Source organism: Phaseolus vulgaris, chromosome 4, assembly GCF_000499845.2.
Source record: "Phaseolus vulgaris cultivar G19833 chromosome 4, P. vulgaris v2.0, whole genome shotgun sequence".
Taxonomy (NCBI): domain Eukaryota; kingdom Viridiplantae; phylum Streptophyta; class Magnoliopsida; order Fabales; family Fabaceae; genus Phaseolus; species Phaseolus vulgaris.
Window position 1 is genome coordinate 44,848,296 of NC_023756.2, and position 57,958 is coordinate 44,906,253.

The window sequence follows — 57,958 nt, forward strand, 5'->3', positions numbered from 1 at the left end:
GATCCTGAGATAGAAGTAGCAGCAGAATGAACAGTGAAATCCCTCTTTGATTACTCTCTTTAGTGTTTAATATATTTCACTCTCTCCTCTTTGGAGAAAGAAAAATCAAACACAGCAAAACTTGTCCCAACTTTGCAGTTTTCGCGTGTATTGACTACTTAGAAAAGAAAAGAAAAGCAGAGTTAATTAAATAGAAAAGAAAAAAGAATGAAAGGAATTGTTGGAGTGTCACTTTCCTATATAAACTCTCAACTCAAGTTAGCCAGCAAAAAACACTCTCATCTCTCTCTTTCTTTCCCATTCCTTTTACATTTTTTGTTTATATTATATGCACCACTACACATCTTTCTCCCCCTCTCTCTCTCTCTATATCCATAGTTTTGTGTACCTGAGAAAGTGTCTTCTCTTTCAAACACATATTTCATCACTTTGCACCTCTTCAATTGATCACCTCAACTGTTTAATATTCTAGCTTCTTTTTTTTTTTTTTTTCTAGCTTCTGGGGTTCTCTTCTCATAACATAATCAAATTTCAATCTATAGTGGAAGAATAAACATATACCTTCCCTCAAAACTATATGTTTATACTTGTTTAGTCTTTATTACTTATAAATCTTTCTTCTGTTTGTTTCTTTTATTCTGATTGGTGTCTTGTTTCTTTGGTTTGTCTTGTTTCGTCTTAGTTTGTTTGTGGTTGTGGTTTTTGGCAGGATTAGTGTTCAGTAATCGATAGGGAGGTGTTGTGTTGTAACGTCGTCTTAGGCTTTATTTTATATGAGTTGGATCCTATAAAGTGTTTCTTATGTATACTTGTTGATAAAAGAAACAAAACCTTCACTCAAATTCTGAATTCTACTTAGGTTTGAGTGTGTTTTTGGTTTTGTTTTTGTTCCCTTTCATTTCAGTGTTGTTGTAGCACACTATATGCCATAGATTGAAATCATTTGAAAAAATGCCCCAGAATAAGATTTTCCGAGAGCAATCATCGAATCAGATTCCTGATCTTTCCCTTCACATTAGCCTCCCAAACAGTGCTCCTTCTTCAATTTGCAGTGGAGGGGATTCACCCTTTGATACATGGCCACAACAAGCAGATGATGACGATGCTGAAGGCTTCAAATCCCACAGTGATGGTTCAATCAAAGACACACAACTGTCCTTAGCCAACTCTACAAGTGCTGTCACTGCTGCTGCTCCCTCTGAGGCTGAAACCACCTGGAGGAAGAGAAACCTTGTCGGACTCAGCCATCATCGGGTTTCCGAGGCTCAAATAAGGCTCATCAATGGAATCCCTCTCTACAGTAACCTTTCTAACAACAGTGCTACAGTTCCCTCAATAGATAGAAGCCCCACCAACAAGTTTTCCTTTTCTTCTCTATATGCAGTTCCACACCCTCCTTGTTCTGCCAATTCGGCTCCTAACTATAGTTATAATGGTGCTGTTGGGGGTGTAGCAGGAGAACCCATCTCAAGGCCCCAACAGTTTCAGTACTTTGATTACCCTCAGCAGCAGTTTGGGAACAGTACAAATTTTGGAGCTTCTGAATTCCCTAATGGATTTGTGAGGTCAAGAATGTTGCCAAGGCAACAAAGTAATAAGAGGAACATGAGGGCTCCAAGAATGCGTTGGACCAGCTCTCTTCACAATCGCTTTGTTCATGCTGTTCAACTTCTTGGTGGCCATGAAAGTGAATCTCTCTTCTCTTCCCTTTTGCATATGAGTTCTGTAGTGTGTTTGAAGACTCATTAACAATAACAAAATCATGTTTTAAGTGAACAAAAGCAACAACTATTAGCTTCTTATTTGTCTAGGTTTTACAGTGTTTTGAAGTGTTGTATTTGTTGGATGATAGGGGCTACTCCTAAGTCAGTTTTGGAACTAATGGATGTGAAAGATCTAACACTAGCTCATGTCAAGAGCCATTTGCAGGTATATATGACTTACACACCTTACCCTCATTTCTTATCCTCTCCTTCCATGTAAAACAAAATCACAGGAAAAAAACCTTTCTATATTTCTCTTTCTTTCCCTCTGTGTGTGTGTGTTTTGTTGCGCCTCTGTGGACTAGGGTAGTGTGTAGACTTTGTCCAAGGTCTATCCATGGGGCCGCACAGGAACCGAGGCATGCAGTGAATGAATGAATGATGAACAGTGGAAGTTGTTGTTTGATGCAAGAGGAACATGACAAGTTCTACTTTTCATGAGAGAGAAAGAGAAAGAGAAAGCAGGAAAAGTAGCCATCATTTCTCAATAATAGAAGCAATTACTTACCTTACCAAACATCAACCTCGTGGTTATTAAACAAACAAACCCACAAAAAGAAGCATCTCATTTCATTATTTTCTTCCCTTTTTTATTCTCCTTCAAAATCTTCTTCACACACACTTCAGATTTCCCATCTATCATTGCTCTTTTTCTTTTTTAATACATATATATATATATATATATAAGTCCATTTCTGTGTATTATATTAATCTTCTTGTCTTTTTTTCTTGTTACTGCAGATGTATCGAACTGTTAAGAACACTGACAAACCTGCAGCTTCTTCAGGTAATTCATATATAATGAATCACCTTCGCCGCTTGTAATATTTTACCTAATGCAATATATACTAATTAATTCCTTGATTTCTGCTCCAAATGTTTTAGCTCAATGTTTTCAATTCCTATGGAGATTCCCCAACACCCCTTTATGACTCAGACCCTCTTAATCTATATCCATTAACTAATATGTATGAATATTTTAAAAGCTATATAAAGGAAAAAGATTAATTATTGACTTGCATATATATGTCTATAATGGTATGATTTTTGAATTATATTTACATAATGCAATAAAACAGATGGGGATGAGGATTTCATGTCCCTAACAGTCCCAAATAATCAAAATAAGAATTTTTTACCCAATCAGAGAGGAGCCTCCATGGATTGTGACATGGGCTACACTTCCAGCAATCTATGGGCTAATTCTTCTACCAGGTAACCTCTTTCTCTTTCTCTGATATGTGTATGTGTGAAAATGTTTGGGAATAATGTGTTAGTGCTGTCAGTATCTATCTGCATGGGTGCATGATTGGATTTTCACTGTCTATGCAAGTCTACATATGTATTTAAGTTTTGAGTTTAATAATTGAAGTTTGGGAAAATCTGAAATCCAATGTACACCCTTTTGTCAAACTGAAAAAAGTGCTTCTCTCTGACAACTTTTGCTTTTCATTTATTTTCTCCACTTCTGCTCTCTTTTCTCTCTTTCTGAAGATCAAAGTAGCGATTCCTCATTTGGTTCATACCCCTTTTTGATACAATGTCATTCAGCCTCTTTAAATGTGTAGAAAGCAAAGTTTTCTGAAACTAGACGAAATTTAGTGGTTATGTGCAACGAAAGTATACATGGAGGAGCTATTCTCCACTGTTCTATATGCACCTTTTATGGTTTAACATTCTACTTTTAGAACAGCATATTTGTATGCTCTATATTGACTTATGCAGTTTCTTTCTCCCTTTCCCATCTCTTAATGGATTCACTAACTAACATTACTTCACAACACTATACCGTTATCCAATTAGGCTTTACTTCTGTTCCATTTTGTTTCTTTTCCTGTGGTCGTACATTTGTTATTTTAGCTTTATCAAACACTGATGCTTGGTACTAGTTTCTAACTCAAAATTTGAGTCAACTAATACGACAAAAAGGGCTAAGAACTTAGGTGTGGCAAACTCCTATGAGTACTAATCACAGAAAAGACATTTCTACTGAGAATTGCAATAGTCTATGGAAGTGAAAGTATACAATTCTGAAAAAGTTGTCATTCACTAATACAACATAATAATCCTTTAATATTTCTCTTATCACAAAAAAAAATAATATATACATAAAAATCACTTCAAGGATGATCCAACCTATATAAAAAAACTGAGACGAATTTACAATACAACACTTTCTAATCAACTAATCGTATCAGCAAGAAACAATATATACATAAGAATCACTTCAAAAATGATCTAACTCATTAGAAAACCTGAGAAGACCTTACAACACAACACCTTCTAATCAACTAATCAAAACTAGCCTGCCGAAAACATAATTCCTTTACTAAAAATGGCTAAGATTTCAGACACAGAAAATCAAGCAGAACTTAACAAAATATATGGTTTATGACATTCCCAAAAGAGTAAGCTATTCTGCATAATATACAACTTAGTTTGTATGAGATCACATCACATCAAATCATATATATATATATATATATATATATATATATATATATATATATATATATATATATAGCTTTCCTAAGTCGTGAAAATGGTGGTCAAGAATTGAGTTGGATTCTGATGAGCTTTAGCTCTGATGCAAAATTTTCTCGGTCCTCACGTTTGTACAGCAAAAAAGTTCCTTCAAATCAGAAAGTTAGACAGTGAGGTTGATTTTTTTTTGTTTCTCTTCTCATATTTAGAAGAGAAGTGCTGCTACAACGATTTATTTAATACAATTTTTATCATTTTTCTTTGTAATTCCTTAAGTTTCATGAGCCCTATGAAATAACTTAAGCCTGTTTCTTTGTTTGTAAGTATCTGAAAAAAAATAATAGATAAAATTTATTTTACAGTGAAAATATACTAGCAAAATCATATATCAAATTACACAAGCTCTTAAGAAACACTATAAGTACAATATTTTCGATTTTCCATACTTTTTTTAAATGTTGTAATTGAGAAAAAAAGATAAAATTATATATATATATATAATTTTCTCTGATTTATTTTATCAGCAATTTTTTCTCTGAATAAAACTGTATTATAGTAGTAAAATAATATGTTAAAAAATATGCATTGTGGTATCTCAAGTTCAAAGATGATTTAACAGATAACTCATGCATCTTTAAATTCATATTAGACCAAATACATTATTGATTTAGTGTAATTAAATAAAAAATATTAATATGAAAGGAAAAAAAATGAATCTTAATTGTATAAGTATTCTAGGTGATTAATTAGGATTATTTTATATATTAATCTTGATGATTCATTTAAGATTGAAATATCACTTTTATATTCTAATTTTAATGTTTGTGTAATTTTTATATGACTGAAGCAAATAATTAAATTCATCTAATTAAAATTTAAAAGAAGATTCAAGTTTAAAATATAAAATCATATGATGACTTTTAAAAATAAGTTGAGTCAATTCAACCAATTTCTTAAATCCAAATCCAACCTAACTATATAGATTAAGTAATGATTGTTTTATAGAAAGAAAGAAAAAGTAATGATTGGACAAAGAATCAAACTAAATCGATATTCCATAAAAGTTTGAATTATGTTAAACATAGTTAAGTTATTATTAATGTAAAATTAAAAACAAATGATGTTTTATGGCATGTATTTCGAAACAAATATATCGATGAAAAAAATATTGTAAGCAACATGTCATATTAAGTATATTATTAATATAATTAAAATAAATTAAATATTATATAGTATTATAATATTGGTCAAACTACCCTGAAATGCAAGTCAAACCCACCTGATAAGTTACAAGCCTAGAAAGTTAGGACAACCCTAGCAATATATTGTAATAGGATTAATTTGAATTGAGATTTTGAATTTTTTTTTTTAATTGTAAATTTAATTTCTCATTTTAGAGAGTAAGACTCTATTTGTTTTTCTTATGGAGATTATAAATAAACTTTTAATTAACTGTGAAAGAATGAAAAAAACACAGTGAAAAGCTTTCAAAAAAGACATCATTCTTCTGTTTTGCTAATTTATTAGAAAGGAAATAACAATGAAAAATCAGCTCGAGCTAGCTGTTTGTTTGATAGTCCTTTCCTTTCTTTTTAAATGAAACAAAATATAAAAGAAAATAAATTGATATTTTCTAAAATTTGCAAAAAAACAAAAACTTTCAATCAAGTAATATAATTATTAAATAAAAATTAAAACAAATAGTTTCAGTCAGTTGAGTATAAAAACTAAATTTATAGTATCAAAATTGTAAAGAATTGAAGATATATTTAATAATATTTATATATTTACTACTATAGCCTTTTTTTTAATAAACTTAGATTTTGAATTTGCAACATTTTCTTACTCACGTTGAATAAAATTTTCATAATGACCTTTTTATATTATGAAAAAACTCGCAAAATGTGAAAATTTATAAATAATTAACTTTGATTACACACAATAATAAACTTACATCACATTAACTTAACTTTAATGATGTGTAAAAACAAACTTAACCTTAAATTAAATTAAAAATTATATATAAACTTTGAATAATTGGGTCCTTCCCAACATGTAAATTCAAGTAATTGATTTAGTGGATACAATGGAATCATTATGACAATTTATAAAGGAGAAAAATGTGTTCAAACTTCTTATTATTCAGGATAAGTAAGTGTATGTTGAATTGGTGTTTTATCCTCGAAAAAGTTCCCCTTGAAAAAAAAAAGCACAAGGGTTTGTTTTTGAAGAGTTTTGATCTTTTTCTAATTAGAATATGATTTCATAAAGAATTATATTCTTAACAAAGGTATTCCTAGATATTTCTTACCAATATTTGACATTTTTATACATTTTAAAAATTTGTTTCTAAGATATTTTTTTATATTTTAAATTATTATTAATTTTCTCCCCCTGTCTATCACCGGTTCATAAACCTTAAAATACACATTATATTTTTTTCAATCTTAGGTTTTCTTGATTCTTATATAAAGTTGAGACAATCCTAAAATGTTCCTTTTCAATTTATTTATTTATTATTAATAAAAGAATTTATATTTTTTTCAACCCTTTTTGCATATTAGAACTTTTGTTGATACTCAACTATATTTTGTGTTTTCCATCAAATTAATCTAGTTAACAATAAACTTACGCCTCAAATATGATTCCATTTTCAAATTCAAAACCAAAGTTTTAGTTAAAACCATAATTATCAAACTACTTATATCAACAGCATTAGGTTTAGGTTGTTTAACCTATTTTAAAGAATATATAAAACTAATTTAAAGCACCTAAATGAGAGTTAATGGAGGATATGTTCTTGAATAAAAAAACTAACACTGACTCACAAATACACGCATATGTTCTTGACTTCCTTTTAAAACCTAGATTCCAATTATTTGGTCTTTTTGCATGATTCCTTGTCCTTTTTCCTGATTTTTTCTTACCTTTTTCCTGATAAATTATGTGCAACAGAACTTTTATCTTGTATATATAGCACAATGGAATACATATTCAATCTATGTATGACATAAAATGTTGTAATGCAAGATCAAAAAATAAAGTTTTAAGTGAATAAATGTCCTCATTATTCCAAAAGGTCTTAAAACTTTATAATATAATTAATTTTCTTGTAGAAATAACTGCATATGGCTTAAATGTAAAGCATAGTCCTTTCTCTGATCAAGTATGAATGAAATAAATGCCCATTGACCATCACAAGTTTTTTTTAATGTACCTATATTGTTCTAATATCAGTAAACCTAAAATTACAAAACCCTACTTATAATATTTATCCAGATGAAGAATATTAAATAAAAATTAATTTTAAAGATAAAATATAATTAATTTTTATATTAATTAAATTAAATATTGTTTTAAATTTTTTAAAAATATTGATATTTAAAGAAGTTTTTATTGTTGATAAAAAGTTTCTAAATTAATATTTAATTAGCTAGTTAAGTTTTATAACTATGTAACTAGTTTTTGAAAGCTTTAAATGCAGAAAAAGTTTGAGATCAAGAGTCAAATATACATGTTGGGACATTTTGTAACATGTGGAAACAATATCTTTGTAATGTCTGTACTGTTTGCATTATATTAATTCAAATCAGATCTTATAAATGAAAGCATCTAAAGTATTTTTCTTATACAAAGCAAACGCTCCCTATATTCTATCTTGAAAAGTTAATAAAGAAGGTATAGTAGAGAAGAATTAAAGCTAATTCACAGTAGATAAGAACTGAGGTGTATACAGATTTCCATACACATGTTCAAATGTTGGTAATGATTTCATGATCGTAATTAATTCAGCTCTTTTATACAAGATTTGTACAACATTTTTTTTATTACAATCATCATGAAAGATATAGAAAAGGTAGAGTGAGAGATTAGATCATATTGCAGGAGAAATGGAGAATGAAGATATAAAATATTGTCAAACTCATAACAAGAGATTCTTATATCTGTCTTTTCAACTTATAAGAACAACATTGTACATATGTCTCACTCTTGCATCATTGTTTCTCCTTTCCTGAATTCCCAGAAAATTCTACTTCTCCTTTTGTCTGTTTTATCCAAGTGTGTATTTTTACATAATGATAACTACTTAGTTTCTTACTAGTGACCCATTCAAGTATGAGTGTTTATCTTTCTACTTTTTATTTTCCTTGCAACATATTGAATGAGTGTTTATTTTTGTACTTTTTATTTTCCTTACAACATATGTATATATAGAGTTATGAAGGTATGCATTCAATTTAAAATTACTATTCAATTTAAAATTACTATTCAATTTAAAATTACTATACGATGATGGGATTGATCCTTGATCTTACTGTTGTATTAATTGGTAGTGTTGAGATAAATAGTAAGCAAATCTTTTAGAATTTTGTTTTAGTAAGAGGAAATATGTTTTTGTATATTTTGTGTCTGAGAGTTTGACTACCTTAAAATTGTTTGTTTAATTTATTATTGCTGATAAAAAAATTATATATAGAACTCACAATAACAGTGTTAACTAACCAAAACAATAATTTGTCTCAAACAAAGAATAGGTCATGATTAATATATTTGTGTGTGTCACATTAAACTTTTCACATCCCCTCAAAACTTTGTTCCTTGAAATGACTCACAGTAGAGGAGCACGGATACAAGCTAGTTCCCTTGATTTGGATAAGCTTAGTCACCAAGAAATCCTATCATCTCAGCATAATTCTGAGGTTTGTGAGTTAATATTCACATCAATGATATCAGATAGATAAGAATACATAGTCTGAGTTTATATTTTTATCAGCAAAAAGAGTGTATTATATTGCCTGAGTGAGTTTATGAAAATGAATTACTTTGTGCAGGGAAACAACTACACACAAACAAGAAGCTTCAAGGATCAAAATCCAAGCTTGGAGTTCAGCTTAGGGAGATCAACTTGGCACAACAATGAACATGCCTGATTTTAATTGGTTTACATGATCACTTTAATTACTAGCCAAAATAGAAAAGATTAATGCACAGGTATATAAATTAATTAATATATAGGCAGTGCTTTTTTCAAGGCAAAGATGTGTAATGCACTTTCCACAAATCTAAAGCATCTCTGTATATTCTTTTTGGGCCAAAGCTTATTAGGTTGTGTTAGTCATTATATAAATGTTATTATAGTTAAAAGTAAAAGTTGAAGCAAAAGAAGAATCAGATGTATAATAAGGCCTTTGTTCCCTCTTTTTTCTTTCTTTTTTCCCCTCCTTTTTCCTTCCTTTTCCCTAGGTTCTTACAGATTTGTCCATGCACAGCTTTGTTTAGGCTCATTTTGATTCTTGTGTGTGATCAGTTGTGTGAAAGCTTGATGTAGCTGTTATCTGTCATTAGTATATAGTTTTGTTCCTAGATTTTTATCCTTGACTTGTGCACAAGGGATATCACATCAAAGTTAAGAAAAAAACAGTGATGAGTGTGAAAGATTTGAAGAATATATTAGTGAGTTTCCTTTGATGTGCATGTAAAATCACATCTTTTGGCAAATCCTGAAAAAAGGGTGTTTGTGCTTGAAAAATTCCAGATACATGGGCTATGATTGGAAGATATCCACGTTACTTGATACTGTGATCTGCATGTTTGTGTTGTGATTGTGGCTTGCATTGTGCCCCACTTATAGACTCCTTTTAGTTGATATGATATTCCACTCACTTGATGCTCTCATGAAAAAGCCACTTGCAACAGCTGTAACCTTAAGTGAAGCATATTCAAATAAACTATATATATATATATATGTATTGATTTTTGCTGTAATAACTATTAATCAGATAGATAATAGATGTACTGAAACTACAGTAAAAAATCTAAAATAGCAGTTGTTTTTCACTTTTTTTCACCTTTTATATACCAGTGAAAGAGATCACTATAAACAAAACTAAAATGTAATGTATTTATAGAAAAAGCATGGTTGTTTCTATATAAAAAAAAAAGAAGATATTTAGGGTTAGTGAAGAAAGAGGTGGTGTAGCAGAGGGCATGTTGATGAAGATAACAGTTACATGATTGCATGATGAGAGCATTAATTGGAGCAGAATATGAATGTCTGCATTATTGTTTTGGCATGGAAGATAAGATGTGAAAGGGACTGATAGCCATAACTGCACATTGATCTACCACTGTAGGGCAAATAAATCATTGAAAATCACTTATCAGGAGACATTTCAGTAGTTCAATTGGTCCACACTTAATTAAATGCCCTTTGCCCTAGTTTCACCAAAATCTATTTATTTCATCATCTTTATTTTATACTTATAAATTATTCTTCAATAATAAATATATATTCTCCTTTGGCACAACTATATTTCATCCCTTAATTTTCTATTTTATTCTTCATCCACTGCAATATCATGAAATAGAAATCAATTTTTAGAGCTAAAATAATTAGTTACAATAGTAACTAAATTAGAGACCATTTTAAAAACTAAAACAAAAATTGATTTCTAAATTAGTTTCTATTATTGTTAAATAGTTTCTAAATTGGTATCTAATTAGCTACCAAGGTTTTAGAGACCAAATTTAGAAACTAAATAATTGATAGTTAAAACCTTAGTTGCTAATTAGATATCAATTTAGAAACTATTTAACAATAATAGAAACTAATTTAAAAACTAATTTTTGTTTTAGTTTCTAAAGTGGTCTCTAATTTAGTTATTATTGCAACTAATTATTTTGGTTTCTAAAAATTAGTTTCTATTTGATTTTTCTTGTAGTGACCTTATATTTTTGGGAAAAAAACTGTGTATATATAAAGGATAAAGAAAGGGTGTAGAGATAGTCCAAACTAAAATGTTTTAAACACAAATAATTTAGCATCAATGTTAATGCAAGTTTTATGTTAATTGATATTTAGAGTACTGATAATTTATCATTATAACAAAAATGATTAAATAATAATTACATTTAGAGAAAATAATAATAAATTATTATATTAATTAAATTAAATATTTTTTATAAAATAAAAAATATTAAGATTTAAAATATTTTTTATTATTAATAAAATTTTATAAAATATTTTTTAAAATATACTTATTATGATTAGTTACTAAAATTTTAACTACTAGTTATAATAATAATTATTATTATTATAAGAAGACAAATATTTGAAATTTCTAATTATTTTAAATTTATTAATCAATTATTTTTCACAGTCGAATTATCCATTATCCATATTTTTTTATGTAAAATTATGATTTATATTAATTAATTATTTAAATTATAATATAGATGGTTATCATACTTAAAATTCAATAAACTTATCATCATACTACTAAAACAAATCATTAAATAGAAATCAATTTTTAAGACAAAAAATAATTAACTGCTATATTAACAAAATTAAATACTATTTTAGAGACTAAAAAAATTATTAGTATCTAAATTAGTTTCTATTATTGATAAATAATTTCTAAATTAGTATCTAATTAAATACTAAGATTTGAAATATCAACTTTAGAATCTAAATAGTTGATACCTAAAATTTAGGTAGTTAATTAGATACTAATTTAAAATCTTTTTATCAATAAAAAATTAATTTAAATATCAATAATTTTTTTTAATTTCTAAAATAGTACCTAATTTAGTTATTCTAGAAATTGATAATTTTTTTTATCTAAAATTAATTTTTATTTAATAATATTATAATATGCACGTTAAACTTGAAACTGCAATGGATGAAACAATTAAAAATATTAGTTATGTGTGAGTAGTTGAAAGATGGCAATGTAATTAATATTTTTTTAGTATATTTATAGCATACACTAATTTTTTTTTTCTTGATATATGGTAATATTTAGAAGTGTTATGCATCACAAACAAAATGGACCACCTTCTTGGAATTAGTACATTGAGAAAACCCAAATTAAATATGCACATTTTTATACTTTTATATAACAATTGTGTCATTCTTATATAACATTTTTATACTTTTATAAATCAAGATTAAATTTAAGTCATATCTACGTGAGAACACTGCCATTAAAAGTTTTGATATAAAAATAAGGACTCAAAAATAACCATATCATTTTGTGATTTTTAAGTTTTTTACAACTGCTATTATAAGGGTATTTTAGTGTTTTGCTATTAGTATGGGTGTGGCTAGTAATTCTAGGGGTGCAGGAGGCCAAGGCACAGCAAGCTCCCATATCAAATATCACGGTTTCAGCTTTCTACTGAAAATTATATATTGAATTTACAAAATAATAAAGTTGTAGTTTTCAGATTGTTCAAATACTTGTTTTTTCTTATAAAATATATACTCTTATATTTTTTTATTTTTAAGTTTTTTACAACTGCTATATTTCTTTTATGTATTTATTTTCTCTCTTTTGTCCTTTCTATATAATTATGAAGTTTAATTTAAATACATCAGCATAAAGAACTTTCCTATGTAAAAAAATTATGAATTTTTATATAACCACTTCAAAGATAATGCTTAATATAGTTTCGGATGGTATACAAGATTTCATACTTAGTAGCAATGTCTGAAAATTAAACTTTCATTTACAATAAAAATGATAGTTTGAACACTTAACTGAAGAACCTAGCCTTTATATTATATTTAATACACAACAATTCTTCATCAATGCATTAGGTTGAAATTAATACTCTCTAAATCCTAGTACAAGTGAACAACAACAAACCCTTATTCTACAAGGATTTTCAGTCAGTCAAAAAACCTTATTTTCAGTTTAGAGTTTAGGATTTAGAATTATAAACTACAACAAACCAATATTAAATCATCAGAGGGTGAATTTATTCCACATGAAACACCATTGGACATCTTGGCTAGATATTAGGGCCTAAAAGTGAGAGAAGAAAAGCCCTGTAGTGACCAGATGTTTCTGAGTGAACTTCATCGTTAAGAGTCTTCCTGTGTTTCTTTGAATATTCAGCTTTGATATACTGCATATCAACCTCTGTCCTTGTCACAATGACTCTTATGAGTGTGGAATCATTAGTCCCAAAACCTTTCATTGCCTTGTGCAAAACCTGCATGGTGATCACACATTTTAAAAAGTTCCCTATTTGAAGAATCAATTCCAACAATGCTGGCTCAAGGCATCATGATGAATATATATAGATAACAAATCACTACAAGCAAGCACTCAGTTATGTATATTCCTAATTACATGGTAATGCAGTATACAGCCAATGACCAAAAGTGTTGTAAGAATCCAAATGACTTAGCCAATACAATCTGCTTATTCTAAATGTTTGACAAAACTGGCTCTGGAAAATCTAAGGGCGTGTTTGATTTCTTTTCTCAAAAACTGCTTTGAGTTTTTAAAATGCAACCAAACAAGGTTGTTCAGACTGCTGGCGCAGAGTGGTGGAAGGCACAATTTGAGTGAAACTGAGAGAGGTTGAACAACATGAAAATTATTGGAGATTTGATACGGACATTTCATAGTATAGAAGTAAGTGCATACGTATCAATTAGAGAGTTTTGTAAAGTTGAGTTTTAATACAGACAAAATGAAAAGAAACATCATTAAGTTGTTTGTATTTTATGGTTTAAGACATTTGCTTTGGAAACACTTTTCAAATCTTGATAGATTTTGGATGAGAAATTGGCTGCTGAGTAATTTGAAATTGTTTCGTGAAAAGGTTTTTATATCAGAAAAGTAAGAAGGAAATCAAACAGGTACAGACCATAAAGCTGTCAGAACAATTTCCTGCCTTGTAACAACACAAACACAGTTTAGTTTAAACAGGCAAATACTTTTTCAGCATCCTTGTCAATTTAATTCTCTCAATAAACCTAGCATAAGTATCTTCTGTTAGTCAATGAACAAAAAATTGTTGAAATAGCATTGCAAGAAGCAATTATCAAAAGCTGAAATGCAGAGGAATACCTTAGCAAAATACTTTCCTGGATGAATGGCACATTGGATTATTGTCAGAAGTGCATGTTCAAACGGCCCAGATGTTTCCTTCTTTATTGCCTGATAAATTCAGATTGAACAAGCACTGTAAAAATATCTCAAGAAAGAGTAAAATTAATTGAAGAAATTACAAGTTCTGAAGATACCTTCTTCAGGGAGTGACCATACATGTCATGGTAATAGGCACTAACAGTAGCCAAATGTGCAGCACTCCGTTCACTGAATATGTGGATAAAGGTCTTTTCATCAGTTCCAAGTTTCTTCTCCCCTGCTTTGTACAGAGCCTTTGCATCCTTCTGAGCAATTTCTCTATTAACCTCAGGGCCTTCAGGACGAGGTGTGCTTATATATGCAAGCAACAGCTGAAGCAAGTTTCATACATAAAACTAATCAATAACAGTAGTTGTACTCTTCTAATAACTTGAAAGGAACTCATAGAAGTGAACATGAAAGCAAACTACTTTTTCATAGCTATTTTTCTCAAAACCCTCTAGGTAGCCTAACTTATGGGTTGAAGTGTCATTAAAGGTACCATTTTTCTGCAGAAAAGAGGAAGTTGATCTTAACAAAGGCCAAGAAGACTACTACTAGTAGTACCCCTTTTTGCAGGTACAATCCCCATTGGTGTTTCAGGTCCATACATAAACTAATTTAGAGAAATTTTTTGTCATAACTCAATCTTACAGACCGGCTTATAAGCCAACTCGTGCGTGATAATATATATTTATGAATGGTCTGATACTATATTAAGAAATGAATTTTAAACTTAATTCAATCTTACAAAACTGATTTATAAAGTAAGTTTACACCCACTTATATACTATAAAATACTTTTATCTGTAATCGATGTAGAATCTATAACATAAATCACAATATCACATGTTAGTTTCATAAATGTTACCAATAGAAACCTCACCTTCTGATGATCACTCCCGGGGCTGGTGGTTGCTTGAATATCATTCTCAAGATAAACACCAAACAATGAATGGTAGATCTGTTTTAAATATTGCAGCTGAGATGGAGTCCGTGAACATATAACTTCAGTAGCACCTATATTGTCTCGGATCTCTATTAGAGACTTCCTAATGATTGCTGCATCACGTCCTGCAGGGTCCTTCAACCACATCAGAACTGCAGTCTGAAAAACAGAAGAAATAAATATATAAGACAAAACAAAAGTGTTGAACATTTCATCCACTATTCTAAATTTCAAGATACATATGATTTAGTTTTCTATACAAATGTCTTCCTACTAAATGAATAGTGTGACCACACAATAAGTATAACCTATCTATATGTCTATTTTTGTCTCTGCTCCTTCATCTTATTTTTATAGATTCTGTTCGGTTTCATGAGTTTAAAACGTTTTACTCAGTTCATTAAAGTTTGTTTACAGCACTAACTCCAGCTTAATGGCAGGTGATAAATTGTGATAAATGTCATGTAAAATAGAGGTTTGTTTGCCACATTCTATGTTTCTCTAATTCTCATGATGGTACCATTTATTTTTCTCAAATGATGATATTACACTTTTTGGATAAAGAATATACATTTTTTCTCTGTTATATTATTAGTTGAACCATCTTTTCCACATGCTTTCCTTGTCCATTTTTTAATCAAATTACTAGTAATTAGTACCTCTAAATTTCCACTAAGCTCTGAAGCTAAACGTTTGGAAAGTTCCTCAGAGTACATTGTTTTGTACTCTTGTTGAATGTAGGCACGCTGTGTAGCATCACGATGAGCAAGAATATTGATAACAGCACTGGTATCACAACCCATTCCTGTGAAAACAGACAATTAGAAAGAAATTGAAAGAGCAATATGAATAGACACTTCACAAACAATCTATACGTCAGAAAGAAACATTCAAGGTACATTTACATGCAAAAGAAAATTGAGATGAAAATAGTCTTAAAAGTCAAGCAAGAATCAGCATAACACAAAAGAAAACAACAACACTGGCAATCAGGGTCTGTTTCCAAATTTCAAAATTAAAAGGAAGCATCCAAAAAGGTTAATACTTGGAGATTATATTAAATTTGACACTGACATGAACTCAAACATTTTGTTCTAGATATAGCTGTTGGAAATCTCATATTGATTAGAAATTAGAACATTTCATAGTATATAGGTGGAGCAAATCTTATCTTATAAGTTAATTTTACGAGGTTGTTGAATTATGTTTAAAGTTCACTTCTTAATATGTATCAGACCCATTTCGAAACTATCTTAACATTGTTTGTAGTCTCAGTCACCAAACCGTTATATATAGTCTCACTCAAGAGTTTAAGATTAATTTGACTTAAATTACAATAATAGCATCTTCCTGAAAGGGAAGTTTCAAGCAGAAACTACCTAATTAAAGGTCAGAATTCTAAGGTATGTTTAAAGCATAAACAACAATTTTGAAGAGAGAAAAAGGGTACCCTTAAAAGCACGGTAAAGTTGCACTGCATCATCTCTAGGGGAAGGAGGAACTGGGGGCACAGTCAAGGTAGCCATGTTAATTCCTGTAAGAAACTCAGAAGAGAAGTTGGAATAGAGAAAAGTTTTGGAGAAGATAAGAAGGATGAATGATTGAATAAAACGTGTTCTTCTTGGCCCACTACCATTAAAAAAACATTAATTTCATCTTTCTTTGCAGTATCCGTACCCCAACCACTTTGTTGAATGAAAGAAAGAAACATGTCGTGTGTCTCCACATTTTGAAAAAAACCAAACCATTACAATAAAGTTTCGTTGGCTTCTTTTGACGGAGTAAACGATTTGACTTCAAAGTCTTCTCTTTTTTTCAAAACTTTAAAAAGAAGGAGAAATTCTTTTTACACCAAAATGATGCAATCTTTCTCAAAATTTACTAAATGCACAAAACAAAATTTAATTATCTTGATTAAAAAGTGGATTTAAGTCTAACTCAATCTCATAAAACTGCTTACTTAATATCCTAATTTATAGTTAATATGAGATCTCCAACAATGTTTCTAGTAAATATCTAGTAAATATGAGAAATATATGTCCGATAAGTCCAACAAACTTCTGTTATGATAATCTTTAAATTACTCTGATATCATGTTAAGAAATGAACTTTAAACCTAACTCAACCTTATAAAATCGACTTATAAGGTGAAGTTATAAATATCATAATCTTTAATCGGTGTAAGATTTCCAACAATGTTTATGTTAAGTTGGGTTTGAGTTTAATTAAAGGTGAAAGTTATGAGAGTTGTTAACGATTTTGATGTAAATGTAAATATATAGAACTTGTACATGTAAAACACTATGGTGACAAAAAATTATAAAAGTCCTTTATGGATGACAACTTTAGTTGTATAATTTTGTATTTTCTCATTATTTAAGAATTTAAGAATAAAAAATGTAATAAATAAATTTAAATATTTATATAAAAATAATATGTAAATTTAAATATTTAATATAATTAACAAAAAATTGTAAGAAATAATTATTTGATTAATTTAAAAATTAATAAAATGTTGTTTATTTTATTTGTACAATTAATGAAAAATGAAATTGGCACAAAAGTTATCTACCAAATTATTTAATAGAGTTCTATAATTTTAAAAAATTGCACAGAAAAATTTAATTGAGTTCTATAATTTTTAAAAATTGCAGAGAAAAATTGTTTGAAAATGACATAATACTAAAATATTATTTTTAATTATTTAAGTAATTTTTTATTAATATATATATATATATATATGTAGAAATTTTTAAGATTTGTTTAGAAATTATTTAATAATAAAATATTTTTTATTAAATGTTAATATGTGTCAAAAAGTATCTTATTATTAAATAATTTCTAAAATAAACAAATCTTAAAAATTCCTGCATATATATTAATAATAAATTAATTAAATAATTAAAAATAATAATTTAGTATAATATGTAATTTGTCAAACAATTTTGTATTGCAATTTTTAAAAATTACTGAACTCAATGAAATAGTTTGGTAGATTTTTTTATGCTAGCTTTATTTTTCATTGACTTTACAAATAAAAAAACAACAATTTTAATTATATTTAACAACTCAATCCTTAAATTTATATATTATTTTTATATAAATATTTAAATTTATATGTTATTTTCTTATTTTTAAAAATTCTTAAATAATCATAAAACAAAAAATAAAACAAAAGTCGTGCATGTAAAAAATAATTTCAATGTAAAAATTATATAACTAAATTCATCTCTTTTCACCTCTTTTACGACTTTCACCTTAATTACATTTGTACTTAGATTGTGCCACTTTTTTCGTGTTACATCCTAAAATCATGTTTTTTTTATTATAATCTAAATTTAAAAATGTTTGAGAATCATAAGTTGTGTTCTTTAAGCACGTTGGTTTAAAGTTGGCTTACCTTAAACACAACTTTATCACGAAAATATAAATAATTTTTTTTATACATTCTAATAAATTTTGAAAAATTTACACCTCAAACACAATTTTATAAAAAGAATATAATTAAAAAAAGTTTTTATCCATTGTAATTAATAAATTTTGAACAAATTTAGACCATTTTAATGCAAAAGTCTTTATATTTTCTTATATAATAGAAAAAAAGAAGAAAAAATAAACAAAATAATTAAGGTGATGGAAAAATACATTAAAAAGAAGTTCAATCCTAATCTTCAATGTCCACCTTATCATGCATGACCAATAAATTTTGATGCACTATAAAATCATCTTATAAATTAAATTTTAAATTTAATTAAATTTTATAAAATTAGTTTACAAATTAAAATCTACTTAATTTTATATTATAGTTTGATTATATTTATAGTTAAGGTAAAAAATTCACCTTATAACCGATGGTAATTTGTATTTATTCATAAGTGTTATAAAATTTGAATTTTGGTGATTATACTTTCAATATGGAATAAAAGAGAATACCTAGTGATTATATTTTATTGTTACGTTTTATGAGATATTGTTATTGTTAAGCATAAATGTTCAAGGATTTATAATATGAAATGGATTCTTTAATGATTAACTTCCCATTAAAATGTAATATGATGAATCAATTTTTCACTAAGTTGTGCATTTTTAACTTAATTACTACATATTTAAATATTTAAAATTATATATAAAAATTAAACATTCTAAGTTAGAAAGTAAATTTAAAGATTTAAAATTTATGGAAGTGTATATAATTTTGAAAAGTAAAATATATCTTTTACATCTACCACCCACCGTAAAATCATTAAATAGAAACTAATTTTAAATATAATTTTAGATTAAAAAAATAATTGATATTTAAATTTATTTCTATTATTAATAAATAGTTTCAAAATGATAGTTATATATAAATAGTATCTATCACTTATTTAGATTTTAAAATTATTATATAAAATCTTAGATATCTAAATTTAGTGTGATATCATATGTTCTTATATCTTAATCTCCTATACCACTGATTGTATAAATTTTAAACTAATAAGAAAATTGATTCCCTTATTAAACTTAATTAAGTAAAATAAAAATTGTAAAACATAAAAAACCAAATTATTTTTACTAAATACATAATAAAGACCAAAAGATAAACTTATTTGCAACATCTATGGAACCTTATCTCCCATGATTGTGTCCGTTGTCTGCAGTCCACGCAGTGATACAATAATGAAAAAAAACATTTTTTTTTCACAGAAACTAACTCAAGCCTAAGAAGATGAAGACTTTCTCCTTAATTCAACTACCCCACCATTTTTTGTGTGCAAGATTCTTCTCTTACACAACCACGAGGTACCCTTTTTCCTCACTCTTTTCATGCACTTCACATTCTCTAGGAATTTCCCTGCATGCCCAGTATCAATTTTTTTCTTCATGTTGCTTTTTTTCTGTCAAATTCAAAGCTCCACGAGAGAGGATCAAGAGGGAGGAGAGGAAATTCAGGGGAATGAGCTTGTGGGGTGTTTTTGCCTTTGTGTATGTTAAATGGTAGAAGGTGGGGTATCTGCGTCTATGGAAACCGTTTGCCAGAAGCCAAAATAAGAATTCTAAATACATGTATAATAAATTTTTTTGTATGAAGTTATTCACTAGTTTGATTTCTTAAGCTAAAATGAAGAGTAATGTTATACCCTCTCTTACAATTCCTCTTTCAAATATTCCTCATACTTTATAAGAAAGTGTTAAATGAAAGAAAAAAAGGTATTTCATACCTTAGAAACACAAAAAACAGAGTAGATTATATTGATATTTCTTATGGTTTCTTCAAAATTCACAGTATATTCCTGTCTTTTTAACTTTTGAGTAGACTGTTTACATGGATGCAAGATGCAATGTGTTTGTTTCTTGAGTATCAGAGAGAGTCTCTCAGTGTAATGTATTTGAAACAGTTAATGGGTTCAATGTGGGAGAAAAAAAAAGTAATGGTGTATCGTGTGAATTTTTAAAAAGAACAAAGGGAGTAGCAATGTAGTTTGCTCTAAAAAGCATTATATATTTTAATAAGAATTTTCCTGTGAAATATTTTTAAAATAACTTAGATGTAGAGTCACTTTTATTAGCTCAGATAAGCTCTTTGAAATGGCCTTAGGTTCAAAGAGCTTGTTCATATTGTAGATGACTTATCTTATGACATTATCACTGAGTGTGTTTAAGAGAACTTAGAGTAACTTATGAGATGCTCATATGCCTTGTTCAGTAAGTTCTCTATTCTTTATTTGATTATAAAAACAGCTTAAACATAAACACTATACAGTAGGAACTTATTCAGTAGGCGCTTAGTTAAGTTGTTTACCCAAACTCACCATAAATAGCCTTGGAACCCCAATAAATTCTTGCTTTTCTGTGTCTTACTGTCTATTAGTAGATGCATGCAAGGATTTTCATTCTCTTGTATATGTTTTTTATGTTTTTTCCTCTTTATGAAATTACATGAACATTTTTTTCACTTATGAATATTTTATCAGGACTCAACTTTCTTTTCCTGCAAAGGTCTTCATTTGCCAGGCAAAATCAGGTTAGAATTTTCGTTTGTTTTTAGATTATGGGCATGAGGTTTATGTAACATCCAAATAAGCATAGCCCATTCATGGTGGTGCTCTTTCCTCAGGCATAGATGGGTCATTGAATTTAAAAGTGGTGTCTCCCACTCTGTTAGTAGCAGAAAAGGAAGAAGCCAAGGCTGTATTGACCTTGTTCTTGAAGAAACAAGGTTCGAGCAATGCGGTTGCTGCTAGAACTATCAACAAGTCAGATCTTTTTATTGATCACCTTGTCTCAAAGCTTCATTCTAAACACAAGTCTTGGTATCTTGCAGGTTCTGTCACAACAATTACTCTATTTCTTAATTTTCTTCTGTGTTGAATACTGCTAATCATAGTTTTATTGACACAAACAGGAAGAGAGCTTACAACTTTGGAGATCAGGGATGCTCTTATCCCTTATCTGGAATCTCTTTTTGAAGAGCATGGTGACACTCTGGTGGATGTAGTGGAAAACTATCCAAATCCACCCGTTAAGGACAAATCAGAAGTGCTAGTTTCTCCTTCTAGTCCAGTGTTAGACTCCAAAAAGCTTAAAGCTGTGTCACTAGTGAGTGAGACAGACCCAGATGGTGGCAATCTGCGCCCTCATATTGTCTATCTCATAGAACTTGGTATGGATATTGAGCAGATTCGTAGTATAACACACCGATTCCCAGCTTTTGCCTACTATAGCTTGGAGGGTAAAATTAAGCCAGTGGTTGAGTTTTTTCTTGAACTTGGAGTGCCAAGAGAGCACATTCCCACTATCCTCAGTAAAAGGCCTCAATTATGTGGTATCAGTTTATCTGAAAATCTTAAACCCACCATGAAGTTCTTAGAATCATTGGGTGTTGATGAGAAGCAATGGCCAAAGCTGATCTATCGCTTCCCGGCCCTGCTAACTTATAGCAGGCAGAAAGTGATGGAAAGCATAGATTTCCTTCATGAATTGGGCCTCTCTGAAGAGAATATAGGGAAGATTTTAACTCGTTGCCCCAATATCGTTAGTTACAGTGTAGAGGACAATCTCCGACCCACAGCTAAGTACTTCCGTTCTTTGGGGGCTGATGTTGGCATTCTTCTATTCAGATGCCCACAAAATTTTGGTCTTAGCATTGAGGCCAACCTAAAACCTATAACAGCATTTTTCTTGGAGAGGGGATACACTTTGGAAGAAATTGGGACCATGATTTCAAGATATGGAGCCTTGTATACTTTCAGCTTGACTGAAAATTTGATTCCAAAATGGGATTTCTTTTTGACCACAGGATACCCAAAATCTGAGCTGGTTAAGTTCCCTCAGTATTTTGGATACAGTTTAGAGAAAAGGATTAAACCTAGATTTTCAATTATGGAGAAATCTGGAGTAAGGTTACTTCTGAATCAGGTTCTTTCTCTGTCAAGCAGCAACTTTGACAAGGCCTTGAAAAAGAAAATGAAAAAAATGCAAGATGGTTAAGATTTTAGTTACCAGCAAAGTTGCTCAATCCATCAGATAAAGAAAATTGAGACTTTCAGGCAATGTTACATGTTAGAAGCTGCTGAACTTCACGATTCTTTGTTTTTGGAGGGATCAATGAAGTCAAAAGTGTTGCAGTTATACTGGGACATGATTAGTCAATAGTTAGCTCCTGAAACCAAAATTATGTCTCATCTTACTGGGCAATTACTCTGGTAACATCCATATCTGAAACCTTTCTTGGACGCCACAGGTGCTAATATTTGTTATTGTTAGATGTCCCATGAAACTAGTACTGTCTAGAAGGTGAGAAGTGCTGCAGCAATTAGTTCTCGACAAAACCACTGATAAATTCAATTAATTAAAGTTGTGTATCCTTGCAGTTTGGCACTGCAGCAATCGAGTGGTTCAAATGTTTCTCTGTTTATAGTTGTGTAAGGGTGGATTTTTCATTAGAGTTTGGTTTATAGCAGATCATTTCCATGAATAGCCGTTTGATTGGTTAAGTTATTGGAAATATATCGATTTACAGTACCCTATGGATTGGTCTCATAGCAAATTAATGAATAATTTTCTCATTTGTTCGAAGTTATAGTCATGATGACTCAAATCTTAGTGATTCCAATTTATCTCCAAAGCTGGTTGCAAAGGGGTGTTGAATAATTCAAATGGAGCAAAACGCCTAATGTTGAGAACCTAAGCAATTGGAATAATGGGATGAAACACATTGATTTAACTTGAGTCATGGTTTGCTTTTTATGGTCAGAAAGTGCCTTTGTGCATTCAAGTATTTGAAATTGTTTTTTTTACTTTCTCACCCCTTTTTAGTAATGATTTTCCTTGATAATATTTGTGTGTGTATATATACAAGTAGATGTAAATCTAAGGACTTACATCAAATCTTAATAGTTAATTTTAGCAAATCTAATAGTTCAGATAATTTTACTTAAAGTGAGTCATTTAAATGAATTGATATAAATCATTAGATTTGGACAAATTATCCATTAAAAAGTTGGTGTAAGTTATTTTGGACTTACATTTAGTGTAAAGAATCTTCTTATCTTTTTATAATACTGTTTTTTATGATATGTGCACAAAATCAAACATCTAATAACATAGTTTATCCATGACATGTTTTTATCTTTTATCTCTGTAATAAATATCCAAGATCCGAAGTGTCTGCTATATATATTCATCTGTGATGAGTAATTATGATTGCGTAAATCCATGTGTGACTACAACTAATTCGTTAGTAATAATCCGTTGGCTCCTCACTTTATGGAAAGTTTGTTTGTATGTCATGTCATTTTCTTGACTGCTTCAACTTAATCTTACCTTTAAATATTCTGAAACACCACGTGTAGCGCTTCAACTTCAATCTCTTTCTATCTTTTTACTCATATACTCTGAAAATGGATGGAATGTACTATTAACTTTCTTTTAATAGACATGTGTTGTAAACATAAACTGTGGTGACTAATATAGAATTATCAACCAGTTTAAAATATTTTTTGTATGATTTTTAAAATAGTTATAGAAGTTAATAAACTTTCACACAACATTTTGTTATAGAATGATACTGTAGAAAAATATCTCTACGCTGCATGTATTGCTTATTCTTGTTCATTGTTATTGCATTGTAATCTGGTCATCATCGTTATATATGCCATATCATCATGGCCATCCTCTTCATCATCCTGTTTTATATATGCTATTTTTATCATCTGCAATTCTGAATGCTTTCATAACAAGCAAAATCTCCCCTCCATTTCTCTTTTCTTCTTCTTCTTCTTCTTCTTCTTTCTTCTTTCATTTTTTTCAACATTTTCCACGAGGGAAAAGAAGAAAAAACAACGTGATAAGATAGAGGATTAACAGCAAAAGTTGTGTGGATTTGGAACAAAATGGCGAGAGAGGCTTTCATTTTGAAGGAAAGCGCATTGTTATCTCTCAGAGCATTGAAGAGCTTGTTGACGTTGATATGTGCGGCTGCTATGCTGCTGCTGTTGCCGTTCAGAGGGCCGAGGAGGGTGTCCCCGGCCGAGAAACCTGGCAGCAAGGAGGAATGCCACCGGAAAGGTGCAACGGTATGCATGCCGGCCAAGATGGTGGCAAGGAAAAGTGGTGTTGGTTTGGTGGTGGCAAGGAGGGAATTGGCCGTAAGGAGGGTGGTGGAGGATGATGATCAAAGGTGTGTGAGGGAGTATTGGATTTTGGGAACCAAAAGGGGTGACACCATTTTCACACAATGTTGGACACCACTTTATCATAAGATCAGGTAGATATCAAGAAATTTTAATTTGTTAGAACAATACTCATTACATTAAGAAAAGTTTAAAAGTTCCTTCGGATTATGGATGATTAATTCATATAGTTCCATAATACTTTTTAATCTAAATGATAGCCTCATAATGATAACCATAATAAGAGCATACATATGTATTAATGATATATCCATGGTTCTTTAGACGTTTGATGTTGATGTTTTATCTTGCGCATTGTTAAATTTCATTTCCTGAAACCAAAGGTATTCAAGTATAGCATAACATGCACAATTTCTACTCCAAACGTTTTTTTTTCCTGTTTTTAAGGACACTTTACCTATTTATTCCTTCAGATTATTCCCCTTTCCCTCACCCCATCCTTAACACTATTTTCCTTTCTTTCTGATAGAGATTGGACAGCTAAAATAGGTTACCTACTTTGTGCAGGGGACTCGTTCTTCTTCTGCATGGTCTTAATGAACACAGGTTAGTAATTTATGTAAGGGTAATAATGTTCTTTCTCACACCCCCTTATGGGGTGAGTTGGAGAAAGATAGAAAGGAAAGAAAAAATAGAAAGTGAGATGTTTATTTCTATCTCTAAAGCCTTTCAGATTTTATATTGCTTCTTTGTTTTCCTGAAGCCATCCCCATTATTCTCTGACAGTAGCAGATATAGTGATTTTGCAAAGCAGCTGAATGCTAATGGCTACAAAGTTTATGGGATGGATTGGAGTGGTAAGTATGAAGCCAATTCTAATTTATGAGCAAGCATTAATTGTGGAGGAATTGGTAGTGATTCATGTTCTTGTCTGTGTATCACTGGCATGAGGATCATGGAATAAATTTTTAGCATACTTGATATTCTGCTTCGTCTATACATTATTATTTTTTATTCATTGCTATAAGGAGGATTCACCCATATCTGCTGTTTCTACAAAATAATTCAGTTCTTGCTGTCAGTAGTGTGATGGTGAAACTGTGAAGAAAACTTACTTCTAACAAATTTATGTCATTCTTTATATTTATCTTATTCCATTGGATTATAGAAGACATGTCTTCAACATGTCTTCTTTTTATTTAATACTTTAGCTGTCACCATTCTTCTTCAACATGCATGTATGTTTGGATGTTGCAGGGCTAAGTTATTTGGATGCTTATTTGTGCGATAAAGTAACATGTGAAGCTCCTGTTTATGAGTAAGCTTATTATCTGTGCGTGTTGCGTCTGGCTTGTTTAAGAATATAATAGCTCAATCATTAACTCAGAGTCTGACAATAAATGGATTTTAGGTTGACAGTTGAACATTACTACAAATAAATCACAGAATTCTTCTATGCATAGGTGTTTTTGCCCTTTATTTTCTTTTATGGAGATTTTGTTTGTTCATTTGAGGTTGGTGTGGTCATTTTCATAAGCATGTGCTTGATGTTTTTCTCTTGGTTGGAAGGCACACCCCTAGAGGGTCCTCCAAGAGAAGGACACCGGTACATGCCATTGATTGTGTATCACATCTTATCGTACCAACTACAGTTTTTTTTACCACTAGGAATTAGATTAGGATCTGACTTTAAATTAAGACAAATTACTTGCTTAAATCTTACTTGTTCAGTTTTTCACTGAGTTAAGTTCCCTATTGATCTATCATGAAAAAACTTGAATTCTTTACTTTATAATCTAGTATATTGTGTTCTATTCTACTCATATGTCTCTTTCATTTCTAATATTAACCTGTTTTTTTTCTGCTAATCGTTACACTTCTGTAGGACATGGTGGAAGTGATGGGCTACATGCATATGTCCATTCTCTTGATGATGCTGTTTCTGATATGGTATGTTCTAGAACCTATAACTATTTTGTAGGATATTGTCTAAGTAAAAGAAGCCGTGGTGTATATGCATTGAGTCTGCATAAATTACCTATGTTCTGATATACACTATTTCATTTTTTTATAAACAGAAAGTATTTCTTGAGAAGATTCTTAATGAAAATCATGGGCTTCCATGTTTCTGCTATGGACACTCAACAGGTGCAGCCATTATTCTTAAGGTGGGTATTCTATTAAGAGCTTAATTTCTATGTGGTTTTCACACTGTCAACAAATATTAAATCACATGTGATTTTTATGATAATTATTGTGGAAGTCAATAAAAGTACTATTCATGATAATTTCTGATTGGTTATCAATGTAAACAACTTTTACACTAATCAGTACACATGCTATGTATTCTTGTATTACATTATTCATGAAGCTTACTCTAGGGGAAAAAAATTATCCAGGACCTGGTGACTACTAAATTGATTCAGCTTTTCACTGCTATATATATTGTAGGCACTGCTTGATCCAAAGGTTGAAACCAGCATAGTTGGTGCTACATTCACCTCACCAGCAGTTGGAGTGGAACCTTCTCATCCAATTTTGGTGGTTAGAATACCTTGCTTGTTGCATCCAAGTTATCTGATTATATAACACATACATTCTGACATCTTCATTTACATCAGAATATGTAAAGAGTTTAATGGTCATGCATTGACAGTATAAAACAGTTTTCCATTATCAACTAATAAGAAATCACCATTGATATGACTTCTGGGTAGATTGTAAAAGTCAACAAACTTTGTTGGAAGGACATTTAATAGTATATAAGTTGGTGCAAAACTCACCTTATAAACCAGTTTTACAATGTTGAGTTAGGCTTAAAGTCCAGAATATAGTATCAGAGCCTTTTGATACATGATGATTTGTGATCAAATAACAATGTAAATGGTTCTATACTGTCGATGCATAGCATATTTTCTTGAATTATAAAACATGGCATGCTTGCATATACATCATTGGATAGAACCAATCTTCATCTCTATATTTTCTTCATGAAAGGCACTTGCACCTATGCTTTCATTTTTGCTGCCAACATATCAATGCAATTCTGCATATAAGAAGGGAATACCAGTCTGTAGAGATCCAGAGGCTCTACATGCAAAATATTCAGACCCTCTAGTATGTACTGGATCTCTGAGAATACGAACTGGCTATGAAATTCTTCGAATTACAAGCTACTTGCAACAAAATTTTGAAAAACTGAGAGTTCCCTTTCAAGTTCTCCACGGCACTGCTGATTCTGTTACTGATCCTGATGCTTCTCAAAAACTGTATGAAGAGGCATCCTCCACAGACAAAACTATCAAATTGTATGAAGGATTCTCACATGATCTCCTCTTTGAACCTGAACGAGAGGACATCACTAGGGACATAATTCAATGGTTGAATAGTAGAATATGAAATGAGTTAGAGCAGTGAGAGAGAAGATACCATGGAAATTTCAACCAAAGAAATTGAAAGATTAGGAGTTTAGTGATCAATTTCATGGGTTGTAAGTAGGACGAAAAGCAAAACTTGAAGCCATGCAAAGTCATACTTTTTTGTATTGGAATCCTTAAAATCGTTTATTGGTTAGGCAATTTTTTTTCATTATTCTTAATTATTGGTAACTGCCTTTTTATTTTGGTAAAAAAGCAATTGCTATATCAATTTTTTTAATAGAAAAACTATTTATATATATATACTATTTTTCCAAAAATCAATATTTTTTTATCACTTATTATATTTAAATATGATATTTACATATTTTGAGTTAATTAATATTGTGAAAACATAATTTCAACTAAATAGAAGTAATCATTACTTTACAAATTGGTTTTGAATGGTTGAGTTAATCACTCTTAGAATGATATTAGAAGAAATCTTATTCTTCACTTCCAAGTGAGTATTGGTTAAACCAAATTCATGGATTAAGTTCAATGAATCTTTTAAAAGAAAAACGAACTCACCGAAGTCCTTAATTCGAAACTATTAAAGAGGATAATTATTTAATAATATATTAGTTGTGTCTAGATATTTTAAAGTTTAAAACTATACTTCAAATATAGCTAGTATATATAACTCACAAATTCTCAGTTTGTTTTTCTATTGGTTGCTGAATTATTAGCCAAGTTATATAAACAATATTTTCTTAACTTTATATAAAACGGAGAATTCATTTCACATTTCCTTTAACACAGTTAGTTTTAAGTGAGATTTGAGTATTTTTTATTTTAAAAATTATATTCAATAAAAGCAATAATTACAAATATTGTTAATAATTGTTTATAAACAAATGTAGTTTTCCGATTTCCTGAGTGTCTTTCACGAGTGTAACCGATGCAATTAAACTCTGTCAGATTCATAATTTGGCCTAATAACCAACCAATATAGTTGATTAATTGGGAACAAAGTTGGTTCTAAAAGGGGTAACTCGACACAAAACAACCACTTTGGTACTTGAATTGATAACTTGTGAGGAGATTTAATCTGAACAGATTGTATCATTTTATTTAAAAGAGAAAAAAAAAGAGTTAGGAATGAATGCCAGATCTACACTTACTCTCTTCCATATTCAATGTAATCTTGATCTTCAAAGCAACTTGCAAAGAGAATAAGCACAAATACACTATCCTCAGATTAAGCATATAGTTTATTCATGATCTAGAAGAGTGTGTTATTACACTAATACACTATCCTGTGTGCTGAATGATTTTATTTTATTTTCCAGAAAAGAAAATAGTGTTAGTATAGAAAAAAAAGCAGCTACTAGTTAACATTACTTGATAAGATAACAAAAGGAGAAAAAACCACACAAGTAGTATAACATTCTCGCAACTTTAACAATCTTGGTCATGAATTGTGTATCCTTCCATTCGTTAAAAATTGATAAAATGTACATCTAACTAAAATAAACCTTGAAGTCAGACACTTTACATGAAACCATCCTTGTTATAATTGTTCCAGAGTCAATCGTAATTTGAATTTTGTCAGGTCTACATCGGTTGTTTCAATAAAAATCACGACAACAAAGAATAACCAAATGCGAAAAAATATAATAACCAGATCAATTCTTATTATGATTAAACAGGTTGAAAACATTAGTACTTCAGTCCATATAGAATTTGTCATGTGATGCATGGGAGTGAGCAGAACTCAGTTCAGGACAAAATGATACCTTGCGTCAACGTAGCTCTCAACATCCCACAGAAAAGAACCAAAAGTAACAGCTTCTAGAACAAGTCTCTTCAAGCTACCAAAGCTGATTTTGATGCTCTCATCCTTCGAAGAATCGATTACCCCCTCTGGTGTAACAACAATTTCATCAGGTCTTCCGAACAATGCTTCAGTGTGCTTCTCAATTATGCTGAGAGACTCTTTAGATCTTAGTGTTGCGTATCTCTGTAATGTGTCAGTATCAAAGGACATCACATAGGTACGCAACCTGGAGACTTTTGAACCGTAACCAAATCCCCCTGAGCTGATGCTACCACCAGGCAAATTAGAAATTTCAGGATGAGACATAACATGAGAAGGGCTCTTTCCACCGCTGATTCCTGATTCGTCAATAACAGTTTGTTGAATGCTATTCTCTTCTGCCACATTAGGAAGAATCTTCATTGTCTTCTCCAGCTGGTACCTTTGGACAACCCGCTTAAGAAAGTACCCATACATTATTGAAGCTGCATAGACCTGCCCAACTCTGATTTTGCTGATCTGAGCAACAGATGTTGAATCCCCTAAACGGCTGCCCAAAATGAGAGCCAAGTGGTTTTGGATCATCTCGTAGGCTTCAGGTGAGTGAAGCTCCTCAATTTTCCATCTTCACTTGGCCATGAATCAACCCGACCAGATTGGTTTGGGGTTAAGGAGGGTATCAGAGAAATATCGGCATCCATAAACTTTTGCACCACCAAAGCATACAATATCTCTTCTAAAGCTGTTTTCCTTTCCTTAGCCTTAACCTCAGCAATTCTCCTGGAAAATTTTGAAAGCTAGTGCAGTGGTCAACATCTCCTTTTATTAAGATAAAAACACACCTCGTAGTCCCTTATAATTACTAAAACAATTTCAGATAGAAAACAGCAACCAAAACAAAGAAACATAATTCCAACATAATGATTTTATTGTACTAACATAAAATTTTATGCTGGATTCAAAGTAAACACAATCAAATCCAAAAAAAAAAATCAACGAATATTGCATGAATAGCAGTTCCACAAGTAAATTCAATTCTATCAAATCATTACGCTTATTATGAGAGGAGACAGACAATATTTCTCAACCAAACAGTTACTTCAAATCATTTAGATATGATATATTCACGAAACTCAAACTTCACACAAGATAAAAAAAAGAGCGCCATTTCTAAGCAAACAAATGCCTTACTTTCATAAGTATTTCTTGCACTAATGATTAATGCTTCCTTAAAACACTCCCTGCCCCTCCACCAAAAAAATCTTAAAAATATAAAAATGAACCTGTCAATCTGATAAAGTAATAATTCCAAGCAAGAGTAATCTACTGATCTTATATCAGTCAAGATATTATCTTCAGAAAGTTATTGGAGGCCCTGATGAGATGAGTAGATCACATGGTGTCTAAGCCTCATGGGAGAGGTAGATGGAAAGCCAAGGACATTGAAAGAAATTATTAAAAGGGATTTTATGGTGAATAATATCCCTAGGAAATTGGTTTTTAACTAAACCGAATGACATTGTGTAATTTGTGTAGCCGATCTCATCAGCAAAATAACTTTTTTGTTGTTATTATTATCAGATATTATCTTCAGTATTTTTTCCAAATTACAATCAAGAATATGGATGTATAGCTCTAAAAAGGACATAAAATTAAAAGTATAAAAAAGATACTTGAATATTTATAAATAAAGGGGAAAAATGCACTGGTGCTTCAAAGGAGAAGACACAAATACAAAGATTCCTATGTTGAATTCCAAACGTTGAATTACTGACATTTGGACTGAGCCAAACTAGTAAATATACTTGAAAATATTTGCTTATCCATAAGAGTAATATGTAGCATCAACCAGTTAAGGGGCCTAATCCAATGCAAGAGTGGGGAAATATAATTTCTGTGTATATATGGATTATAGATTGCTTATTCTTTTTAAAAAAATTACTAAATAATATGAAACTATCTTCCAGATTTATCAGAAGCATATGGTCATAAAACACACTTAGAAGAGTATCAGATATCAAGTATAAAGCAAACCTGTACAGAACTAAATCAGTGCCTGAAGCAGGAGGCTCTCTCTTTTGATTATCACCATCAATATCAGTTTGGAATTGCTCAAGTTGCCGCTCTACTGCAGCAGGCACAAGATGTGGATGACTCATTAAAATCTGAGAGAGAAACTGCCCGATTGGAGACTCCAGTTTAAGTGGAGCAACATTGGAACTTGGTTCAGATGACTCTGGAAACGATGATGTAGCTCTAACTACAAAACCCCTTTTACTTCCAACAGAGTGTCTCCCATGACATTGCTTGGAGATGGAGACAGATACAGAAGTGCTCAACTGCCAACCACCAAGGACACTCAGAAAGCAAATAACTAATGCCCAAAACCTCTTATATGCAACAAAAATAAAATAAATAATAACAATAATAACTATTTGACAAAATCAAATCCAACCGTATAACTCATGCAAGCCAAAAACACTAGACAGATGACAAGGCTAGAGAAGAGACATCACAAGTTCACAATCAAACAAGAGAAAACCTCCAAATATAATTTGTGCAAGATTCAACGAATCATTAAGTAACTATCAGATAAACTTTCTCGATTAGTACTTGAAGAAGAAGAAAATAGGACAAATTAATTAAAATTCTCTCGTAAATTAAAATATATTTATGCACAGGTTAAAATTAGCTTTAGAAGCACTTTTGTAGTAAAAGTTTGAACTGCATAAATTGATTTTAGCTCATGAGAGAAGTTTAATTTCTGTAATAAAAGATGAAGCACGGTAAGTTGATTTTAGCTTACAAGACAGATTTAATTCGATTTATCTTTCACTTTTCAGCTACAGGATAAGTTTGCCAAACAAAACCTAAACAGCAAATTCTCATAAGAAAAACACACTACTCATATTTTCTCTTCCCCTACAGCAAGCTAAAGCCCCAACACAACACGTTGTGTTCAACTAAAAATCAATGAAAAGGAGCAACAAAACACGCTAAGCTGTGAGAAATAAATAAATTGAAATGCAGTTTATGAAAATCACTACTCTCATAAGCGACAACAAGCATTTCTAGCTAACACAAATCATAATCCAAAAAATTAAATAAAAAATAAATAATCGATTGAATACCTTAGTGGAGAAGGCAAGATTGGAAGGGAAGGCGAATGCGGAAGGTCTTCCGAGGAAAACCGCCGGCCGAGACAGAGCGGACGGTGGTGTGAGGACAGTAGCCGTCGCAGCCGCTTCCATGGCAGCTCTGCGAAAGCGATGAACACGAAGTTGGATGAAGGAAGAAAAATGGATGAATAAAAGTGAATATAATATGAGAAATAAAATAAAATATATAATTAGAAATGAAGAAGATGAAGCATGGTCCATGCCTACCTCTGACTAAGACGCAGGGGGTGTAAATAGAATCCAATACAAAGAAACAATAATAAATAACCCTAGAATAGAACCATTTATTGGTAATTAAAGAAAAAAAAAACACTTATATAATTTTTAACAAGTAATACTTATATTCTGAATTGAAGTAATACTTCTTTTAATTGTATTCTAATGTTTTTGCTAAACACATTTTACATTTCTATTTGTAATTTTTTTCTCTCTTCCTACTATTTCTTGTAATTTTTATTTTTTTTTCACTTTATCTATTCTATCATTTATTTATTTTCTTTCCGCCAAAATTTAGTCTAATATTGTTTAAGCGTGAGCTCAATGCTCTAAATACGTTTTTCATCTTTAATTTATCAAGACGTTTTTTAAAGATAAAATCATGATAATACAGTGACCTATTTTATATACAAAATAGACAATATCTCAAATACACAGATGTTATCTTTTGTAACTTGAAACATTTTCAGATATTTTATTTCATTTTGCATGTTTTCTATGTATATGGATGCTTGTTTTTTTCATTATGTTCTAATCTTTATATTGGTTGCTTCTATTTAATTTAACGTTTTATTTTTAAGGTTTTGTTAATTAATTATTTCTTGCAAATTTCTTAATTGTTGGTTATCGTTTTCAAAGTCATTTTGTTTTCTAGTTTTACAGTCTTTTATTTAAAAGAAGTATTTTGAAAACATTATTTAAATTATTATAAACGTGATTAATGAAGTTTATAGTATCTATTTATAGAAAATTTAGCATGTTTTGTCAATGTGTATATTGATGTAATGTATTTTTGTAAATGTGACTTTTTATTATATATAAATTTAACATATATTACATAATGCGTTTTTTCAAGATGTGATTATATTGGTTTATGAAATTCTCCATTAACAGGAAACAAAAAAAATGTAAAGGCGAAAGAGAAAGAGAGATCAAAGACAAAATCTAAGGAAACATAAAACAAAACATCTATTATTATTCATCTAAAGTAAAAAAAAGTAAGGGTGTATATATACATGATGAAAACAAAAAAACAAATGAATAACTAAACAACATGTAACTGACTAACGTAACAAACTATTCATTAAGATGGTATAGTCAACCTGTTAGAAAATTTGATATCTGATATACGAATAAAGTAGACAATTTTATATAAATAAAACAGTTTCAATAGTTTGACAACATACTAAACCGTCTAATAAAACTAAAGAAAATAGACCATATGATCAGACTGTATACACGAAGAAACATACTTGACAATCTAAAAGGGAAATCATCTATCTAAGATTAAACAGTCTAGCGAGAAATCATCTACACCAACTTCTACACACTAGATGATCCAGCAAGACACCGTCTACACCAAAACAACACGTTAAACAATGTTTATCCCCAAAGCATACAATCATGATCTATACCATAGGATAATTGTACAAGCTACAATAATCTTTCACTCAACAATTGTCCTTCTAGAATTGAACCGGTGACATTAACTCTAATACTACTTGATGGATTGATCATTTATCATTGAAATAAAAGTTATAGTTGATAGCCAAGTGCTTGAACCTCAAATGATGAAAACATTAACTCCCTTCATGCGTGTGTACAAACTTAAGTTTTCCCTTTACACTTATAGAAATCTAGATAGCATCCATTCTTAACCAACCACCCAAAGAATAAAAGTTTTCTTTTAAAAAAATTTGACAATTTACAACATAGTTAAAGTATTTTATAAACTTAGGAATAGTGTAACACTTATTTATATACATCTCATTCTTTATTCATTAAAAAATTCAAATCTTCTATAACATTGTAATTAGGAGCATATTTAATGAAAAGTCTTATTCTTTATAATATAACTCCTCTAATTTTTGCTCTAATAGTATTTTTCAATTTGAAATCTTTAGTAAACTTTTGTTGGTTTCACAATTTAACTTTTGTTGGTAAACTATTAACAATAAAAAATAAATTATTTTAATTATTTAACTATGATAATCAAACACACTAATTGTTTTGAAAGGATCAAATTAATGCTTAAAATATATAGACAAATTATAGATTTAAATATTTAATACTGACTCTTATCATATATTAAAGTATATATAACCACCAAATTGTCTATTAATATGGTCCTAATTGTTAACTCACATATGTCATTATAGATTATTGCATATTCATTTAGTTCTTGGTGAGACTTCACCCTACTATTCAATACCTAAATTTTACACATACACAAAGATGTTACTTCCTCACTAAACATTTTTCAATAACCATTAATTCACTAAATATCAACTTAATCTATAACATTGTCCAATTTCCACTAAAAAAAGTAATTGAAATAATAAAATATAATATGTATAACTTATTCATATGAATAGTAATACAATTTAAAAAATTATACAATGAAAATCACAAAAGTAAATTATTAAAATTAAGTTTCTTTTGGAAACGCTCAACACAATTAAAATTTGTTGAGGGAAATTGAACCATCATGTATAAGAAATTTTTAACAAAGTCCATTAAAACTTGTCCCAAAATTGAACATCTTGAAAAAGGATTGTTACAAATAAAATGATTTATGTTAAACAATTAGAGGGGAATCTCAAAGATTAATGATTTTTTTTATTTATAACAAGTGAATAGTGAAAACATGTTGTTCAAAACCGATAAATAAAGTTGAACTATAAATCAAATTTGGATATAAGTGTAATTAAATATAAATCATTAATAATTAATGACATTTAGCTTAATCACTAAACTTGCATATGAATTTATCAATCTATCAATGAGGTCAATTTTCAACAATTAAAAAAATTGATACTGATAAGATACTGATAAAATAATAAATAAAAATATCCACACACAACAATAATAAAAAAAACACTTACATGGGTTGTGAATTATGAAAGATATGCATGTGTTGGTCATTAGAGTGAAATTTATTATCTTTTATTAATTCAAGTATGTTTTCATTTTCTCTATTGCTAGTAGTTTTATTTTTGTGCTTAATTCTTTTCTAGTTTGAAAAATTGTGATTTAAACTTTGAATCTAGAATGTAATAACAAAAATATTATTTTTAAACACTTCACGGGTTATCTTTCTAGTAGTAAGGTGTGGTTCATGGATTGTTTTATATTTATTTTAGGTTTAATTACCTTTTTCGTCCCTATATTTATAGCCAATAGTCAATTTGGTACAGTAGTTTTAAAAAAATTCAATCTGGTCCTTAAGTTTTTTAAAATGTAATCAAAATGGTCCTTTCTGTTAAATATCACCAAACGGCATTAAGTGGTGCTTATGTGGCAGACACATGTAAGTTACGTGGATGGTGCTTGATTGCTCCATTGGTTGGATTCGCAATCCCTGGATCGCAATCCCTGGATCGCAATCGCTGCCCCTTCACTACCTCTGGACCGCACCACATAATCGCTCCTCCAAATCGACCATGGGAACGCAGCTCACCATCGTAACTCACGATCTTACCAAAGAATCGAATGAGGGGAGCATTCCTCCGAATGGAATCGAAGCAGGGAAGCGCACCACAGAATCCAACCAGGGGAGCAATCCTTGTATCAGAAACCCTAAATCAGAAATTCGAAATTCCCAATTTGAATAACCTAAACCGTAATTAAGTATTCACCAAAGTAATATAAGCACCACGTACTTTACACGTGTCTGCCACATAAGCACCACTTAACGCCGTTTGGTGATATTTAACAGAAATGACCATTTTGAATACATTTTAAAAAACTTAGGGACCAAATTGAATTTTTTAAAAACCACGGTACCAAATTGACTATTGACTATAAATATAGGGACGAAAAAAAGTAATTAAACCTTTATTTTATTAGCATAATGACTCTTATTAAATATTTAATGAATTTATATTATTGCAAGGGAACTTAGAAGAGATGCACCTCAATGTTTGAATTTCACAAATTTTATTCAATTTTAACAAAGTATGATATTATAATTTCTTCTCTTAAATTGCGTCATAGCTAAAATCTTCATAATTAATTAAATATTAATTTAAAGATTAATTTATAATTTTTTATTAAATAAAAACTAATTTAAATATTAATAATTTTTTAGTTTATAAAAATATATATAATTTAGTCAGTTATTTATTTTTTATTTTAAATTAATTTTTATTTAATAACTTTTTTAGTGTATATAATTTTTTTTAATGAATTCAAAACAATTTATTTATGGCATGCAAAATTTCTTAAATCTAGATTAAACTCAAATCATACTTAGATAAGAAATTTGATTTTAGAAAGGAGCTAATTTTCCTTACCTTGAGATTTTCTTGTACACTAAATTTACATCAAAAGTCCTTATGTAAGACAAGAAAAAGGGTTTATCGAAATCTTTGATAAATAAGGAAAAAAAATGCTAAATTACTATTTGTAACCTGGCTCTTTAATAAACTCACCCACTCTCATTTTATTTCTTTTATATTATAGTCCAAAAGAAACCCAATTCTATTTAATAAAAACTCATACTACTATAACTATTCTCACCCTCAAATAAAATCAACAACTACTCACACAATTTTATATACTTTAAACATGTAAATAAATAAATTAAAGCATTCAATTATATTTTTAATTTATCTCACACGACTTGTTTATTAAAGAAAAACAAGTCTCTTTAGTACAAAAACATTTTTGTCTTGGTGATATAACATGTTTAATTTGCTTCCATTTTTAAGTTTAACGTGAATTGTTTTGGCATGAACAATTATATCCATAAGTGGTAACACAGTAAATGTATTATGTTATATTATTCTAACATAATATTTTTTAAACAAAGGATTTTTGTAAAATAACTGTAGAAATTCAATTAAAATTTTCAAATGGAAAATTGATGTTTAAAAATGATAAATAGTTTCATTTTTTTATGATTGGCCAAATAGATAATTACTATAGTATTTCCACAAACTATATATTTTATTTATAACTAATATTTTTTGCATGTGTATTCTATAAATCTAACTCTTGCTTAACTTTTCTTTAAAATATGATATAACGTTTTTACCCATTAATATTTAAATATATATATATATATATATATATATATATATATATATATAACAATAAAAGGTGACAAAGCAAGAAGATAAATATTACTTTATTAAAAAAACAAAGAAAAGGAAGATATATTTTTAAAATATAAAAAAGTAAATATTTTTTAAAAACTAGCAAAAATTGATGATTGTTTCAATAAAATTTTAAAAAAAGCTAGTAATTATTTTAAAATTTAAAAATGTCCAACTGTAATTTAACAAAACCTAAAAGAAGATAAGTCTAACTTTTTTAATAAATTATGACTAATAATAATAATAAAATATGTTCAATGCTTGCTAGTAGAAAACTTGAGTTTTACACCAGAAATATTAGATATGATTCTCAGTGTGGATTTTATATATAAAAAATTTATAGTATATTATTAGTTAAAAATAAAACCATATTTAATTTAAAAAATCACACAAGCCCACTTAAACAACAACAATAATAATAATAATAATAATAATATAATAATAATATAATAATAATAATAATAGTAATAATAATAATAGTAATAATAATTTTGCCCTAACTCCATTGCAGAGATTCTGTTCCGTTCTGTGTTCTCTTCTTCTCTTCAATTCAGCATCTCAGTTTCAACCAATAACAAGAAACAAACAAGCCTCAGAAGAGAAGAGAAGAAAAGAGAAGAAAAGAGATGAAGTTTCGTTACGCCATGGTGTGTTCTTCGAACCAGAACAGGAGCATGGAGGCTCATTCCCTGCTCAAGAGGGAGGGCTTCGACGTGTCTTCTTACGGCACTGGTGCCCACGTGAAGCTCCCTGGTCCCTCCCTCAGAGAACCCAATGTCTACGAATTCGGAACCCCCTACAAGTATATGTACGATGACCTCCGCAGAAAAGACACTGATCTGTATCCTCTTCTCTCTTTCTCTTCGTTTTTCTTTCTACCCTTTCCCTCTCTTCAACCCAAAATCAAATCCCCAGCTCGTGGGGTTGCTTCAACTAAAAAAAGATTCCACCTTTTCAGCTTCAATATTTCACTCTCACGAATTTTGTTCATAAACTTGGATTTTGTGCTCTTTTTTGTGTGTTTTATTTAAATGGGTGTATAGGGTTTTTTTTTTTTATGATGAGTGTATTGACTTTTATAATTATTATCCTTTAAGTTCTATTTGTATGATTTTTTATTGGTTGGCAATATAAAGTTTTTTTATGCTGACAGACAGAAATTAAGCTCGTGTTTATTTGGGGGCAATTGAAGCAAAACAAAAGAAAATCAGTTCCTTTAAATATTTTTTTTTTGAATTAGTTGTGTTGTATTTGCTGCACTAGGTGGGGATAGTTTTGATGGAGTGAGTAACTTTTCTTCACCGTTATACCAAGTGGAGGGAATTTTTTGTAGGGATTGAAGGAGCAAAGGGGCTAGGATTGTTAAGTTCTTATTTGATTGTGTGTTGTTTGGGTTTATAGAGTAAGATATTGAGTTAACCCACTGAGGTCGGTCAAATGGTGGTGGTTTTGTTTGGATAGTTTGCATGGGGTCATAGGTATAAGTTTCATTGGTGTCATTGTATACACAAGAAAAAAAGACTAAGATACTGAGTTGATGATTGCATTAATTTATGTTATCTATATGCCTATCTGTTTTTAGACTTACAGGCATGTTGGGTAATGAGTTTACTCTGCACTTGCATTCTTGTTTGTTGTTCTGTGTGGTGGATTGATGGAACCTTGACTAGAGTACAGCTATAGACGAAATGGAATCTTGACAATGCTTAAAAGAAATGCAACAGTCAAATTGGCACCTCAACGGTGGCAAGAAAATGCTGTTGATGGCTCCTTTGACGTGGTATTGACATTTGAAGAAAAAGTGTTTGATATGGTTATTGAAGGTTATATTCATCCTGATTTGTTTATTCAGTTTTCTGATTGTTGATTGCTCTGAAGTTAGTGAATATACAATGTTGTTGTAGGATATTTGATTTTGAGTAACTTTTAGATAGATTTTTGTTTTGCCACCAATACAAACAGGCTTCTGCTTCACATTATGCTGGTTGATAGGCCTCATTGAATAAGATGCTTGGGTTTTAAGCTGAGATGTCTGCTAATGGGGTTAAAAGGAAGTTCACAGGAGATATTTCTTAGCCGTGATTTGGCATTGGATATGAACGAATTAAGAGAACGAAAAAAACAGGTCTTTGCAGCCCAAGTTTTGCAGCAGAGTTGCAAATGAAGTGAAGTGCACTAATTTTATGTGCTTCTCTTAGATTACCTTTTATGGTTGTTGGTTGATCTTTAATTGTTTTTAGTCATTCTGGTTCTTTTTTAGTTATTATTAATTTTTTAAGTATGTTTTGCCTCACATAAAAATCAGGCCAGGTTATATAGTTTTCCCAGAAACGATAGTAATGCATACTTGATTAATTGAGGTGTCTTACATTATAGTTTTGAAACACATTTCATGGTTTTGGCTGAAGTTAAGGTTTTATTCAAATTCATGAGGTTTTCAAGGTATTTTTGCAGTCCCTCCATGCATATTGTTGTGCTATCTATCTAGTTCTCTACCATGTGGAAACTCTAGCATAGATATGTGTCTGAAATGAAGACCATGTTGTGTCTAATATCTCTGTAGTTATGCCTATGCTTGATGGCTATTTAACTTAAACAATGTGCAGATCTCCATAATAGAGATCAAGTTTTATTGAAAGCTGTGCTGGTAATCAACTTGGAGGTAAAAGATAACCACGAAGAAGCAGCTGTGGGAGCTAAGCTTACTTGGGATCTATGTAAAGAGGTTTGTATCTCATGCAACCCATGTTTTCTTTGTGTGCACAGTGTATGGACATTTTCTGTTGATGGCAAAATTCACATATATGAATTTATATGTGTTGAAATGGAGATGACTTTTTTTTTCTGTTTCTTTTCAATAGTTCATTGCTTACTGTGTATATATTTTGTGCACAGATTGAAGTTGCTGAATCATGGGAGGAATCAATTGATGAAATTATTGCTGGTTTTGAGAATAAGCATCGAAGGAAGCTTTTGTACAGTGTCTCCTTCTACTAAAATATTGCTGTCTCCCTAGAAAAAGAAGTGTTACACTGATGAATATTTAGTTAAGCATAACATGGAAACCATTTTTGTAAATTTGGCAACTGATCTCCTTTCAAATGAAAACAAATGTATTGGCTGTTGTGCATTGAAATCTAAGGATCAAACTACCAAAGGATAAAATGATTATGGACTTATTTTACAACTTACATATGAAATAAGTATTTTTTTTTCAAAATATAAAATTCATAGAAGATGAAAACATGAAAAATAGTATGCATTCTCTTTTTGTATTTATGCAGTAAAGTACAGTGAATTCATAGTAAAGTACATTTTTTTCTGTGCAAGTTCAGGAATTAAACTATGGTCAAGTTGTTTGAGATCCAATTGTACCAATGGCACTAGCCTTCCTTGATTTCAAAATATCATGAGTGCAAAACCTCATTAAAGTAATGAATCATGCTATGAACACTAACTTCTTCTCAGTTTCTTAGAATCAAGTTCATGAGCCATTTTTCTTTTCAATCATTTTACTCTCATTGTGATATATGGGAAAAATAATTTGACAAACAAACACTAGTGAGAAAAACTGATACAATCCTAACTTGCATCTTCATCGGTAGATTTTTTTTTTTATTTTGATTTGAATATCTTCTACCGATGATGAACATTATTATAAAAACATGAAAAATTGTAAAAGTTCTATAAGAGATAAAAATTTTGTGAGTGAATCTAAGCGAGGTTAGGTCAACATTTAGTTTTTAAAATGAGGTTAGATCAATGTTTTTAAAATGAGGTTAGATCAATTATAGGAGAAGTCAAGAAAAAACTTTAGATAGAACTTTGAAATGTAACAAGTTTGGCCAATTCTACATTTGCATTTTATCAGTAAAAAAAAGAGAGTATTTTGTTGTGTCTACAACAAATCACATTGAAAAGGCTTAAAATGAATACTTTTCTATATATCTTAGGATTTGACCAAGGTATGTCAGACGCCTACATAGACAAGACTGCACCAACTTTATGAAGAAGGTTCCTTGTTTGTAATGTAGCATAAAAGTATAACCTCTTGTTATTATATATTGTTTTGTTTGTTTAGTTATACTTTTCATTCCTCTGTTTTTGAATGCTGTCATTTTACTTTTCATAAACTTTTATGTAATGAGGTTGACCTACTTTTTTAACTAAGCTTTGTTTTTCTAGCTTTTTTTAACAAAATTTCAATTTAAATTCTCCTCAGATTAAATTGACTTTCAAGGATCTATCTGAAATAATTAGAAAATTTTCAATTTGGATTTCAAATTAAACGTTTTGACTGAAATGGGGTTGAATTGATTTATAACTCATTTTCAGAATGTTTTGCAACAGTTTTTAAAACGAAATAACAGTTTTAAGATGGGTTTGATTGTATATAATATTTAATGAATGAGATAAGATATTAAAATTAAAATTAATATTAAATAATTTCTTTATTTGATAAAATACATAAATATATTTTTTTTTACCAAAAATAATTACGTAACTTCTCCATTTAAAATTAATTATTACTTATATATTTTTAAACGATTCATGCAAACTCTGTAACCTTTTAAAAATTATATTATTTTAGTATAGAAAATATCAACAAATAAACGTATATGTTTCCACGTGATAAAAGAGTTTCTTGACTTTTAATAATTATCTTAAAAAATTTATGAATAAATATTCTTTCAATAAAATATCTTCAATGAAACCACTATTTTTTTTTTCTTTCATCATAACTAATAATTAAAATTTAATTTATAAGTAATATAATTTAAGTTATTATAATATTATAATATTGCATATATTAAAAACGTTTAATTTTTAAAATTGTTTTAATTTTTAAATGAATTAAAACAGATCAGCAATTTAATTAATTTTGACGTGTCAGATTGACTAGAGAAGGTAAAAAAAACTGGGAACTGAACCGCCTTAATTATTTTCACTATAGGGAACATAAATAACTTATAAAATGTCAAAACGTTAAATATTTTTCCAATTTTCACACAGTTTTTTAAAATACAATAAAATAAATTCTCAAATTAAACAATATAGAAACATTTACATAATTAAACTATATGTATACTTAAATATAAAGTCGTTTAAACTATATTTTATAATTATTTCTAATAATAACTATTGCTGAAAAAGACTTCCCCATAACCCCACTCTGTAAAAACTTGGCCAATAATTGGTATGAGAAGACATTCCTTTAAATTCATTTATAATTTCAAAAATAAGAAAGACTTTATTGACTTTAAAAATAGGACTCAAGATAATCCAATATTTTATTCATAAGCATATTACATTCTGTTAGATTTTCACACCAAATCAATTTAAAAATAATATAAAAAATAAAATTTCAATTTTTTTATTTAAATTTAATTGTTAACATTTCAAATTAACCGTCAAATTGAGACGTTTTTCAAACTTAGATGTTTAAATGAGTTTTTTTTTAAAATTAAATAATATTTTTAAAGAAGGTTTTATGAAAACAAATTATACAATGAACTATTGTTTAAGTAAGTTACATTGTAACTTTTGTATTAAAACTTTATTTTGGTCACATAATTGAATATAGTATAAGTTAGCTGATATTAAGAAATTTAACGCTGAAAGAAATTTATGTGAAGGTTTTAAAATTTAAAAAAATTAAAAAACAATTAATTTACTCATGCTTATGTCATAAATATGTATTAAAAAAAGCATATATGTAATCATGATGACGCGAAACATAACGGAATCGGGCACCGTCAGTGAAGAGAGACGGAGTGTGGCGTTAAAGGCCTCCGTTTACTTTCTGCCAACTGCTGCAGCTGACAACTCAACACTCACAAACTCTTTCGCTTCGCTCTGATCCAAAAGACGATGGAACCTTTTCGTTGATTCCTTCTAATTTTCGCACTTTCCTTCTATTTTTCCCGCACTTTCTCGCCCTCCAAGCGCTCTGCGTAAACCCTAAAATGGCGTCGGAATCCACCGAAGAGGACAAATCCTGGGAGCAGGTTCTCCGCCGCATGCTCCCAGCCGGCGCTCCGCTCCCGGACGAGGAGCACCTCGACTACTCCATCGCTGTTGAGTACGAAGGACCTCCGGTTGCATACGACGTTCCCAAGGTCGATCCGCTCGAAATCGGCACCGCCGCCTCCGGCGTCGCCGTGCCGATTCGCACGGCTTCAATCGTGTCGGATCACAACGCGTCGGCCTCAATTCCGGTGGCCATGCCTGTGCATCCGCGGTTCTCGCGGTTCGGCCGCGTCCGCAACGGCGGTTTCGACCGCCCGCCGCCGCCGCCGCAGAAGAGTCCGGTGGAGAGCCGGAGGTCGTCGTCGGTCTCCAGGTCTCAGTTGCAGTTCGATTCGCACAGCGGTGAGGTGGTTTATCGATCCGATTATTCCGGCGAGATGAACGTCGACGACGGAGCAAGCTCAGCCTCGGAGGTGTCTGCTCAGCACTCACCGCCGAATTCTGCTCCGGTGCCGCGCGGCGGCTCCGGAGCGGGTAAACGTCCGACGACTGTGACGTTTCATACTCCGAGGGACTCCGAGGACGACGACGGCGATGATTTTCCGTCGCCGCGGTCTGTTGCAACGTCGCCGGTGGGCGCGTCGCCGTCGCGGAATAAGAAGCGGTGGATTTGTAGCAGATGTGGAAATAGTAACAGGTTGAAAGAGAAGGAAGCGTGTTTGGTGTGTGATTCAAGGTATTGTAGTAACTGTGTGCTGAAAGCGATGGGGTCTATGCCCGAGGGAAGGAAATGCGTGAGTTGCATTGGGAAGCCCATTGACGAATCGAAGAGGCCAATTTTGGGGAAGTGTTCTAGAATGTTGTCGAAAGTGTGTAGTTCTTTGGAGATAAATCAGATTATGAAGGCTGAAAAGGAATGTCCTGCTAATCAGCTTCGGCCGGAGCAGCTTATTGTGAATGGAAGGCAGCTGAGGCAAGAGGAGTTGGCTGAGATTCTGGGCTGCTCTATCCCTCCTCAGAAGTTGAAGCCCGGGAGGTATTGGTATGATAAGGATTCTGGACTTTGGGGCAAGGTGAAAATGGAAAACTACTAACAACTTTGATGCTTCAATATGTAGTGTTTTGTGTTTCTATTAGTGTTTGTCCTTGGTTTTATATAGAGAATACTTTGATTGGATTGGTTTATTGTTTTTCTGAATTTGGTTGTGGCGGATTGATTTCAGGAGGGAGAGAAGCCTGATAAGATAATTAGTTCAAAGCTTAATATTGGAGGCAAGCTTCAAACGGATGCGAGCAATGGGAATACTAGAGTCTACATGAATGGCCGTGAAATAACAAAGATTGAGCTTAGAATGTTAAAGGTAACCGGATCAATAATCATGTTTCTACTTTCATCTGGGTTGGATTTGATTCTGAATGAAATAGTTGAACATAGAAGTTAGTAAATGTACTAGAATCTAGGCTACAATGCTAGATAACAACTTCTTTAAATGAGCATCAATGTTTTCTATGCCTGGGCTTCAACTAAGGTTGTATGTGAAGTACCATGTGGCAACCCTAATTGATTGTTGTAGTGCTTCACAAGTTTATACACAATTGGTTATCTAAGGAAAAAACACAAATGAATACAGACCCGTGTTATTATCAGTCAACTTATGGCCAACTTTAGGTGTTTGGATTTTACTTGTTTTTAATCAAATTCTTGCCAAATACTATTCATATCAAGAAAAAACGGCATTACCTAAATTACTATCTGTGCTGGGTAAAATATTAGAGATCGTAGATATTAACCATGGACATGCATCAATTTCTTTTCTTAGCAGTTCCTCTAAAATTAAGAGAAAATATTTCAAGCATTTAAGCTTACCTGATTATTAATGGTACTATAAGTCTAGAGTCACGTGTGTCTTAAATTTTTAATACAACCATAACTTCTACTTGTTGACAGGATTTGATGTATAAAGAATTCATTCATGGTTTTTACAATGGCCCTTCAATTTTTGTTGTTGTTTTGGTTTCATATATTTGTCCTGAAATGTCTGTTTTCTCATATTGTACCTAAAATGTCTGTTTTCCCTAACTTTTTTGTTTTCCTGCTCTCTTTTGCGTCTGCTTCTTATTCTGCGCATCAGTATATCTTTTAAAAATCTATGCTTGCCAAAGCAACTTAAGATCTTGTGTAGCTTGTCTTGAAAGGAGCACTGCAAGGGCCTTTCAGTAGACAGTTCAGCTCCCTCTTTTAAATGCATTTAGGCCATCTCAAGTGAAAATCTTGATTTTTTTCTTCGTCATCCCTACTGACCCAATCGTATACCATTAAGCTCTTGTGTTTCACTTTGTAATGCCTTTATCATCTCATTGATTTGTTTGTGATTTGTTGGTTATCATTTCAGCTGGCAAATGTTCAATGTCCACGAGATACCCATTTCTGGGTTTATGAAGATGGATCTTACGAAGAAGAAGGGCAAAATAATATCAAGGGGAACATATGGGGAAAGGTTCTCTCTTATCTGATAATAGCATACACTTCTGTTCAATGTAGGCTTAAAAGTGTATCTCTTCTTGATTTGGTTTTTTATACAATATTAGTTTGGTTTATGGTAGGCAGGCGTCCACTCGTTTCATTTGTTCATTATTCTCATTGCCTGTACCTCCAACTAATCCTCCTGGGGTCAGAGATAACTCAACTAACTATTCAGCAAGATCTGTGCCTGAATATTTGGAGCAAGGTAGAGTTCAGAAACTTTTGTTGTTTGGCATGGAAGGGTCCGGAACAGCCACACTATTCAAACAGGCATGTTTATTTCCTTTATCTTTCACTTCTTCCGTCTCTCTCACCCTCTGTCTCGTTATTGCATGTATTCATACCTTTTGTGCTTATTAACTTTTAGCCTGGCTGGTTTGGATTCAATATCGTTGGCTTTCCCTTTTTGATGGGTAAAGGACTTTAGTGAAGAGTCATAGTTTATGTTCTTGATTCATTGTGCAATGGAGGCTGGTAGTGATGTAGTTATAAGTTGACTATTTTCTTAGGAGTTTAGATATATATACACGTGCTCAACCACACTCTCACAAACATACGCTGTATAGCTGTGTATTTGCTTAAGTATGCATGATACATGCATGCATGTACCAATAGTTCTTTATATTAATGTTCTGTGTACTTGTCAGATTCATATAATGTACCAATGAATACCCATTTATGCATGTTTGCAGAATTCAAACGTACTAAGAAATTAGGTGTATATTTAAACAAGAAGTTATATGCTTTCAAATCTGTACGTCACAACTTATGGATAATGGAAACCACCCAACCTTGCCTTATTTCTTCGTAGTGATTTCTCTTGTGCTCATTATGGATGGCTTTTTTAGTGTACACGTGGCAGGAGATAATTTTTCAAAACTGCATAATTTTAGCCTACATTGTTATGACACATTTTAGTGGGAACAGGCTTTTATTCTTGTTATTGTAATTATAACACATTTTCTTTTTGATATCTATTATTTTATCTATTAACCTGGCGTTAAACTGTTAATGGTGTGTTACTGATTGTTTTATATTTCTCATTTTATCATTTCCCTATCTGTGGAACAGGCCAAGTTTTTATATGGAAACAAGTTTTCTACAGAAGAATTACAAAACATCAAGCTTATGATTCAGAGCAATATGTACAAGTATCTCAGCATTCTACTTGAAGGACGAGAGCAGTTTGAAGAGGAATCTCTGGCAGAGAGAGAATCTACTTCATTAGAAGGTGAAGGATCTGGACAAGTACCAGGTATAATTTTACTTTCCTTACATCTTTCATAGTTTGCCGGGACTGTTTCTCTTTAAGTTGAAGTGCCACTTGCTTTCTATTATTTTGTGGTATTTATTATTAATGTCAAGTCACTAAATATTGGTTTTCATTCAGAGATCGTGAAAGAATGATATAGTAGTGAAGCTTTTCACATGTGTTCTGTATACTTAGGCATCCTATCATTTGTTCCGTCCATGTTGATTAGCTATATTTCTTTTGTTCTATATATGTATATTGTATGATCATACAGAGTGACGCTTAATGCTTTTAAAAATTCCATAACGTTTGTAACATATGCATTTTGTATTTTTCACTCTCACTTATTACCTACTAGAATGATGCTTTTGTTGTATTTCTTATGCTCACTATATCAATTCATTTGTCATTCTTTCATGGTTTGTCTTAGATTGTTGTCCAATTGGAACATTTAATGAAGAACGCCTAGTCCCCTTGGGGAGTAGGTAACGAAATAATTGCTTTATGTTTCCCATATTTGACCCAAAAAGGTAATTTCTGGATAAAAACAGTATTTGATTCTGTAGTGTTATACTAAATGTTGTCTGCAATTTTGGTCCAATGTGTAATAAATTCATTATTTGTTTTTAAGATGTTAAGCTTCATCAAATATAATTTTGTACGGCAATACTAACATTTCCATAGACAATCTAAACTATTTATAGCAACTACCACCAAGGCTCATTTCATTCCTTGGGTCAATAACGTGGATAAATTGGCACCATTTGGGGCTCTGTCCAAAACCTAATTTTCATCAAACCATTTAAGTAAGGTCCTTGTCAATGGTCACTAGCTATCTTTGAGAGAGTTCTTTTTCCTTGCCCATTGACAACTACAAGGCAATTCATCTATGTTTTGACAAGTATAATGGATCATTTGTCCTTTTAAGAAACAATTTTCAAGTTAGATATAGTTACCGCATCAATTTTTCCCTTTGTGGATGATACAATTTGATAATCTTTTTTGTGACATCAGTGGAAAAGCTACAGTTCTGTTGGTGAATGAATCTAATTGTAAATTTAATTTAGCAGAGACAGCAGCTGATGAAAACAAGCCTTGTATTTATTCAATCAATCAAAGATTCAAGCACTTTTCTGACTGGTTACTGGATATTATGGCAACGGGAGATTTGGAGGCCTTCTTCCCTGCAGCAACACGTGAGTATGCTCCTATGGTAGATGAGATCTGGAGAGATCCTGCTGTTCAGGAAACATACAAGCGGAGAGAGGAATTGCATAATCTTCCTGATGTTGCTAAATATTTCTTGGATCGGGTATGACTCTACTATTTCATTTTTTACTATTTTGTCTTGATAAGTATCTAGTGGTGTTGTTTTGTATATTTATTTGCAATTGAACTGTTAATTATGTCTACGTTGCTATTTATGTTTATCCTTTACAAACATTATTTTTCCATTTCCATTCTGAAGTTAATTCAAAGTGGCTGGCAACATTGTCATTGTTTTGCCAAACTACTGTTTCTCCTTATATGTCAGTAAACTTTAAAAATACGCAAGAGATGCAATGTAACATGTTCCATTTCAATACCAAAGAGTGCTAGTATTGTTAATGTACACTATACTTACCTAACATAGAAACTATTGACCATTTTGAGCTGGTAGTTATTTTTGTAAATTTTTCTTTGCCATTTGAGAGTTGAGACCAATGGGAGTTTTACCTGTAATTTAATTATTAAATTAATTATGCTTTCTATAAGTCTTGAAGCTTGTATGCTCTTTCATCATTGTTTACTGGCCCTCATTATATAGATATATACCTAATGATAGGGACCATATTTAGTTACATACAAGTAGGGGCCCGTTAAAGCCCAATGATCTACATATGGGGCATGTTTCCAGTTTTCTCTTTTTGTATTTTCCCCTACCTTGTTAAAATGATACAATTTCCCTTGGTGGATAGGAATTGTTCCTATCACATACACACAAATATCTATGGAACATTAAACTACATTGCATAAGAGAAAGTATGGAAACAATAGTGGCTTCCATATTGATTAGCAAAAGCGTAAATTATCCTATCAAAAGATTGAGAGTAGAGTAGCAGATGTTATTAGTTCATATTTTCAGTTATTTATGATTTGTGTAAATGTTTAGATATCTGTAGATTTATATGGGTATCTAGATGTCTATCTAATGAACATGTATGTATTTTTGTGCAACTCCAATGAAAAGTTATCTACTAGTCTCTTAATGCATGAATTGATATCTCTCTCTTAATGCATATTTAAATATTTTATAATAGTATTGCCATCATGGAAACACTTGCAGTAAGATATCCACCATCTTTGTGGTTGCTAAAGTTTATATGGACGGAAGATTGAGAACCGTACCTTCAAAAGAATACTTTTAAAGTACGGTGTAAAATTTAAATTATGGATCATGACTCCTTGTCTATCTAAATTTGGCTCATATAATAAATGTTAGTCTTTCACTTTTATATGCTGTTATCAAGATGTCTAATCATATGTGATCTTGCATACGCAATAGGAATATTATGTGCATATTCATATTTAAGCTTCTAATTTTATTGGTCTTGCTTTTGTACTCTTGATTTTTCATATTTTGCTGGCTAATATTTTTAAAAACAATCTTAAAATGTATTGGCTTTCATCACGTGCTTCTGTTATCAAGAGGTGTACTTATATGTGATCCCGCACAGGCAATAGAAATTTCGAGCAATGAGTATGAACCTTCTGATAAGGATGTATTATATGCCGAAGGAGTCACTCAGAGCAATGGTCTCGCTTTCATGGAGTTCTCATTTGATGATAGGAGTCCAATGTCTGAGATATACAGTGAAAACCTCAATTGCCCTCCTCCCTTAACCAAGTAAATCCATCTCCTTTTCTCTTATTTTACAAAATCTTCTGAAAATGTTTTTGACACTGTTATTGACTCAGATATCAACTGATTCGCATAAATTCAAAGGGACTGCGTGATGGTTGCAAATGGTTGGAAATGTTCGAAGATGTGAGGGCAATCATATTTTGTGTTGCCCTGAGTGACTACGACCAGATGTGGCCTAGTAGTACAGGTCAGCTTCGAAACAAACTGCTGGCAAGCAAAGATCTTTTCGAGAGTCTGGTGAAGCATCCCTGTTTTAAAGATACCCCATTTGTGCTTCTCCTAAATAAATATGATGCCTTCGAAGACAAGATAAACAAAGTTCATTTATCAACTTGTGAGTGGTTTGGGGACTTCTGCCCCGTGAGACCCCATCACAACAATCACGCCCTAGCGCACCAAGCATACTACTATGTGGCTGTGAAGTTCAAGGAGCTTTATTATTACCTAACTGGTCAGAAGTTGTTTGTGGGGCAAACTCGAGCTCGGGAACGCACGTCTGTGGATGAGGCATTCAAATACATAAGGGAAATCATCAAATGGGACGATGAGAAGGACGATGATGTATATGAAATGAACCAAGAAGAGTCTTTTTGCAGTACAGAAATGAGTTCTTCACCATTCGTCAGACAGGAGTGACCCAACCTTTGGTAATCCTTCGAGACTCAACCATCTTATTTTTGGATAGAAACTCATCGCTCCCAACAATTTGTAGGAGCATTGCATTTGTGAAGGTCAGGGAGGTCAATTGGGTGAGGTGTGGGGTATGTTGTTTTGTTGTTTTTGTAGGATCTTTCCCAAACAGGTCCAGAATTATTTTTGCCCCTTCATAAATAAGCTAATTTGATTGAGAGGTTGTAAATTCAGAGGTGATTTGTTCTCTGTACAGCTTATATTGACAATATTGTTCAGCTTAATTTGAAAAATAAAAAATAAAAAATAGGTATTTTTTTATACCGTCCATTTTTTAACGACCATATATCACTAAATATAAAATACTAACTTTACAAAGATCTGGGTGTTAAAAAAAGATTCAATTTACGAAAAACTTAAGTTCTTTTAACTTATGAAGATCGTTTGAGTTATGATTGATGTTTATTAGGAAAGTAAATGAGTTAAGCATATTGAAATTATGATTCAACTTGCAGTTAAACAGTTCTTTTATAACTAGTACGATGCCTCCGCACCAATAATGACTTGTTTTGATTAGTTAATGAATGGCCATAAAGCCAACTGAGTTCGATCAAATGAAAATTCTTTTTTATGCACCCAATAAATGATACATAAATTCAAAATGAAGACAGGTTTCTTAATATTTTAATGCAAAGGGTGAAAGGAATAATATCAATATGCCACAAGAAAATTAAAAATTACTCATCTCAATTCTTATTTAAAATTTTTAGAATCGTCAAACTTGCACTAAATTGAATATGTCTTCTGCGTTTTCTAACGGAAAAAATGTTATTAATAGGACCTTAAAATAAGTACATGACCTAGAAAATATAAAACAAAACAAAAAAGCCTACTGGTATGTTACATTGGCATGACTTTCCAAAAATCAAATAAAACGTTGGTTCCTTTTGTCTTGGGCCTTCTATGTATTGTCTACTGATCTGTTTCTTCCTGCACCTCCATAAACTTTTGATATTTCAAAAATATCTCTCTGTAGTATTTCGAATTACGTAATCTGAAAGTTTTTTTCTAAATTTATAATTAACTTTCGGATTATATAATTTGAAAGTCTTTTTTCAATATGTATGATTAGTTTTCAGATTACATAATTTGGAATTTAAATTAGCTTTCGGATGATGTAATCCAAATTTTTTTTTTCAAAGGTGTGTCCGGATTACATAATCCGGAAGCTACTCTCAATTTCAGACTTCTGAATTATATAATTCGAAATACAATTTTTTAAAAATATATTATGAATTACATAATCTGTAAGTTATTTTTGAAACCAAAATTAATTTCTAAAATATGTAATTCGAAATATGGGATGGTAAAAATAAGATAAAAAAATATGATAAAAAAAGTATTTTCATATTTTGTATAGGGTGACAGAAGAATATATAGAGGTGCAGGAAGAAATAGTCTTGTCCACTTGATTTTGTTTTTGAAGAATTTAAGAACGACCCTTGTCGTTTTGGATTTATCACTTGTAGGATTTGTTTTATTTATCATTCGAATAATAATTTCACATGTAACACAATTTGTCATCTAAGTCTAATAATCAAATTTTCAACAATACAGCATCATCACCATTTGACTTCAATTTAAACATAACCTTCCTACCAATTTCTTCTATACTATCATAACCTAATTTAAATAAATGTTAAGTTTCCTTAACTAAGAATGTCATGTTCTTCAAGAAATTTAATCGATAAAGAAGAGATGCTTAGATATCCTCTATGTTGATTCCAGGAAACCAAACCTAGCAAAAACAAATACGTTACTAACTAATGAAAATTCACTTTTCTCTCAAACGATAATACATCGAACAAAATGAGTATTGGTGAGGATATCTGTGACTCGTAATCTAGAGAATTGTTATTGTGGATTTTCGATTATAACTAGGAGTTGTTTTGTGTGTATTATGTTTTATCCTCTTTTATTTTCTTTTCATGTATCTTTAATAATTGGTTTGTTGTTATGTATAGTCTGATGGTCTTGAATAGGTTGGCCTGACCATTTTCTGTACAAGAGTTGAGACACCTTAAAGTGTCTCATTTTATTTTATTTGTTCTTTGCTGATAAAAAAACAAATAAAAAATAGAAATAATGTAAAATCTAATAAAAAAATAAAAACTTAACTTTTATTTTTATGTAGTCACCATAAAAAATAATTTATAATCTAAAATAATTAGTAGTTAAAATCTTAGTAGTTACTATTAAATATCAAGTTAAAAATATTTTATAAATTTATATTAATATAAAAATTATTTTAGATACTAATAAATTTTAGTTTATAAAATAGTATTTAATTTAATAAATATAAAAATTAATTATTTTTATTTCTAAAATTAGTTATTATTTATAATGTTTTGTAATGTTAGTTATCTCTTAGTTTGTGCTTCAAAAAGAAAAAATATATAATCATCCATTGAAGAGAGAAATTAGGGGATTTGAGTTTTTAAAGAAAAAATCATTTCATAGAAAATGAAAAATAAAATTGTTGTAGTTTTTATATATAACCTTTTTCACTTCAAATTCAATTATCATTCTTGACGTTTATAAAGTATTCGGAGAGAAATGTGTATTTGAAATTACTCTAAGGTTGTAATCTTTAAAAACTAATTTTAAGGAATTAAAATAAGTTTTATAAAGTTTATGATTTAAGATTTAGAGTTTATGATATAAATTTTAATGTTTGAAATTATATTTAAATTTATTTTTTAAAACTCAAGGATCAAAATCATAATTATCTTAAATTTCAGAAACTAAAAAAAAACATAATAAAATTATTTTATTGTACACATTTTTTTCTAGAAACAAACTTAAAATAACATTACACGTTACTGAAAAATTAATATAACACAGTTGATTGGAAAATGCAAAGCATGAGATGACTACTCAATTGTTTGATTTAATTATAAAAATAATACTTTACTTTAATAAATGGGCACAACAAAATTAATTTCATAAATAATCATAATTGATTTTTGGTAGAAATCACAAAATTTTCTACCAAGAAGTTACTATAGTAGACTTTTATGATATATAATGCACGTTAGAGTTTTTCTGTTATCTATATTTATTTTTCAGTTTTTTTTAGTAGGAAGACTTATTGATTCTTTAAAATGTTTGTAGTCTTGTAATGTGTCTAATTAAAAAAGCCATATCATTTTATACATGAAATATATATATATATATATATATATATATATATATAACACTGTGAAGAAAATCGTGAAATAGAAATCAATTTTAGTGACTAAATTAGAGACTATTTTAGAGACTAAAAATATTTTTAGTTTCTAAATTAGTTTCTATTATTGTTAAATACTTTCTAAATTAGTATCTAATTAACTATCAAAATTTTAATAATCAATTATTTAGATTTTAAATTTAGTATAAAAAATTTTGGAGAAAAAAATACCATGAAAGAGAAAAGTGAAGAGAAATGAGATAAAAATATAAAATTTGTAAATGATTTGATTGAAGCGATAGATAAAAAATATTTTTTAATTACTAAATTTTAAGATTACTATTTTGCCCTTGTAATTTTGTTAAAATTACCCACATTTCGTTAAAACATTATTGTTGTACTATCGGCAAACTCACTTGGACTGAAAAATAACTACGAATTATATAACATTGCCAATACACATAAAAATGTAGATTATTTTCATAAAATTAAATTGAAATTAAAATAAATATTCTTTATATTATTATTATCATTAGTTTATGAATTTATTTGAATTGTTATTATTCTTAATTTTGTTATTATTACTTTTATTAATATTATTACCTTATAATTTTATAATTTTTAATATTTTATTATTATAATTGTTATTTATTATTTTACTATTATTTTTATATATTATTACTATTTTATGAACTCATTTTGATTATTATTATTATTTTAAGATTTTACTAATACTATTACTTATGATTTATAATTATAATTATTATTATTTCATAAATTTATTTTGATTATCATTATTATTACTAATTTTTATTAATAATATTATTAGTTTACTATTATTATATACATTTATATTATTATTATTTAAATATTTTGATTTTGATTTTTATTATTATTTATTATTTTTATATTATATTGTTATAATATGTATAATATATTATAATGTGATCAATTATATTTGTTTAAAGAATTCTGTAGTAGTAAGGATAAACTGGTAATTTTATCTTTTTCGTTTGGTTTTTGTCCCATTTCGGATGAGTTGGAACATCCTTCTTTCCACGAGAACAATATTCCTCTACAAACAAGCACAACGTAAAGTTAAAGTTTCTAATATGATATATGAGATTTCTTAAATCTTCTATACCTATATATAAATAAATATAAATGGGATTTTATTCTAATTTTTTTATATTATATTATATTTTATTATTTTTAAAATATGAGAGAAGATATTTGTTATTTTGTGAGTAATTTTAATTTTATATCTCAAAAGGATAACAGAAAAGATAACACTATTTTTAAATTAAAAAAAATTAAATTCAAAAATTTTATATTTCTAGAATTTAAAATTTTTTGAATTCAAAACTAAATATTGTAAAGTGAGACTTGTTGAGAAGCATTTCACAATTGCATCTTTTTCTCCCGCTCATCTTGACTTTTATCACATCAAACATCTTTTTCGTTTTCTATTTTCATATTCGAAATTCAAAGTATGAGAATGCGTTGTTTCCTTCAAGGAGCACGAAACCAACCAGTAAGTTTTTCAATTATAAAGTAGAAGATGAAAATGCAATGTTTGAATTTGCTTTTCTTTTTCATTCATTTATGCATGTCTTTGGCATTGTATGAGATGACAATATTGTTATTATTGTGTTGACACCAATAACGTCATAAAATACACTTAGGCAACAATTTAATCAAACTTATAACATAAATATTAAAGAATAGTAGAATTTTGTTCATTGAATAAAAATTTGAAAGGAAAAAAATGTACCAGATAAAAGTGCGACGGTGGGAGTGAAAAAATGTTAGTCTATGAGAAAAAGAGGGATTAAGGAGAAAAATGGGAGGTGCGTTAGTTTATGAGCGAAAGGAGTGAGAAAATGGATCAGGAGAGGGAAGAACAAACAAACAAACGAACGCTTACGTTTTCGGATTTGATTAGGAGGGTTAATTATAAGGGTGGCGGTGATGGAGAATATGGAGGGAAGTGGTTGACGGTGGTAGTAAAGGTAAGAACGATTTAACTAAGTCTCTCTGTGGGTCTAAGACAAAGAAAAGAAAAACATATTTCATTATATGTTCTTCTTTTGTATATAACATTTTTCATGAATTTTTTATTTATTACTTAATGATGTCTCATGTATCTATACCTATCTATACCTATATATAAAGGGATTCTCCTCTTTAACTTTCTCAATTTTTTCTCTATTTTATCCTTATATAAATATTTGATTTTATATCATTATTATAGACATTGCGTCATTTCCTATTTTGTCAAAAATTTTAAAAATTTAAATTTTAAAAAATTTCAAATTTTCAAACCCTAAATCAAATTTCCTATTTGATTTCAAAAAAAAAAAATCAAATTTTTTAAAAAATTCAAATTTTCAAAATAAAAATTCAAATTTTTAAAAAATTTAAAATTTCAAAATTTTTAAAGTTTTATTAGGTAAAAAATGGAAACAAAATTTTTATTTGAAATATTTTATAAAAAGTGTATGTCAAAACAGTTTTCAAATTGATTTAAGAAACACTCTTACTCTTTAACCCCTATTGGATTTGAATATCTTCACTTTGCATAAACCCACGTACCCACTCTACTTCTCACTTTCTTTTCTGTACCCTACTTCCCATCTTTCTTTTCTCTTTCCTTTTTTTTTTTATGTAAAAGCATACTTTCATTCTCACTTCTCTTTCTCTTTCTATGTTTGGATTAATTTTTGTGAAACCCAAATTTGACCTTTGTCTTATGAAATTGTAAATGAAGTTTGTGACTAGATGGATGGGAAGGACTTAACAAAAGGAGTTGCGGGCACCATCACAACAATCGGTAATTTTCTTTATGTGCATTTCAATTTGTGAAACACTAATTTGACATTTTTCTTATGAAATTGTGATTGAAACATGTAACTAGAGGTATAAGAACTACTTAACAAAAGGAGGCAAAGGGTAAGTGATGAAAATCCTTTATCATAAGACGTTTTCTGAAAATAATTTTATGGATTTAAATAAAATCATACAGAACGCTGACTAAAAT

General features: G+C 30.1%; 6 protein-coding genes and 1 pseudogene across 9 annotated transcripts; 5 read left to right on the forward strand and 2 right to left on the reverse strand.

The window, feature by feature from the left end:
- Nucleotides 1-267: 267 nt before the first annotated feature.
- On the forward strand, nucleotides 268-9,448 carry LOC137837904 (transcription repressor KAN1-like). Of its 2 annotated transcripts, XM_068647082.1 has the most exons (7): nucleotides 544-1,300; nucleotides 1,385-1,687; nucleotides 1,853-1,929; nucleotides 2,505-2,550; nucleotides 2,843-2,978; nucleotides 8,863-8,947; nucleotides 9,080-9,448. In XM_068647082.1, exons 1-7 carry the CDS (start codon nucleotides 952-954, stop codon nucleotides 9,176-9,178), a joined length of 1,095 nt encoding a protein of 364 aa, XP_068503183.1. In that variant the 5' UTR covers nucleotides 544-951; the 3' UTR covers nucleotides 9,179-9,448. The 2 variants fall into 2 exon arrangements, with proteins under 2 accessions (XP_068503182.1, XP_068503183.1); XM_068647081.1 differs by having other exon boundaries at nucleotides 268-1,687.
- Nucleotides 9,449-12,785: 3,337 nt separating this feature from the next.
- LOC137837905 (annexin D5-like) lies at nucleotides 12,786-16,871 on the reverse strand. Its single transcript, XM_068647083.1, has 6 exons — nucleotides 16,573-16,871; nucleotides 15,782-15,927; nucleotides 15,060-15,281; nucleotides 14,290-14,505; nucleotides 14,114-14,203; nucleotides 12,786-13,247 (listed from the first exon to the last, which is right to left on the reverse strand). Exons 1-6 carry the CDS (start codon nucleotides 16,646-16,648, stop codon nucleotides 13,044-13,046), a joined length of 954 nt encoding a protein of 317 aa, XP_068503184.1. The 5' UTR covers nucleotides 16,649-16,871; the 3' UTR covers nucleotides 12,786-13,043.
- A 2,836-nt stretch (nucleotides 16,872-19,707) lies between these two features.
- LOC137837906 (transcription termination factor MTERF5, chloroplastic-like) lies at nucleotides 19,708-23,180 on the forward strand. The gene is made up of 4 exons (XM_068647084.1): nucleotides 19,708-19,904; nucleotides 21,077-21,126; nucleotides 21,220-21,426; nucleotides 21,508-23,180. Exons 1-4 carry the CDS (start codon nucleotides 19,831-19,833, stop codon nucleotides 22,590-22,592), a joined length of 1,416 nt encoding a protein of 471 aa, XP_068503185.1. The 5' UTR covers nucleotides 19,708-19,830; the 3' UTR covers nucleotides 22,593-23,180.
- A 172-nt stretch (nucleotides 23,181-23,352) lies between these two features.
- Nucleotides 23,353-28,327, forward strand: LOC137837907 (uncharacterized). The gene is made up of 7 exons (XM_068647085.1): nucleotides 23,353-24,870; nucleotides 25,304-25,342; nucleotides 25,523-25,593; nucleotides 26,622-26,686; nucleotides 26,815-26,904; nucleotides 27,188-27,280; nucleotides 27,734-28,327. Exons 1-7 carry the CDS (start codon nucleotides 24,497-24,499, stop codon nucleotides 28,133-28,135), a joined length of 1,134 nt encoding a protein of 377 aa, XP_068503186.1. The 5' UTR covers nucleotides 23,353-24,496; the 3' UTR covers nucleotides 28,136-28,327.
- A 1,318-nt stretch (nucleotides 28,328-29,645) lies between these two features.
- LOC137837908 (UV-B-induced protein At3g17800, chloroplastic-like) lies at nucleotides 29,646-33,289 on the reverse strand (annotated as a pseudogene).
- A 5,573-nt stretch (nucleotides 33,290-38,862) lies between these two features.
- LOC137837909 (uncharacterized) lies at nucleotides 38,863-41,541 on the forward strand. Its single transcript, XM_068647086.1, has 4 exons — nucleotides 38,863-39,246; nucleotides 40,083-40,228; nucleotides 41,012-41,130; nucleotides 41,301-41,541. Exons 1-4 carry the CDS (start codon nucleotides 39,032-39,034, stop codon nucleotides 41,400-41,402), a joined length of 582 nt encoding a protein of 193 aa, XP_068503187.1. The 5' UTR covers nucleotides 38,863-39,031; the 3' UTR covers nucleotides 41,403-41,541.
- A 2,603-nt stretch (nucleotides 41,542-44,144) lies between these two features.
- LOC137837910 (extra-large guanine nucleotide-binding protein 3-like) lies at nucleotides 44,145-52,007 on the forward strand. 3 transcript variants are annotated; one of them, XM_068647088.1, is made up of 8 exons: nucleotides 44,145-45,448; nucleotides 45,599-45,736; nucleotides 46,769-46,873; nucleotides 46,984-47,169; nucleotides 47,971-48,154; nucleotides 49,222-49,463; nucleotides 50,869-51,038; nucleotides 51,110-52,007. In XM_068647088.1, exons 1-8 carry the CDS (start codon nucleotides 44,372-44,374, stop codon nucleotides 51,690-51,692), a joined length of 2,685 nt encoding a protein of 894 aa, XP_068503189.1. In that variant the 5' UTR covers nucleotides 44,145-44,371; the 3' UTR covers nucleotides 51,693-52,007. The 3 variants fall into 3 exon arrangements, with proteins under 3 accessions (XP_068503189.1, XP_068503188.1, XP_068503190.1); XM_068647087.1 differs by having other exon boundaries at nucleotides 44,222-45,448; nucleotides 49,219-49,463; XM_068647089.1 differs by having other exon boundaries at nucleotides 44,222-45,448; nucleotides 49,219-49,463; nucleotides 51,138-52,007.
- Nucleotides 52,008-57,958: the final 5,951 nt, after the last annotated feature.

Bases quoted from the DNA above. Each gene is read 5' to 3' on its own strand.
- LOC137837904 (XM_068647081.1), top strand. From the start codon at position 952: ATGCCCCAGAATAAGATTTTCCGAGAGCAATCATCGAATCAGATTCCT. The intron at 1,688-1,852 runs GTGAATCTCTCT...GTTGGATGATAG, and splicing joins ACTTCTTGGTGGCCATGAAA to GGGCTACTCCTAAGTCAGTT. The intron at 8,948-9,079 runs GTTTGTGAGTTA...TACTTTGTGCAG, and splicing joins CATCTCAGCATAATTCTGAG to GGAAACAACTACACACAAAC.
- LOC137837905 (XM_068647083.1), bottom strand. From the start codon at position 16,648: ATGGCTACCTTGACTGTGCCCCCAGTTCCTCCTTCCCCTAGAGATGAT. The intron at 14,506-15,059 runs GTGAGGTTTCTA...AACTTGCTTCAG, and splicing joins CCGGGAGTGATCATCAGAAG to CTGTTGCTTGCATATATAAG. The intron at 14,204-14,289 runs GTATCTTCAGAA...TGAATTTATCAG, and splicing joins ATGGTCACTCCCTGAAGAAG to GCAATAAAGAAGGAAACATC.
- LOC137837906 (XM_068647084.1), top strand. From the start codon at position 19,831: ATGAAGACTTTCTCCTTAATTCAACTACCCCACCATTTTTTGTGTGCA. The intron at 21,127-21,219 runs GTTAGAATTTTC...CTCTTTCCTCAG, and splicing joins CATTTGCCAGGCAAAATCAG to GCATAGATGGGTCATTGAAT. The intron at 21,427-21,507 runs GTTCTGTCACAA...TGACACAAACAG, and splicing joins CAAGTCTTGGTATCTTGCAG to GAAGAGAGCTTACAACTTTG.
- LOC137837907 (XM_068647085.1), top strand. From the start codon at position 24,497: ATGGCGAGAGAGGCTTTCATTTTGAAGGAAAGCGCATTGTTATCTCTC. The intron at 25,594-26,621 runs GTAAGTATGAAG...ACACTTCTGTAG, and splicing joins TTATGGGATGGATTGGAGTG to GACATGGTGGAAGTGATGGG. The intron at 27,281-27,733 runs GTTAGAATACCT...TCTTCATGAAAG, and splicing joins CTTCTCATCCAATTTTGGTG to GCACTTGCACCTATGCTTTC.
- LOC137837909 (XM_068647086.1), top strand. From the start codon at position 39,032: ATGAAGTTTCGTTACGCCATGGTGTGTTCTTCGAACCAGAACAGGAGC. The intron at 40,229-41,011 runs GTTATATTCATC...AACAATGTGCAG, and splicing joins GTTTGATATGGTTATTGAAG to ATCTCCATAATAGAGATCAA. The intron at 41,131-41,300 runs GTTTGTATCTCA...TTTTGTGCACAG, and splicing joins CTTGGGATCTATGTAAAGAG to ATTGAAGTTGCTGAATCATG.
- LOC137837910 (XM_068647087.1), top strand. From the start codon at position 44,372: ATGGCGTCGGAATCCACCGAAGAGGACAAATCCTGGGAGCAGGTTCTC. The intron at 48,155-49,218 runs GTATAATTTTAC...AATTTAATTTAG, and splicing joins AGGATCTGGACAAGTACCAG to CAGAGACAGCAGCTGATGAA. The intron at 49,464-50,868 runs GTATGACTCTAC...GATCCCGCACAG, and splicing joins CTAAATATTTCTTGGATCGG to GCAATAGAAATTTCGAGCAA.